Here is a 66,961-nt window from a genome sequence, read left to right on the forward strand (position 1 = left end):
GCCACCACCGCCCAGTCTGAGGGGGTTTTAGTTAACCATTTATTAAAGGAGCTATCTTCTTGCCCCCCCCCCATATATGTTTTTGAAAGTTTTACTAAAAGTTAAGTGTATGCCACTGTGTGTGTGCTGCTGGGTCCTCCTTCTACGCCTTTGGTCTATGGGACTTGTTACAGTGGCAGTACTAGAGTTGAGGATCCAGTACTGTCATTCATCCAGTACTGCTAAGAATTCCTGGAGCTAGGGCTGGAGAGAAGGCTCCAGGGTTAAGAACATTGACTGCTCTTCCAGGGGTCTTGGTTCAATTCCCAGCAACCCTGTGGTGGCTCACAACCATCTGTAATGGGATCCAATTCCTTCTGTTGTTGCTGAAGAGAGCTACCGTGTACTCATATACATAAAATAAGTAAATAAATCGTCAAAAGAATACCTCAAGCTATTTGGGAGTTTTTGTGCTTACATATGAATTTTTGAATTACTAGTTCTTTTTGTTTCATTTTGTTTTTTGAGACAGGGTTTCTCTGTGTAGCCCTGACTGTCCTGGAACTCACTCTGTAGACCAGGCTGGCCTTAAACTCAAGAGATCTGCTTGCCTCTGCCTCCCACGCCTCTTAAAGGCGTGCACCAAATTTTTTCCCTGATTTCTTTGGTGACACACTAGTCATCGAAAGGTGTATTTCCATGTATTTACGGAATTTCTGTACTTTTTCATATTACTGATTAACTACACTATAATCTGATATAAGAGATTATTTTGATTCTTTTGTATTTGGAAAGACTTGATTTGTGGTCTGAACAAAGTTTCCAGGGCACACTGAAAAGGTGTGAATTCTGTTTCTGTTGGATGGACCGCTCTGTCATTCTGTGAAACATTTAAGTCCATTTGTTCGATTGTACAGTTCATCACTGAGGTTTTTTGATTTATCAGTTTGGACTTGATATCTACAGATTAGTGTGGGGCATTGAGATCACCCACTATTAATATATCTGGCCCTAATCTGACCTTATATGTCCATTACTGTTTGCCTTGCAAAGCCCAACATTTGGTACATTCATATTTATGATTATAATGTCTTTTTTTTTTTGGTTTTTTTGGAGACAGGGTTTCTCTGTATAGCCCTGGCTGTCCTGGAACTCACTCTGTAGACCAGGCTGGCCTCGAACTCAGAAATCCACCTGCCTCTGCCTCCCAAGTGCTGGGATTAAAGGTGTGCACCACCACTGCCCGGCTACAACATCTTCTTGATGGGCGTTTCCATTTATTAACATCCAGTGACCTCCAATATAATTTCGTTTTGAAGCTTATGAGATTAGCCATGCCAGCCTGTGCTCTGTTTCCTTTCATTTGATGGGTTACTTCCACACCTTGACTGCCTTCCTCAGGCATCTTGGAATAGTTAACTGGATCTAGTTCTTTAGTCCTGGCTTCTATAAGAAAGCAGTCTGAGCAAGCCACTGTGAGAAAACCATTAAGCAGCAGCCCCTCCGTGGCCTCTGCACCAGCTCCTGCCTTCAGGTTCCTGTTCTGTTTGAATTCCAGCCCTGGCTTCCCTCAGTAACTAACTGTTACTTGGAAGTGTAATCTGAAATAAACCCATTCCTCCCCAAATTGTTTTGGTCACGGTGTTTTACCCAACAGCAGTAACCCTAGCTGAGACAACGGCAGAATGGTGACTGGCTCTGGGAGAGATGATAGAAAAAGGAATCAGAATGGGAGTGGGGGCACTGTAAGGAATAAGGGAAAAACATCGAAAATCTGTACCGGAAGTGAAAAGATGGCGGAGAGGCAGAGCAATCATGTCTCACAGAGAAGCACACCTAACACAGCTTCAGCTACACAGGTCCCTGGCTGAGGGAAGGGAATGAGAAACTTACTAAAAGGTAAGGCAGACCAAACCTTGCCCTGACTCCCACACCCCCATCCCAGACCCCTGGCTGTGGACAGGATGACCCAAGAGGAGATAAGGAGTCACAGAGGGAGGAGTGAGTCAGGCATAGTGGTTAGGGGAATCTTGCAGCTCTGACTGACTATCGAACAGGTTGCTTCTTTATTTATATAGATTTCATAGAATAAAGACAGACCAATGATGACCCAAGAAACACAGATTATATCATTTTTGTCTCTGGACATGTGTGGGGTTACAAGTTCAGTCACAATGAGAAAGTACAAAGAGCACAGATTTTATTTCTAGCACGAGCTCTATAACTTCTCCTCAAAAAAACCGAAAGAATGTCTCCACCAAAGCAAACACATTTATCCATGACAGCCTGCTTTAGGCTGTCAGGGTTTACAGTTTTAAAGCACTCCAGACCAACAGAAAATATCTGAAACCAGTCTTTTCTTTTTTAAATAAATAATTCTTTACATCATTTTTTAAAAAAGATTTATTTAATGTATAAATGAACGTATGAATACACTTTCACTGTCTTCAGATACACTGGAAGAGGGCAATCCCATTACAGACGGTTATGAACCACCATGTGGTTGCTGGAAATTGAACTCAGGACCTCTGAAAGAGCAGTCTGTGCTCTTCAGAGCCATCTTTTCAGCCCCACCTCAACCCCCAACCAGTCTTTTTATGAATGGACAATACTAATACCTAACTCCCTTTAGTGTATAACTTCATCATCAACACTATAGAGTAAGAAAAGTTTATTTTAGTCAGTCTATCTTATTGACTTTGTTCTATTCCTCCAGGGTGTACCCTGTCCAAGGTCAAAATTCCCCATAATATCACAGTTTCACCAATGTTTAAAAGTCCAATGTTCAGACTGGAGAGATTGTTCAGAGGTTAAGAGCGCTGGTTGCTCTTTTAGAAGTTCTGAGTTCAAGTCCCAGCAACCACATGGTGGCTCACAGCCATCTATAATGAGATCTGGTGTACTCTTCTGTCCTGAACATAATATATCTTAAAAAACAAAAAATTCAAAGTTCAAAGTCTCTTCCAAGAGTTATGCAATCTCTTAACTGTAATTCCTATAAAATTATAGCCAATAAGCAGATCACATATTTTCAACATATCATGGCACAGGATATACATTATTGTTCCAAAAGTCAGGGAACACAGTGAGGAGATACTGGACCTGAAAACTAGCTGAAACTAGCTGGGCAAAGACTGAAAACTATCTGGACAAACTCCTAACTTTGCATCTCCATGGCTGAAGTGAAACTTCTGTCATCGTTGTTGACTATAACACAATTCATTCTATTGGACTGGGTCTATTCCCTGTTAGCAACTTTCCTTGACAGGAATCCTAGGGCTCTGGCATTTCTAACATCTTGGGGTCTCCATGGCAACTTCAACATTACAACTTCTCATTCCAAGTCTGGGATCCACACATGATCTTCAGGGCTTCTCTAAAGGGCTTGGGTCACTTCTCCAGCTCTGCCCTCTGTAGCACTCTAGGCTCTGGTTGAGGACTCCATCCACAGCTGCTGCTGTTCCTGGAGGTCATCCGTGGTGCTGGCATCTGCAACACTGGGATTTCTCACTGTAGTTAGGCTTCGCCAAGAGCGTCTCACAGGCTCCCTTCAAAGTGCCACGCTTCAACTCCTTTGCATGACCCCTTCAGGCCGGGGCCATCAACTGCAACGGAGATTGCACTTTTACCAATGGCCTTCCCTGGCCTCTCACAGTGCAGAGCCTCAGCTGACTTCTATGACTGCTTTGTGCCTTCAAAACTAGTACTGAAAGACTTCCGAATCCTGGGAAATCCTCACTCAAGTCTAGGGATAGGACGACGCCCCAAAAAATTCACGAGAGACCGTTCTTGATGCAAACACATGAGGTTTAATTTTCCAGTGAACTGGGCCGCTCTCACGTCCGAGCAGGGATAGAGGAGTTGACAACCCTGTCGCTGCCGTTGGGGTTTTTTAAAAAAACAGACCATAAAGAAAAAGGGGAGGGGATGCTTAGGCTGTGATCTATGTCATAAGGAATGGGGAGATCAAGCGGCAATCCATGGCTCAGCGGAAATTTACAGGTTATCTTGGGTGGACACGGTTACTTTGAGCGGGGATGGGGCACTGGTCCTTGAAGCAAGGGGAGTGCTCATCCCTAGAAACCAGGAGGGAGTGCTCATCCCTTGAAGCCAGGAGGGAGTGCTCATCCCTGCAGCTGGAGGGAGTGCTATCTTAAGGTTGACAGTTTTCTAAGTTGCACTAAGTCTAGGCTAATTGCTGGTGGTCTCTCAGTACCACCTGGGTGATTCTTAGACACTAATACCAAGTCTGGCTACCAGCATGAGGTTCATTCAACCTTGGCCACCTCTGGAACACAGCTTCTTTCTGCTCTCAGAAAACTTCCCAGAAGATTTCACCTTGAAAAGGTCAGCTCAGAGCCAGGTGGTAGCTGCGCATGCCTGTAATCCCAGCACTCTGGGAGGCAGAGGCAGGTGGATTTCTGAGTTTGAGGCCAGCCTGGTCTACAGAGTGAGTTCCAGGACAGCCAGGGCTATACAGAGAAACCCTGTCTCGAAAAAACAAAATCCAAAAAACAAAAAACAAACAAACAAACAAAAAAAAAAAGTCAGCTCAGGAACTTTGGAAAGGTCATGGAACAGTTGCCCCTCTCAGAAGGGAGAGGCTAATTAACATTCCTCAGACCACAAAGGGGGTGGGGGGTGGGGAGACCAACCTCATTCCCTAGAGACCAATTAGTTTAAAAGTCACACTGTTCTGCCAATCACATTGTGCCTAATGGCAGCTGCCCTGAGGACTGTATAAAGGCCCCCTGTATAGGCTGCGTGGGGTCAATTTCTCCCCATGTGCAGGGTGACCCCAGCATGCTGGATTAAATAAAATTCCTCTTGATTAAATAAGATTTCCTCTAGGTGGGATCTTGCCCTGAGGTCACCACTCCCTTCTGCATCCTAGTTCGAGGCCCCCTCCACTCAGGGGTCTCTGATAAGTTAAGGCTCCTCAGAGTCTTACAGCCTCGGTGATGATGATCTCTTCTTAATCACTGCTAATGTCACAGCTTTTGGGAACTTGCCCCCAGTTAATTCTGGTTGGTGAATAAAGATGCCAGCAGCCAATAGCAGGGGAGAAACCCCAGCACCCAAGGTGGCTCACAACCATCCGTAATAAGATCTGATGCCCTCTCCTGGTGTGTCTGAAGACAGCAACAGTGCACTTATAATAATAAATAAATCTTTAAAAAAAAAAAAAAAAGAGCAAAGTCTGGTTAGATATCTTTAAAAAAAAAAAAAGATCTGGATCACAGTAGAGCCCTCCGTTTCTGGATTCTAGTTCATTCCAGATTAAAAGCCCAAATGAAAACAATCTAGGTAATGACACCTAACATGACATAACTATCCCTAGTTCAACTGCAGACACACACAGTAAGCTTGGCTGGGTGGGATCTTGCCCTGAGGCCACCACTTCCTTCATCTGTTTATCTCCTTGAACAGAGGATTCAGTTCTATTTCACTTCTTTATTATTACTTGAATTATCATTTTGTATTTTTCCTTCTCCACTTGCTCTCCATAAGAGTGAACTTTAGGAACCACGAAAGATAATTTATACCAGGCTGTTTGAGATTTTTTTTTTTGTCAAAGCAATTATTTTAAATCTCTTCACCTTAGCCTCAAGCAGACTCTTCAGGCAATGGCAAAAACTGCCACATTCTTTACCAAGATATCTCAAAAACAGTTTCTAGGACACATACTAACGTCCTTCTCTATTAAAGTCTATTAGGCCAGGTCTGCACAGTTAAAGTCATTCTCAGCACCAATGTCTTCCTTATTTCTACTAGGATGGCCCATTAAACCCCATTGTAAGCATTCTACTGCTGCCCAAGCCCAAAGTCCCAAAATCCACATACCTCCAAACAAAACTATGGTCAGGCCTATCGCAGCAATACCCCAGTCCCTGGTACCAACTTTTGTCTTAGGGTTTTACTGCTATGAAGAGAAACCATGACCAAGAACTCTTATAAAGGACAACATTTAATTGGGGCTGGCTTACAGGTTCTGAGGTTCAATTCATTATCACCAAGGTGGGAGCATAGTGGTGTCCAGGCAGGCATAACGCAGGAGGAGCTGAGAGTTCTATAACTTCATCCAAAGAAAGCCAGGAGCAGACTGTTTTCAGGCAGCTAGGAGGAGGGTCTCAAAGCCCACCTGCCTGTACAGTGACTCACTTCCACCAGAAGGCCACACCTACTATAGCAAGGCCACACCTCCTAATAGTGCCACTCCCTAGGCCAAGCATATTCCAATAATAAGACCACCCAAGGTCTCACTAAATTGCCCAGGCTGGCTTGAACTTATGATCCTGTCTCAGCTGCTCCACCACCTCTGGTGCTGTTAAGGTCATGACCCTAACCCTTTGGCAGTTTCTCTGCCATAAGATGAGCCCATTCAGGCCCTGACCAGCCTTTGCCCTAAGCTACTGGAATTGGAGTCCTGCCTTCAGACTGCCATTAGCCCTTAAAAGGGGCAGGGAGTATTTTATGTGCATGGGTATCTTGCCTGAATGTCTATGCACCACGTGCATGTACTGCTTGTGGAAGCCAAAGGAGGGCCTCGGGTTCCCTAGGACTGGAGTTACAGAGAGTTGTGAGCCGCCATGTGGATACAGGGAGTAGAATCCCCGTCCTCCTCGGTAAGAGCAGCAGTGCTCTTAACCACTGAGCCCTCTCCCTAGCCTGACTTTGGCCTTGCTGTGTAGTGCTTTGCTTGCCTCAAACCAAGCTAGACCTCATGCCAGGCCCAAGTCATCGTGACCAATTTCTCGGACATGTGTTCAAGCCCTGCCTTGTAGTCATGTTTAGCTTGAACACCTTCCATGTAGGTGCTAGGGAAGCAGATGTGAATAGGGTCCCATGCTTGTCTCCAAGAGACCCCAGTGTGGGGAAACAGCCCCCCACTCACCACCACACTGTGCATGGCCTGTGTTTGTAAGGAGGCCTCCCTGAAGCCTGAGGACATTCCACGGTAGTCATTCTACGTAGAGGAAGCCGCTTCCGCAAGAGCCTGGAGGGGTGGGGGCACCCCCGTGGCTGACTCTTCCTGTCTGTCCAGCTATGCCATCCCAGTAAAGCCCTGTACAAGGCGTTGGGGAATGACACATCCTTTCACAGGCCGGTGGGCGTGGAAGGCTTGCTTCCACATTTCAATCCCGGGCTGCAGCCCTGGCTTGGGCTCTCCAGCATGAAGGAATGTTAGGGACACCGTCTAGAAAACACCATTATATGGGTGGGTTCTGATATGAGTGGGGATAGGAAATGGCTTGGTTATCCAAAAAGGGACGACTGGCACGGACAGGAAAACAGGTCAATGCCTCTTGAACAAAGGGCACATAAGCCAGAACAGCTGTAGGGAATAGAGGAAGGAAAATCAGGAGTGCTGGGAAAGCCATGAGTGCTGGGAAAGCCATAAGGCTGTGGCTAGGCAGACTGAGTGCTAGGACGGGCACACTCCAGGGAGTGGACGGACTGGCTTGGCAAAGAATAAATAGATGGACCAAGACTACAAAGGGCACTTGAGGTAGAGTGTGCCATCCGCAACAGTTTTCACATCGTGGGCCCATGGAAAATAGTTACAGGGCAAGGGGCGCCAGTGGCCAGCACCAGGCCCACAGTGACCCTTCAGTAAGGCCTCTTCTGCAGTTCTGCTTTAGTGGGGACTGACGACAGCATGGATAATGCCCACAAATCTGGATACCGGGACTGGCTCAACGAGGTTCAAGGCAGCTCCATCGGCCTGCGAGGCTCCGGCGCAGGAATGGACTGTCGTCATAGAGTGGATGGGGCCTTGTTGGGTATGAATGGTGGCGGAGGAAGCGGAAGAGGCTGGGGCTGCGTGTTTGGACCTGCGCCCGGGCAAGCAGCGCCACCTGCTGGGAAGACACGTGCGCTGCCGAAGAAACTGCAGACTCCGGGTCGCCCTGCAGCTGTCCTAGGTCTACATAAAGGGGACAACTCAGGCCACGTGGGAGAGGAGCCTGGGGTCTGCCCTCACCCATTCTGTCCTTGTCGACTCCTTTCCAGAACCCTCCACCTCTCCAGCACTCTACCCCATGTTAGATGTGGTTCTCACCCTGGAACAGAGAGTCCAACAGGTCCTGACTGACTCCTTTGGGGCTAGTATGATAGACCAGGAAACCTGTATCAAAGTAAAACACTGAGATCTGGCCCAGCCCTAGAAAAGGCTGGCCCAGCGCTTAGAGCCGTAAGTGGGTAAATTAGCCTAACCTATTAGCACAGTGGCTGCCCGGCGCAAGGTGTCCTGTGGGCTCCGCAGGTAGCCCTGGGTCTGACTCAGGAAATGTTGAACATGGCTTGGATATCGCTGAACCTAGGAACACAAATGCTCGTAAGCAGTCGAAAGTATCAGTTTTTCATGGAGAAGAGGCTGGAGCAGGTGACACGAACAAAGGCTCTGGACTGGCCTCAAAGGAACATGGTGGTCGTGTTTAGCTCAGGTGGAGACCCTGTTTTGAGGGGGAGTGGCCTATAGAATCCTAGGATAAGAATAAGGGAATCCTCCCCATCCTGGTGCTTCCTCTACTAACCAGGCGGTGGCAGACGCGGCTCAGAGCCTCAGGGCTGTCGTAGTGAGCCACAGTCACCATCTCCTCCAGCAGGCCCCATCGAAGGGCCTGATCACAGCGGGCTAGTGTCCACTCTGAGCTCTGGAAGGAAGGAAGCAAGTAGGCTTAGGTGTCCAGGAGACGGCAAGGGATAGAAAGAAAGGGAAGGTGGCCAGGAAAGGTTAGCAAAACCCAAAACCCACGGTGAGGTCCTCAGCATGGCAGCCCAACAGAAGACCTGGACCGAAAGGTCCTCGAGGTTCTCGCCCTTAGCTTGAAACCTTCAGAGAAGTCACCACAAGGTAGGAGGGGAGTCCTGGAAGTACTGACCTCAGCGGCATCCTGACTGGAGTCATGTAGGCGCAGCAAGAGAGGCACCAGACTCTGCAGAACCAATTTCCTCAGGGGTCCCCGGAGCCCCAACCGGAGCCCCCGCTGGCCCCGCTGCACCAGTGTTCCAAGGAGTCCCACCGCTGAAGCGCGGACGGAGTCCCGGGCCTTCGTGTGAAAATACAGTCAGAGCTCAAGGAAACAAGAGTGGGAGAGGGCCATGCAGAGTAAGGAGGGCGGAGGCCTGGTCAGGGTTGCAGATTAGGCCTTAATCTGGTGGTAGGTCCACGGGCAACTGGGTGGGGAACGTAGGCAGAGCCAGTGGGTTGGACTGAGTGTCTGTGGACAATTCCAAGGGGGACACAGTGGGACCAGAGGGCAGGATTTTGCTTACATCATCCAGTAGCGGCGGGAGGCGTGGTCGCAGCTCAGAGCTGAGGAGTCTCACGGGTGCTCCGGGCTGCAGCAGTAGTCTCCGTAGAGCGCCAAGAGCAGCGCCCACGAGCCGCACATCACCTTCGCCCAGCGCTCTTAGGAGGACTGGCAGCAACGTATTCACGTGCCTTATCTGTAAAGACAGGACTTGTGGTCCAACCTTTCCAGACTCTACCTAGGATCCACCTCTCCGGGCACTACCAGGTCAGCACCTTCCCGCGATTCATGGCAAGGTGGCCGAGGCCAAGCAGGCCTAGCCAGCGCACGGTGGGCTCTGGGTCACCCTGCCAAGTTCGAAGGAGCTCCAGGATGACTTCCTCACGTAAGAGCTGTGCAGTGGGCCGGCTCTGCAACAGCTAAGCAAAGGGAGGCCCAGAGTCAGCCTAGCTCTGTGTCTGGGCGGGCAGCCACCCCTCACTACCTTTCTGGGAAGCAGGCTCACCCCAGTAAAGAAGGCCATAGCTGTGAGGCGTTGCGGGTTGTTGGCGCTTCGTAGCCGGGGGAGCGAGTCTGCAAAAAGGCCTCGCAGGTGGTGATCGGCATGCGCCACCATGGCACTGGAAGAGGGGAACAGGGAGTTCTTCTTCTGCTTGGAAAGGCTCATCCCCGGCCCCTCCCCCATACCCCCATCGCACCTGGCCAGCAGGGAGCCTCCTCCTGTTGTGCTGTCCTAGGGTGCCTCCTCACCTGGCCAGCAGCAGGACACCCTCCAGGTGCGTGTGAGCTCCTACCAGCCTCCTCCAGCCTCCTGTTTGCTCCATACACGTGACCACCATTCGGCCACCATCCCCTGTGAGCAGGGCCTTTAAGGCCTCCACTGTGCAGCTGGAGGCACGAACAGTTGAGCAGTGGACAGTGAGGGCGAGGAAGGCCTGTCCCCACCCCTCACATATCCCGGGGTACCTTCTCACCTGGCGTGGCTGTGAGGTGGCCCTCGGTGAAAAGGTTCCCAAACCCTAGGGCTCCCGGGGGAGTGAGCGCCTTGAGCCAGCTCGTGCAGCTGTGTGACCAACGCTAGCAGCAGGTGAGGGTAGAAGCCGCGAGTGGCTCCCACGCAGCCAGAGACGGCCAGCATCTCTCCGAGAGCGCGGGTGGCCTACAGATCAAGTGAGGCCACCCTTGGAATTCTGTCAGTTTTGGATGAGTACAGGACATCCCAGACAAGTGTGACTCGACTCTGGAGCTAATCTGTAGTCCTACACAAGGCTACTCTTTGGCAGCTTGTCACCAGGCCACGCCCCTGTGATCAGGACACGCCCCCGTGGTCAGGCCACACCCCCTGATGGCACACGCTGAAGCCACTTACTGCCAGTGCCTCAGACTCGGGACCCGCCGCGCCCTTCAGTGCCCACAGCAGTTGCACCAGCACCTGCCCGTTTACTCGCTGGTTCCGGCTTAGGCTTCGCCACAGCTCAGAGGCTGCCCTGGGGATGAAAGGCCGTTGTAGTGAAGAGGCGCTGCACAGAATCCTCGGGAAAGCCCACCACTACGACTCTGAGAAATGGCTCTAGAAGTAAACCATCCTGTACCCGTCTACCATCCCATATCCCAGGGAAAACAAAGACAGACGACACAGAGCCAGTTCCAGAGATCAGCAGCCTTCTGGACTACACTGAGCCCTGTTGTGTCAGCTACTGGGAAACAGACCTAACATTATTATTGTTTGTTTGTTTTTTAATTATTGTAAAGGATTAACCAAAAATAACTTTTGGAGTAAATTGACCCGAAGAGCCAGAGGCTTCTAGGTACTCAAGCCACCGTGCTGTATCCCGCCCACATCTTCAGGTAAAAAAAAAAAAAAAAAAAAAAAAAGCCGGGAGTGGGGTCAGGGGAGAGGAGAGAGAGAGAGAGAGAGAGAGAGAGAGAGAGAGAGAGAGAGAGAGAGAGAGAGAGAGAGAGAGAGAGGGAGAGAGGGAGAGGGAGAGCGCGCGAAGAGTGTAAGAGTTAAACTAAACCCAGGTGTGATTTGTGACAGCAGCAAAAGCCGAGGGGAGGAGATTTCTGAGGCCCTGTTCCCTTTCAGCCCGGTGCTGCAGGAGCCAGATCCTATCATCAAGCAATCAAGCGGGAAGGGGGAAGGAAGCCGCGTGGGGCAGCGTGGCTGGGCGGGGAGGGTTACCGGTCCGGGGGTAGTGAACTGGGTAGCAGCGCACACACCACGTCCTGCGCATGCTCCAGAGCCAGTGCGCTCAGCACCCGTAGGGCTGCCCTCCGGGGTCTCCCCTCTGCCAGGCTAGGCACCTGTGCGAGCAGCCCACGCACCAGACCGTGGACCTGGGTAAAAGGAACAAACCTCAGTGGTCAGAGCCCCAGGACCTCGAATGGAAACTCCTGCCAGCACCTCGCCCACCTACACTCAGTTAAGAGCGGCCTTTAGGGGGTGTGTGGTCGAGGTTGACGGGAGGCTTGTAGGATTCCCTGGATGGGGAAGCTAACCTGGTCCTCCAGCCGCTGCCCCCGGGCTTCCAGGGCTGAGGACAGAGTGAGCGCTGTTGCCTGGGTCCCGGCATAGCCAGCCTCCTCCAGACACGCAGCTGTATACAACGCAAGGTCTGCAAGGGTTCCTTCCTCCCAGGAATACTGGAAAGCCTAAGACGGGAGAATTAAACATGGAGTTTCTTAAGTCCCCAAGGCGATCTCGACTATCCCCCATAGTCTTCCCATCCCTCCTCCCCTATGATCTTTTCCATCTGTTTACCATCAGTAGTCCCCAATGCCCCCTCAACCCCCTACACACACACACCTGTACCTCTTGTCTTTCTAGCGCCCAAGCGAGCAGCCAAACTTTGCATCATTTAGCATCCGCCCTTATACTTACCTGGTGTGATCTCTCGGGGGCTGGCTCCTGGGCATTGTGTAAGGAACAGATCTCACTACCCGCGATGGGGGCAGCCACTTCATTCCCAGACTGGGCCCCAAAGGCAGGGGTGAGTGTTTGAATATAGGGTTCAGCATCGTGGCCAAGTTCCTGGGGCTCAGCCTGAGGGCCTGTAGAAGAGGGTCCCACAGGCTGCCCCTGGTTAGCCCGGATTCCTTCTGCTAGAGCCGTCAGAGTCAGGGAGCCCACAGGGCCATCCCGGCCCCGACCCCACACGCCCCCAGCCATAATGTTCCTACCAGCAGCACCTGCCACCACTCTTCCAGTGAAGCTGTGTCTAGACCTGACCTAGAATTGGACCCCGGGCGGGCCCACAGGCGGGCCTACAGACAGGCGTGGTGGCGTGGGCATATACGTGCATGCCTGTCTGAGCATGTGCCAGTGGTTGGCTGTCCAATCACAGAGATATCCTAGCATGGGCTTGTGAAGGGTTTCTGCCCAGGCTGCTGGAGCCAATGGAACTGCATAGTCTGGCTCTGCACACCAGTGTCCATGGAGATCGTGGACTATGGCGAAGGGGAAGGTCTTTAACCCAGCTGCCTGGGGGAGGGGTCCAGGGCAGTGTTTACATCATTCCGAGGACTCCCCAGCAAGGTAAGGGGTGGGGCTAGACCACACAGCCAGATATCCTAAGAATGGGTGTTGGCAGATCCTGTCGTCATCCCTGAACTTGAAATACTTGGGGTGTGGGGCAAATGGGGTGAGGCAGCTGAAGCCTCCTGAGTGCATCTGCGAGTGCCTGCTCTTGCTGATATGGGCTCCTCTGCATCCTCGCCAGTCCTGAGGAGGCCTGTCTCCCATCCAACCCCTCCTTCCCTGAGACTGTTTGCCCTGTGTCTGCGTAGGCAGTGTGTATGCATACTGCGCGCCCAGTTGTATACCTTTCCAGGTTCACGATCCCCAGGGCTGGCCCTACCTCTACCCTAAGTCCCCACTCTCCACCCAAACCACACTACAGGCACAGCCCGGCGCTAAGGCAGGGAAGCTGGATGGACGAGTCCGACAGACTACTTGGGCAAGCGGAAGGGCATGGGGAAGTATTCCAAGCAGTGGCATTTACCCTCTTCCGGCTCTTGTACCTCAGCCTACCTAAGCCCCAACTCTGCCTCCCGGCAAGCTGTGAACATCCGGTGGTGGTTTGAATAAGAACGCCCCCTGCTCCATAGGCTCATGCATGTGACTGCTTAGTCAGGGCAGAGGCACTGTTTGAAGATTAGAATCGGGAGTTGTGTGGCCTTCTTGACAGAAGTGTGTCACCAGAGGATGGGCTTTGAGGTTTAGAAAGCCCGTGCGAAGGATAGGGTCCCTTTCAGTATGTAGAACTCTCTCCCCTATGTCACCATCATCTTGCCTGCATGTACGTCACCATTGTGTCCCCCCCATCATGACCATAGACTAACCTCTGAAACTGTAAGAAAGCCCCCAATGAAATGCTTTCTTTGACAAGAGTTGCCAGGGTCATGGTGTTTCTTCACAATAGTAGAGTGTCTAAGCCACGCCAACTCTCTTCAGAGCAGTTCCTCTGGAGTATTGCCTAGCTTGCTGTGCCCAGGCTGCCCTGACGCCCACTGAGGCAGCTCCTTGGACCCTCGGCCTTTTAGATTTCCTCCTCCTCCTTCCTTGGTTATAGGGTCAGAAACTGAGACCCCCACCCCCCAAGGTCAGATTGGCCTATAGCAGATGATAGATCAGGCAGGGCTGGCTTGGGAAGCCTGAGACGGGCACATTGGCCTTAGCACCTACAAGAGCCTGTGATTAGACTCTGACACCCCCTTCTCAACCTTAGAACCTCCCTATCTGCTTCTAGTAGTAGGTGAGGGCGTCTGTAATAATGTCATCAAAACAGAGATAAACTCTCCCTCCATCTGGAAGCTCAGCCGCTCCATTCAGACCTGGTTCCCACAGTCCAGCCCTTTGTCTACCTTCCCACATGCTGGGTGTTAAGTTTCAAACCCGGAGCAGGCAGGAGAGGTGCCTATTTAACATATCAAAGCAGACCAGTTACAGGGTTCAGTTTGACACAACCTACCCTCTCCCCAGAACTCTCTAGCCCAGGGGCTGGGCTGGGCTGCCCTTCGCGCACAGGCTTTTCCTTATATAATCCAATTATTTTAGTTACCCGCTCTCCTTTGGTACCTTTGGCCTCCTGCCTACTGTATTTCCTGTGTTCTTCCTTCCCTTCCCCCCTCCCAGCGGTTCAGTCAGACCACTCTGGAGGCTCCCAGATGTGCCCGCCTCTGGCTATGCTCTCCTAAATATCTGTAATAAAGCCCTCCCTCCACCGTACCTAGGGGCGGCCATACCGTTCCCTTCCCTTATCTCTTTTTTCCTTTCACCGAGTCTGCGCCTCCTCCTACTCCTAAGTCCAGCCCAGCCCTGGAAGTCCCAAGTAAGTAGCAGAAATTTGTCAACTAAGGACACATGGCTGACAAGTGGTGGAAACAGAGTCGTGTTATTTGTGATTTTTTTCACAGGGGACCTCGAGCACTCAGACTGTCCACCAATGCCCAGAGCTTCTCGGACAATGCGACCTGCAGAGAGAAGAAGGGGTTATGGGCAGCTGGAGCTGGGAAGCGAGGGTCACACAGGACACACAGGGCAGGCCACCCATGGGCCTACCGGATATACTGCAGGGCTCTGCAGCTGCTTATGCGCAGGGCGGAGGCGGCTCAGGGACTGCTGGGCAAAGCTTCTAGACTCATCCAGAGATGGAAGTGTCTCATACAGCTGCAGGGGAGGGGGAAGAGAGGGTAGAGATGCCAGCTTCAGATCAGAGCTCAACCTTAGTGAAGGCGCAGGTGGGGGGGGGGGGCAGTCACCTGTCCCTGTTGCAGGTAGAGTCGCAGCAATGGCTCCACCTGGGCTGGCTTCACAGTGCGGGGCTCCTGGGCCCCCCGAGGCCAAACCCTCAGTTCCTGCCCAGCCTTGGGTGGGGGCTCTTCTGCCAACTGCAGTAGGTCCAGTAGCAAAAACCCTGTGTAAGAGGCAAGAAATATGTCAAAAGCAGGGCAGTGGTGGCACACGCCTTTAATCCCAGCACTTGGGAGGCAGAGGCAGGCGGATTTCTGAGTTTGAGGCCAGCCTGGTCTACAGAGTGAGTTCCAGGACAGCCAGGGCTATACAGAGAAACCCTGTCTCGAGAAAAAAAAAAAAGAAAGAAAGAAAGAAATATGTCAAAGAGGGATGGGAGCCTTGAAGAGAACAGAGGAGAGGGAGAAGAAAATCACCGTCAGGGTCTAGGAAGCGGAAGGCAGCCTTGCTCCCCGGCAGTGTTTGCTTCTCTGGGTCCTCTGTTAGCTTTATTCGAGGCTGGCCTCCCACAGACACCAGCTGCAAAGACAGGGTGTTTGAATGGCTGCACCCAGTCCCCTACCACGGTCTTCCAGACTCTCCCACCTGGAGCCAAATGTTGTCTTTACCTTATAGACACAACCCAAAGAGGGCTGTTTGGGGCAAGTGACCACATTGGTGCCAATGCCAATGACATTCACCTCGCTGCCCTGTGGGGACAAGTGACAGTGACATTGAGCCATGCTGCCACCTGTAGGGTGCCAGGGCCGTCTAGACTCTCCGCCACCTATCCCTCTTCCACTCTACCTTCTGGGCTAGTCTGGCCAGCTCCTTCTCGTCAATGTTGTTGCTGACTGCAATGGGAACAGACTCTAGCCAGGGCACCTGGAACCTGGATGTAATGGATTCACAGGTGGCACCCCTCAGATGCCCACGACTTACTGTGGCCTCCTTCCTTGCTCCCTCCCTTCCCAGTGGCCATGCCTTTACCCATCCTTGGCTTAGGAGCCCCTGGCTCTCCTACTCTACTCCTCCCTCCCTCCCTCCCTCCCTCCCTCCCTCCCTCCCTCCCAGGGCTTTCTCAGTTGCCCCTGATAGGCCCATGGTCTCGCTATAGAAGAGACCTTCCTTGTTGAGTCCCATCTCTCTGGGACTCACTCTTGCAGGAAGTTTCTAGCAGGCACACCATGCCCCTCGTGGGGAACTCACTGAGCACCAACAGTCCGAAAGATCCCACGGATCTCCTTAGCCTGCTGAAGCAGGTCACCGCTGTCCAGCCTCACACCCACTGCCCTGTAGCCCAGCTCTCCCAGTGCCAGGGCTACTGCCAGGAAGTTAGGAAGACCACTCCTGTGTGTAAAACAAGGGGGTCAGGGGCTCAGTGGCTCTACCACGGCCACCCTGATAGAATGCTCATCGCTCACCTTCGTACACTGTAGGAATCTAGCAGGCCCTGGAAAGCCCGGGGAAAGGCCAGAGCATAGGCCACAAACGCCGCACGCTCCCCTGGGTGTGGCTCCTGCTCCTCTAGCCCCAAGGACATACATACACGCTTTAGCCACAGATTTACACTGGCAGGCAGGTCCACGGTAGGGCCCTCGCTAGAAGCTGGAGCCAACATCTGTAGAAAGAGACCCGTCAAAGATGATTCTAGAGTTCATTGGATAGCCTGGGAGTGGCCCCTATGCTGTGGCCTCGGGGCAAAGGCAACTCCATGCCATGCCAGCTGTCTAGTGCAGACTTAGATCCAGTACCCGGGGCAGTATCTGCTAGTATATATAGCAGGGTCCAGCTCACTCCAGCCTGGGAATGAACTGGGTTTAGGATCTTGTCTTCTAGAGTAAAGCAGCCCCAGCATGGAAGCACACACTTTAGATAGAAGCAGAAGGATCGGGAATTCAAGCCCAACCTGGGCTACACTGGGACCCTGACATAAAACAAAACAGTACTAACCGGGTCAGGGGGTACCTCACTCCCCGAAAATGAAGTGACAAAGGAGTGGGCCAGGGTCCCTGCCACTGGTACACCTCTCAGTTGGCCAGCAAGTGTGTTGCTGCTGCTGTTGAATCCTGGGTGAAAAGGTAGGTAGGTAGGCTTAGGGTACTCCTGATATTACGGTACCTCCCCTTCCCCAACCTTCGCCTCCTCCAGGCCTCACCACCCAGGTAGCTGTAAATCGAGGCCGTGAAGCCCCCGTCGGGACCCTGAGCTCGCCGCAAGCCCATCTCTAGTAATTTCTTATCCGGTCCTGCAATCAAGCGAAGCCGAGCAGCATTGGTGGCCACGAGGCTGTGGAGAGTAACAAGCCAGGAGAACCCTGGTGAGGGTCACAAAGCCACCCCAGTGGGAGGACTTAGCCCCAGCACTTCTACTGCCTGTACCTCTCAGGAACTCCGCTCACCTAGCATAGCTGACCAGGCACAGCAGCGGAGTCTCTAGCAGCTGTACCAGAAGAAGAGGCCCGGACACCTGCAGAAGCGGCACCTGTGGGGCGAGGGATCAGCTCCACAGTGGGACCTCCTGGCCACCCCACTCTTCCTAACACACCCAGCTCGCAGGGCACTCACACCAGGGAAGGCGAGGGAACCCTCTGGCAGAGCCCGCACCGTCACCCCAGAGCAGTCAAGGGCCCGAAGGTGCTCGAAGAACGCAGGGTCAGTGTCTGGGGGTAGCACTGAAGCCAGGAACTGCAAGTCTGGAGCGATAGAGAACACACGTAGTTTGGGGGAGGACCCGGTCAGGCAAGTCCCCTCAGAGGTCAGCAGATCATCAAGTGGGCACAGGAGATTCATTCGCAGGGAGCAGGGATTCTCTTCCAGCCAGAGGAATAGGTGCGGGTCGCGGCACTACCTGCATCCCGCAGACGGAAGGCGCGAAGAAAGCGCACACAGTCCTGCAGGCCAGCAGTCAGGGCGAAGGAGCCTCCGAAAGGACAGTGGCGGAAGAAGAGCTCAAACTCTGCTGCCTCGCACGCCCGGCCCGCACGCCAGTAGCCCAGCGCCATGGTAGCCTGATAGAGGTCCGTGAGCAGCGGCCGCACCACCATGCGCCCCTCACCGTCCAGCTCCATCTCCATTCCGCGGGGTACACAGACTCCGGACTAATGGCGCCCTACTCCACCCCCTAAGGCACTGGTCCAGAGAACTGACTCACGCGAAGGCGGGCCTTTCCTGGCAGAAGTGGGCGGAGCGACCCGCCTACCGAGCTAGTAGTTGCAGGGACTCTCAACCCAGCAAGGTAAGCAATGGGCACACCCCCATATCCCAGTCTCCTGGACTCCAGCTAGCCGCTCGCCCCTCAGAATGGTTCGTATAGGTTTTAGAGCTCAACTAGAGGCACTAAGGGCAAAACAACTTCAAAGGGCTCGGGTGCTTATCAGGTTGTACTTTACCCTGGTCTCTTGCCCCTAGCCAGAGAGGAGCAAACAGGGCAGCTGTGAGCAGCTGCGTGGAAAGCCAAGAGCCCCCTAGAGGTCAGTGCTGCCTTTCAAGTGTGAGGACTCAAGCATGGACGTGGGCTATGTTTGTTCAACCCCCGCACCCCCAGCCAGGCTGGCAGTGAGTCAATGTCCTAGGACAGTTTATGCTGAGCATGGTAGTTAATGTCTTCACCCCAGCATTGGGAATGCAGAGGCACGTGGTTCTCTAAACAGCCAAGGATATACAGCAAAATTTATTTAAAAAAAAAAATTAGTCTTTTTTGTACTACAGGCAGATGCATGCCCAGAGGCCAGAAGCGGACACAGAGATCCTGGAACCCAGTTACAGCTGGTTGTGTTTCCATGTGGTTGCTGGGAATGAACCCCATCTTCCAGAAGAGCAGCCAGTGCTCTTAACTGCTAAGTCACCCTTCCCCAGATGATAGTTTTTGTTCAGGTCCCACAGGAAAGTCTAAAACTTTTGAGGGGGAGGGACTACATTGTTTCCTGACAACTAGGGACCATGATGAACAACACTGAGATGAGGCACACTTGTTGAGAGTACACCTTCTCAACTTAGACGTTCACACGATTTTACCAGCACTGTTGTCCCAGGACCACCAATACCTAAGGACCAACAAGGGATTTTAGGGGACCGGGCAGACAAAACTCCACAGTACAGCTGGCTGTCCACATTGTAACCATCCCAGGATATAGAGGATGTGCCCCTCCAGAGGCAAGGAGAATGAAGGGGAGTGTTAGAGTGGGCCCAAGTGTACTCCACATGGTCACAACAGCAGGGACAGGAGATGCAGCAGACAAATGTGGACCCAACAGATTCCATGTCTAGCCCAAACAGCTTGAACACAAGAGGTGGGCATGTATGGGACAAGTATGGACCAGAGCCCGGCAGAGCACTGTACACCAAGTAACCACAAGAGCCAGAGTGCGGGGGTCTCAGTCTTTAATCTCAGCAGGTCCTCACACACATGAACCACACACTCGGACTTTCAGATCTTGTTGAAAGCTGCGATGTCCACACTCTGCACCTGTGGACAGAGACAAAGGGTGTGGCTGCAGACTGGCCGCCTAATGCAGGCTCATGCTCACCGTCCACAGTGGGGTCTGAGGTACTGCTCCTACGGATGTGGGGCCGAAGGAGCCAGTGTCCCAGTCCATCGGGCCTTCTCTTCCCAGGTGCCCACGCCCACTTACATGCTCCTCAAATTTGGTGATCTCCTCTTCGAGCAAGTCGGTGCCCACTTTGTCGTCCTCCACCACACACTGGATCTGCAGCTTCCGGATGCCATAGCCAACGGGCACGAGCTTGGAGCCCCCCCAAACCAGCCCGTCCAACTGGATGGAACGCACACAAGTCTCTAGCTGGGCCATGTCGGTCTCATCATCCCACTGTGAGAGAATGTGGGGTGGGGGCAGGGGAAGAGAGCCATCTCAGGAACCTCTCGAACACCAGGGGAAACACCCACGACCCCCTCCCTTGAACTACAGGACACATTTTTGGTTTTGTTTTCTTTTTTGGGTCTTTCAAGACAGGCTTTCTCTGTAAAGCCCTGGCTGTCCTGGAACTCACTCTGTAGACCAGGCTGGCCTTGAACTCAGAAATCCATCTGCCTCTGCCTCCTAAGTGCTGGGATTAAAGGTGTAACATTTTGTTTCTATATAGAGCCCTTAGAAACATTCCCAGGTTTACATGCCCAACTCCACATTTCTGTTCTCATGTCAAGATCTTTAAACTTCCACCAAGACCCAAGAGGATGTGTCAGAGGCTGAGCCGACGGGCCGGCCACTCGACACCCCACCCTCCGTCTCCAGCTGCAAGGTTCAGAGGTGCACATGCCACCACTCACAGGTTTAACATCCAAAAGGATGGAGGACTTAGCCACCAGTGTGGGCTTCTTGGACTTCTTCTCTGCGTACTGGCGTAGCCTCTCCTCCCGTAGTCGGGCGGCCTCCTTATCTTCTTCTTCCTCGTCACTGCCAAACAGGTCAATGTCATCGTCCTCATCGTCCTCTGCTGGTGTGGCGCCTTTCTTGGCTGGGGGCTCCACTTGACGCATAGGAGAGACATGCTGCCACAGAGGAAGGGAGGAAGGCTGAGACTCATCCAGCCTCTAAATTCCCGCTAACTGCAGGAAAGCCAGCCCTCGGGAGACAGTCTCAGACCTCAGCCTGCCCTGAGGGTCAGACTTCCCCGGGACAGTCAGTAGGTAGGGACAGAAGCCAGGACATGTCCGGGGCTCCTTCCCAAGTGGGAAGACTCACTTGGGTCTGTGGGGCTGTGGCTCGGGGGGTTGGTGAACTCTTCTCCAGAGTGCTCAGCCGGGCCTCCAACTTGGAAATGGCCTGCTGCAAATCTTGCACCACTGTAGGCACAAGGGGGACACCAGTCAGATAGCAGGGGCTGGAGCTGGAGCCCCACCTGTCAGGCGCAAGCCCTCACCGCCTCGCAGGTTCTGGTTCTCCACTTCCAGACTGGCGATCCTCACAAGGAGCTCACTGTGGTCTCCACCAGGTCCACTGGAGGCTCCAGGGCCTGAGCTCTGCAAGGGAGGAAGAAGCTGCTCAGTCCATAGCCTGTTTCTAGGATGCCCTCACAGTCACTCAGAAGCAGAGCCCAGACTGAGGTGAAAGTCTGGCAAAGGCTCACTCAGTCTTAATGGGTACCGTGTGGTACCTGGTCAAGGATCTGCTGGAGAAGCAACAAAGGAAGGTAAGGGACAAGACACCCTTCCTGCTTAGGGTGAGCAGCGAAGACCTGTTGTCTTCAAGAATGGCTGTACACTGTGACCATCTCAGCCAAGCAGAGCACATAGGACAGGGGAGCTAAACAGAAAGCAACAGGGCAGGACTTACAGTCCCAGGGGTGGCCTGGCCCAGGGCCTCAGGGGAGTTGGGCAGCATCACCTTGAGCTAGAAACAGGAGGGAAAGCAATTGAGGGGCTAGAAGGAAGGGGTGTGCAGGTGGTGCCAGCACCTGTGATCTTGCTCCTGAGGTGGCCCCAGAAGGCTCAAGAGGGCACAGGGCAGGCTCCCCTTGCAGAAAACCCAGACTTCTGCTTCATGCTCTCAGCTGTTAGCTCCACTCATAGTTAGGAAGGTTACTGGCTCTGAAAAAACAGTTGCATGCAAGTCCTAGCCCAGCAGGCTCTGCTAGGACATCTTCTGGGGGGCAGTCAAGCACTCTCAGTATTTGCTACCAGAATCTGCTCCATAGAAGAGGTAACAGACAGACAGCAAACACAGGCCTTTGCCAAACACCAGCTACGTGGGCCTTCACCCAAGTGACCAGGTAAGGCAGGCAGCATTTGAGCTGAAAGTAAAGATAACCTTGTTTGTTTGTTTTGGTTTTTCAAGACAGGGTTTCTCTGTATAATAACAGCCCTGGCTGTCCTGGACTCCTTGTTGACCAGGGTGGCCTTGAACTCAGAGACCTGCCTGCCTCTGCCTCCTGAGTGCTGGGATTAAAGGAGTGTGCCACCATGGCTGGCTACTTTTTTGACTTGGTATGATAGCAGAGCCCTAGGCAGGAAAGCAAGAGCTGTTTCCAAAATACCTGGGGGCTTTCCCACTCTATACAGCAGGCCTTAGACAAAACAAAGGACCTGGCAAGGGACAGCACAGTTGAGCTGAGAGGAAATGGCTGCTGAGCCTGCCCCAGCTTGTTGGGGGCTGAAGTCAATGTGCCTGGCTAAGTGCACAAATCTTTTACCCCAAACCACAGGATCATGAGTTTGGAGTTGGGAACGATAGGATGAGAACAGAAGTCAGGTAGGACCAAAAAGGGGTGATGTGTGTGTAGCCTTTTGAAAAGGCTATGCACTCTTTGACCTCCTGTAGAATAGTGCCCTAGAAATGCCTGTACTTGAATTCCGCTAGTTCACACAGTACGGCAGATTTAATAGATGAACTAAGGCCCTAGACCAGCTGTTCTCAACCTGTAGGTAGGTCTCAACCCCTTTATTGGGTTGAACAACTAAGACCATTAGAAAGCAAAGATTTACATTAGATATTCTCTCTCTCTCTCTGGTTTTTTTTGAGACAGGGTTTCTCTGTGTAGCCCTGGCTGTCCTGAAACTCACTCTGTAGACCAGGCTGGCCTCAAACTCAGAAATCCGCCTGCCTCTGCCTCCCAGAGTGCTGGGATTACAGGTGTGTGCCACCACCACCACCCCATTAGATTCTTAACAGTAGTAAAATTACAGTTTTGAAGTAGTACTGAAACTAATTTTGTGGCTGGGGGTCACCACGCCATGAGGAACTGTATTAAAGGTCGCAGTGTTAGGAAGGTTGAGATCTAGATGTGCTATGCCCAGCAGCAGGAACCAGACACAGAGAGGCAGGGATGACCAGACAGGTGCAAAAGGAGGAGCAGCTTTTCCCCAGACTTCTGAAGGACCCTGTGGACGCCTTGGTTCTGTTCCACAAGATGCCTCTAAGGATCTGAACCCCAGAACTGGTTTTTTGTTTGTTTGTTTGTTTGTTTGTTTGGATTTTGGTTTTTTCAAGACAGGGTTTCTCTGTATAGCCCTGGCTGTCCTGGAACTCATTCTGTAGACCAGGCTGTCCTCGAACTCAGAAATCTGCCTGCCTCTGCCTCCTAGAGTGCTGGGATTACAGGCGTGCACCACTACCACCAGGCTCAGAACTGTTAAAGATGGCAGATCTGTGTCAGTGTAAGTCACTAGCTGTGTGGGATGCTACTGGGACAAATTCCTAAAGATGTGGAGAGGGCAGTGGGCACCGACCTTAAGAGGCTGGAAATACAGTAGGGAGTTTAGTCTCTCTGTCTCCAGGACTTCTATGTGGGATCTTCAACTGAAATTTTTTTTTTCCTCTCAAAACCCCGTCTACAGTGCAGACCTCACACTTGTGGCAATCGTCTAGCCTTAGCTTTCCCTAGGGCTGTGATTGTATACCTGGCCCGGAAGCTGATATTTCCAAGCCAAGTGTGGACGGTGGAGCATGCTTTCTTTTTGCTACTTATGGGAGGGAGAAGAGAAGCTGGGGGAAAACTGGAGCAGAAAGAAGACAGGGCCAGATGGCTGAGGAAACTGTTTAATACAGTCCATCATAGAGTGCAAGAAAAAAAAAAAAAAAGACATAGTCAGGAGAGCGGAATGGGGAGGGCAGCAGGGCTGCCTTGGGAAGATGGAAGGCCAGAGAGCAGCTGTATCATAGAATCATAGATGCATTTCCATAGCCATCTTGGCAGAAGCCAAGAAACACAATGGGACTGAAAATACCCAGAGTAATCTCCTGTGATGGCACAGATTTCTGTGACAAAGTACATTTGCAAAGTTCTTGAAATTTTACTAGCAAAAACACCACTAATTTAGACCAAAAAATGGGGGAGGGGGGTTGTCAGGATGAAATATTAAAACAAACAAATAAACAAACCCCCACATTTTCTAAAGATCTCTTTTACAATCAGGAAAGTTGTTAAATTTCCAACCTCAACTGTGCTATTTGGTGAAAACTGTCGCCCAGTGGCTAAATGAGCCACAAAGGGGCCATTCAGGAGGCCTGGCTGGGTTCTGGAACTGCCTGGAGCCCTCTCCATTTTCCTTCCTTGAATGGGAGTGCCTGCTGCCTATGATCCTGGTGCTTTACACAGCATGCTTCCAAAGCTGTTCAGTTAAAGACAAGAACCTGAGCTGTATGGGTAGACTTGGCTCAGCCCTACGAGTCCCTGTGATGGTGGGATGCGGGGACCACAGGGAGAACAGAGGCTGGGAGGGCAAGGTGGCAAAGGACAAGAAACGCCAACAGGCAGGTGCTCAGAGCCTCAGAAGGAACACTCTTCTGGTCTTTGGCCCTATTTCAACTTCTGACCTTCGGGGCCATTTTGATGATAAATTTGCAGTTTTAAGCAGCAAGGTTGTGGTAACCCATTAGAGAGTCATCAGAAAACCTGTTGCAGGACACATAACCCACTCCGGACAGAGTGAACTCCAGACTTCTTCTGAGTAAGGGAGTCAGAGCCGGTCTGCCTGCTATGTAAAGGGCACACCTTCATGAACAAGTCCAGAAGGCCAGGCCCAGATGGGAAACACCTGGCCTTGCAGGCCACAGGGTCCGTCACTAGGACTTAGTCTAAGATTATGCTGACTGGTATACTGAGCCAAATACTTATCCTCTTTCCACAAAGGGCCCCTCCTAATCAAGAGGAACAGAGTGGTTTAAGGGACAGGACACATGTGTTACTTCAGCAAGAGCAAGCAGGAAGGAGCAGACTTCCAAGGCACGTGCTAGCAATACACGCCCTGCTCAGCAACAATGGTTAGCCCAGGCAGCCCACGGCAGGCACTGAAGGAATAACTAGAGGGAGATCCAGTATGCATGAGACAGACACATGGAGAAGTCTAGAGAGCAAGACCATCTCCAGTCAGTGTGGGCGCGGAGGCTTCGGCACTCGCACCCTTGAGAGCACAGCACCACACCTTGTGCCCTAACTTGCTCCAAAGGCCAAAATCGTCAGCAGTGCTCAAGTTTTTTGTTTTTTGTTTTTTTTTAAAAGGAAAACAAAAACAATCAGACATGCTGTTTGGCCCAACACGAGCCGTGAGTAGAGCCCGTGAGTACATGGGCCGTGGGTACTCACTCCAGCCAAGGATTTCTGGATGTTCTCTCTGGCTCTTGCAATGTCTCGGAGGATCACGCTGGCGCCATTCTCCTGCAGACAGTGCAGAAAGAACCAGTCTTTTTTGTTTTGGTTTTTTTGAAAAAAAAAAATGTTTTTAAACACATACAGCAAAAAACATAAAAAAATAAAAAGCCCACATAGAAAAACGAAAGCCTCAAGAACCCTCACTCAAAAAGCAAGAACACACTACAAAGAGGAGGAAAGGTTACACAGAATGAAAGCTCCCAAGACAGGAAAAGCAGGTGATGGAGGCCAGGGCTCCAAAGTCTGCAGGTAGCCGTACATGGTGAGGCCTGGCCACACACCATCCTGAGACACCCGTCTGCTTGTTGCCCCCAGGTGGCACAGGTTAGATCAGGAGCCAGCAGCAGAAGCGCCCCAGGAGCCACTTGGTCCTAACATGTCTCTAGCCCACCTGGTTGGTTCCACCGGCCCCAAGCACAGTCCTCACCTGGCGGGAGCCAGAGGTCACAGGGCCATTCATCTGCTCGTAGAATCTCCTCTCTGCATCATCGTATTTAAACTTGTCAAACCAGACCTTCTCATGCGCTAGGAAGTTTGTAGCCATTTTCCTGCTGGGATGGGAAAGAGTGGCTAGGTCAGCAGGACTGGGGCCAACCTCTGGCTGTACTTTCCCCACAGGCCCTAGGGCCTCCCCAGCTTGGGCACTATCAACAGGTCAGAGGTAAAGGACCAGGCGCCTTGAAGCCTACCACATGCTGAGCCAGCTCACTGCCCTGCTCAGCTCATCACCTTGCTGCTGCCTATGACGACAGACAGTTCTCGATTCAACACCAAGCCCCTTCCACACACAAGAGTCAACAGCCCTTTGGTCACCAAAGTGGGCTCCCACCAGGGCCTGGGGCGAGGCGATCCCTAGGCAAGTCCTCCAGGCCCTGAGTTTTCTAACCATACAATATGACTGTACTCCATACCAGCAGCTAGAGCCCAAAAGCAGCTCAGCTGGAAGGCCAACAGCCAGCTGTATCCACCCTTTAGCCAAAAAGATTTGTAATGAGCAAGCCTGCTTTGTTCCCTAAAGTTATTTTCCATAAAATGTCATCCCAGTATGCAGCTGTTTCATTGTCTTCCATTAAGTACTTTTAGTACTTATATGTTTTGATAAAGATGGTTAAAAGAAAAAAAAAATCAAGGATACAATAAAAGGTCCCGTGAATACCAAGACCAGAGTCCAGCTCACTGCTTCTACAAGCAATGCCCCACCGTGCAGCTCCTACATGCACTAGAGCCCTCTAGTCACTATCCTGCTCTTCCTGCCAGGTGTGACAGACCCACCCAATCCCACTCTGCTAATGACATACTGGTGAACACTGGGCAGGGCAGACAGGATGTAGAGATCCCCAGGGACTACTGGGCTCTTCCCATTCCTCCCTCACTGCCCCAGATTGGTGTCTTCTCAGGAGACCTGAGACCCTCTACTTCCTTCCCTGACCACTTGGGTCCCTTCTGTGTTTATTCATTACCTAATCTGCCTAGGAAACCACCTCCCATGGTCATATAGTCAGTCATTCCTTGGCTTTCAGAGACCAGTCTTAGGACTACGCCAGTGTTGGAGCAGGACACCTTGGAGGCCGAGAACTAGGCAGCTGTGTTTCCCCACAGGGAGGCCAAAAAAAGGGACAAACACCCTTCAGAAGCTGCCAGATCAGACTTGCACTCTTGGATCTACAGCCCACCTCACTTCAATGGGCAATGGGCTATGGGTATCAAGACCTGTCAGGTACCAGAGACCCAGCTACAAGGTTCCCCTCACTGCAGATGTCTTCTGTGTTCTTTGACCCCTTTCCCCACTAACACAACTCAGAACTCCATAAGCTTCAAGGATAGAGCACTAATGGTGCCCATGCTAGTCCTACAAAAGGAAGGATGAGGGACCCCAGTCTAGAGACAGTGGTCTCTAGTTTTGTAGCCTAAGTCAATCCCAACACCTGCAGTCATATTTCTCCTACTTGGGTCTCAGGCTGGACATGGATGGGCCAGAACGGGGCGTGGGTCGGTGAGCCAGGGAGGCAGCTTCTAGGCGCCAGGCTATGCGCAGGGCCTCAGCGGCATGGTGGCGGCACTCAGCGCTGTCGTAGGTAGGCTTGCTGAGCCAGGGGGCCTCTGCATCCTTGTGGAGGAAGTACCAGTAGGGCAAGGCAGACGGAGCCTCCCCATCGGCCCGCTTTGACCCAGCTCTCTTGTTTCCTACATTATTGCGGCTCCGACGGTCTCTACGGCCCCTCCGAGTACTCTCTGCCTGACTGGCTCGCTCCTGCAGGCGCACTTTCCCTGGGGGGTGACCATCAAATAGGGCCTCATAGTAGCCCCTCTCAGCTGCATCATACCGGGGCTTTTCCAGCCACACCTCTCGTACCAGTGCCTGCAGGCTGCCCAGAGGAGGCTGGCCATTGGCTGGTGGGCAAGGCTGGCAGGGCAAGGCCAGGTCGGGAGTGACAGCCTGCTGGCCTGTGTCAGGAGTCTCCTGCCTACGGCTCCCCTCTGCAGCCAGCAGCAAGGCCTGAGACCACTCCACGAAAGCCCGCTCAGCTTGATCAAAGCAAGACTTGTTGACCCAGATCCCCCAGATCACATGGTGGCATGCCACATGGCTTCCATGTGTACAGGGACCCCGAGGGGCCAGAGTAGGTGGCTGAGGTGGCTGGGCTGCCTGGGCGGCTACGTCTGCCAGCCTCTGGCGGTAGGAGCTTTCTGCCTGGTCGAAGAGTGGCTTGTCCAACCATACATGGTCAGCCGAGAGGCCCACGAGGGCCAGGTCCGCCTGGCCAAGCCAACTTTTCGGGGAGCGCTTCCTCTTTTTCTGTAACGGCTTCTTGCACTCGTGGCTCTTCCTAGGCTCACTCCTGTTGCTGGTGTTGGGGGTCTCTGCCTCATCCGTGTCCTCTGTGTCCTCCTGGCTGGGCCCGTTCACAGCTGGCCCTTCGTCCGGGAGCGGCTGGACAGAGGCGGCAGAGGCGGTGGCGGCGGCGGCTTGTGTGGCCTCGTGCTCGTGGAAGCGCCGCTCGGCTTCCTCATACTTGTGCTTGTCCTCCCAGACGGTCTCCAGCGCACAAGAGGCCTTCCCACTCCTCATCTTCGGGCGCAGCATTAAAAAGCAAGCACAAGAAGGCAGTTGCAACACGGTAGGGGCACCTGCCTCCCTTGCCCTCCTCAGGAGCAGGCCAAGGTGGGCAGGGAGGCCTGGGGAAAGCAAAGGGCAGGCGGCCAAGGGGCTTCACCAGATGACATGCAAGGAAAGTCAAACCACACAGGCAACTTTGGTGAGTCAAAAACAGCATACAAATGTATGCACACATCCACATCCTATTACCATAAAATTTGCCTGTGTTATCCAATAGGCCCAATGGCTTCAGAAAGGGATCTAAACACCTCCAAACTCCAAACGCCTTTCTTACGGGGCCCCCAGCTAGGGTGCCAAATAAAACAGCTGTACTCATTAACAACGGACTTTAATATAAATAATCAGGAGGGGCGTGTTGCAGCTTTGTTTTTTGTTTTGTTTTAGTAAAACACATCCTAAGAGGTGTTCTACGCTCACAGCAAATTACTCGTGGCTTATATGAAATCAAACTTAGCCTGGCACCTCCTTGAGGTGGCTGATGTTTCTAGTTCACTGACAAGGACTTGTAACTGCTCAGACGGATGGAGTGCATCCTGCAAAGTCACCCACACCTACCTTGGCCATACTACTATCCCACACAGACCAGTGTGCCCTTCCAGGGGACAGAGAGGCTTAGAAAGGGGGCTGTCAGCAGCAGAGACTGCGTGCACATCCACACCGCCAACAGAGGTCCTTAATCTAAAGGCGATACTACCTCATCATGTGGCTGCCAGACTACAACTCTGGATCCTTCTGAACCAAAGGGTCATCACAGGGCCCTCGGTATCAGGACACTATATCTCACGTGCTACTGTAACCAGAGGATTAAGACCCTGCCTCAGCTTCCTTGCTAGACATGGTGTTACCTCAAGTGCTACAAGACTTTCTGCTCACTCAGCAGGGCGTGGGTTGAAGCACACAGCAACCACCACATAGGCAGGACTTGCCTTTACTACTCCTGAGGCCAGATATGGCTCCACAGAAAGGACAGGCTCCAGGCTCTACCAGCCGGCCCAAAAGGCCGCAGGTAAATGCCTTGCCCTAGAAGGGTAATCCTATGGAGATTCTTGTAGTCTGGACTCATCTAACATTTGAGGACTAAGGGTACAGGTGCCACTCTCATGCCTCTTTGGTGGGTCTGTAGCAACAACAGACCCAAGCCATCTGCTGGGCATTCATGCAGTGCAAGGACACCCTTTGGCTGAAGCAATCCTTCACTTCAGTGTCTAGGGCCTTTTCCTAATACACCCAACAAAGCACTTGACTGGAAGAATGTTAGCTATCTAAACCTCACCCATGTCAAGGACCTCAGAAAACTCTTCCTGTCTTAGACAGGAGCCTACCTCTAAGTGAGAGCTAAAGTTCTTTAGTGCAATCCACCAAAGCTCTCTCACTGTGAGGAGCAGGGACCAGGAGCCAGAGGCCCAGTGTGGAGAGGTCTCTAGGCCACCCCCTCACTTACCAAGGCCAAGTTGCAGGGGCAGGGGCAGGGACTGAGGGGGATCCCAGGAGGCAGAGCATTGTGACATCACCCACTGTCACCAAGGGGGCAGCATATGCCATCACAGCAGGACATGACTGGCTCTAATCTCCTGGCTTTTAGTCCCTGAGGCTGCTGTTCTTACTACAGGTCTAGGTTTATCCCCACTCCCTTCAGCAACGCACACTAACCTGCCCCCCTCACCATCTTAAGACTAGGAACCCTCCTGAAGGAAACAGGTGTAGCTCCTCCCAATCCCACTCTACCCTCCTACAGGGCAGGACAGGTTCTCAGAAACCAGGTACTTCCTCAGGCCACGCACTGACGTTTAACGACAGCTTCTCCATAGGGCACAGGGCTGCTATGTGCTGACCTGCTTGGTGACAGGGCCACATGGGCACCTACTTGCCACTAAAACAAGCTAACCACACCACTGCCCTGTTCCAGCAAGCTCAACACTGCATGGGTATGCCTGTCGGGCAAGGCGATGGCTGGGGGTGCTCCTTGCCTCAGGTGGAGGGAGATTCGGGGCACTGTGTAGGTGTACTTACTTTTGCTTTGGCCTCCTAGGACAGCATGAAGGAAAAGCAGCAAGGTTAGAGCGGTGGGAAAGGCCACCCATGCCAGACAGCAGCTCCGGGAGCCTTTTAGAAGCTGCTTGTCAAGGTGGCATGGCAACAGCAGATAAAATGGTATATATATCACCACCAAATCCCAGGTGGCTGCCTACGTCCTCCCAACTTGAGAGGCAGCACTGTTCCGATAGCCCTTGTATGTGATTCTTAGGGTCCCTCGTCTAAGAGACAAGCAGAAAGCACCACAGAAGCTGCCTGCTCCCACCCTCTTCAAAGATCCCACCTGCAGGAAGGTGAGCTAGCACCTACAGATGCTCCCTTAGCTGTGAAAGAAACCTGAGCTTTGGAAGGACATCCCCCTCGATCCTGTCTCCAAGGGACCAAGTGCTCCAGGTCCAGACAGCTCCAAGGTGTGGGTCTCTGCTGTACACACTGGGCCCTGAGCCTCTCACTGAAATGATGCCAGCTCTGGGTTGGGGACATAGAGACCAAGCAGATAGGGGTGCCATCCCAACACATTAGTAGTAGTAATAGTAGTAGCACTAGCAGTAGTAGAACCAGCAAAGGCTCCCAAGGGACATGGTCTTCCCCAGCCTGCTTGCTTTCCCCACAGGTGCACAACAGTCAGAGAACTGTCGCCAGTTTGCACCCAGACTTGGGCATACCTGACCTCCATGGCTTCCCTGGAGGACTCGCACATGCAGTTGTCCAGGAAAAAAATGAGCCTGGAAACAAGTAGCAGTGTCTCAAACCCGCCCAGGGCAAGCTAGTCAGTCCCCACATCCCTATAGCTGGTTGGCTTTCTTCCTCCTAAGGCATTAATCTAGACAATAGCAGGAACATGCTGAAGAGATTGAAGTACCAGAGAGAAAGCAAGCTTCCAGAGAAGCAGGCCCTGCCCTGCTCCCTGTCATAGGCTTGACTCCAGGATACAAGACATAAGGACCTGGTCACCTTAGGTCAGCTGTCAAGCTCATGACTGAGCTCTGGGGGTCCTGGGTGCAGGAAGCTCAAGTATCAGACAAGGCCTGATGGGCCTTAGGTCCTGAGATGCGCCACAGCCAGGCCTAGCCTCCACACACACTTGTACTAGCTAGCTGTAGCCTCTGAGGGAGGGCTGAGCTACCACTGCTCTGGAAAGACGCACACAGGTGTTCCGGGCTCTTATAACTTCTACCAATCTGGGTCAGGCAGCAGCCTCTGCCAAGGGCACTTCTGGCTTGGGAACTGGACCCTGAGGAGGGTAAGAAAGGGTATGACACAGCTGTCCCCCGTCACACTTATCAAACACCTGGAGGGTTCCATGGGCTGGGAACTTAAAAGCTGGCTTTCTGAGCCCTAAGCCGGAAAGGGCCCTCTCAGTCTTCACAGTGGTGGGCACCCAAGACTGTCTGTCCTCCACAGGAGTAGAAATGGGCAAGGTAGGGAGTGGGTCTGCCAGCAACTTCAGCTTGCACCCCTTCACCCCAACAGCAACATCCTCTGAGCTCACCTGGCGCAAGTCTGAGAAGCAATGCTGCCCATGGGGGCTTTCTATATGTCTGGTGTTCAAAGAGACAACTAACTGGTAGCACTGGGACTCAGGAGCAAAGACTAGCTTTTTAGTCACAACAGCCACACTGCAGCTTATACTGGCACACGAGTGGTGCCACGTTCTTTCTTTCATAGGTTAAATTCTAATCTCCAAGCTCCCTGCTTCTTCGCCTCTGGGCTGTCCCAGCCCGACTCAGAAACACTGGCCTGAGCTGTTTGCCCACCTTGAGACCCAGAGGCTAATGCTGTCACTCCAGTCTAAACCCAGGCAGCCCCATCTCCTTAGCCCAAATGTCACTGTTGGTTGGCTCTATTTCTTTCCCCGCAGACAACACCCTGACACAACACATAGGTCTGTGCTATATAGCTTGCTTTCTCAGCTCTTCCTTTACACCTGATAGCATCTGTACCATACCTCACACTTAAGGGGGTGGGAATGTTGGTTGTGTGTCATCTTAGACACAGGAGGGAAAATTAAGGCTCTGATGGGTAGAACCACACAAATCTGCTGAGTCAAGCGATTACGTGGAGCCAGAGACCAAAGCATGCCCCAGCACCTGGATTTCACACGAATGTCTCAATGACCCCAACCTTCAGTAGGCACACAGCATCTTAGATAACTGGCACAGAAATGCTCAATGCCATCATCTCCGACCTGCATGCCCCAAGTGTCACTCTTGCTGACTATCAAGCCCTCAAGAGCTTTCGCCCCCTCTGTACTAAATGCCACCGAACCTCACCTATCCAAAAGATAAGCCTGGAGGACAACCCTGCAGCAGCCTCCTCCTGAGAGGACAGAAAGCCACCCAAGCAGAGCAAATCCCAGGCAACAAAGTCTAAATAAATGGCTCCCTCTGTCAACTCTCCAACTGTTTGCTGAGTTCTCCCAGTCCGAGAGGAGGTTCATCATGATGAACTGGCCGTTCACAGAGCCTGGGAAGGGGACTCCTTGTCCCTTTGACTTCTTCCTCTTGACTCTGCTGCCCCATGGGAGTGGCTTAAGGGGACACTCGGTGGTCCTGTCATATCCGTCTTTTGCTTCGTCCATGACAATCCGCCTGAGGTAAGACCCTGAGTGACAGGGCCGATTCAGAAGCATCCCTGGGAGTAGCACCCCAAGTTTAGCTTCACCAAGTTCTTTTGCCGCGAGGTAGCCGTTCACTCTAGAAAACCATGATGCCCGGGAGAGAGCGCTCACGTATTAGAAAAGGGGCGACCGTACCCTTCAAGGCCCCTTTCCCAAGAAAGCTGCCCAGACCATCTTATTCGTTATCAATAGATAGAGCTAGCCCTGTTACTTTTGAGCCAGTCGGCACCACATGCCCTTTTTCTACCCTGTATTCGTGGACCGTATAAGTTCCACCAGTCTGCACCCGAAGCAACCTCCCTCTACGCCTAGAGCTCGGGATGCCCTCGGTGCTTAACCGCAAGGACCTAGGGCGTTGGCAAGAGCTGGGGCAGACGAACACCGGCCCCCAAAGTTCCGGAGCCCGACCGACCGCAGGCAACCGTGTCACTCAAGGCCGTGCCGAGGCGCCGCACGGTCAGCCCGAAGCAGCGCTCAGGAATCTGGCAACCATGTGGCCAGCGGCCCGCCTCCACACAGGCCCAGACGCCCGCCCGCAGCCCGCACTGACCCACCGGAGCCAAGCCTAACGGCGCGGGGCCCGGGCACTCCAGGCCTCTGCCGCACGTGCGCTCCTCGAGGCGGGGCCCGCGGTACTCACACGCCAGCCAAGGACTCAGCAACCAAAAGCTGGGACTGCGAGCGCAGGACTGCAAAGGAGAGGGAGGGCGACCGCGCAGCTCCCGGAAAACGCAGCGGCACAGACCACGGAAGGCGCGGCGGGGGACACGACCCTGGGCACGCGCTGCCTTGCCCTCAGAGCATGCATCCCTATGCGTGCAGGAGCCACCATGGTAGAAACTAGGAGACAGCTACCTCAAGGGCCGCGCTTCACCCGAGGAGTTGTCACTAGGAGCGGAGAACCGGTTCTCCCAACACGCCGCACCCCTCCACAGCACGAAGAGTGGAGCCGTCGGTCTAGGGCGGGACGAAATGAAGTTGGTGTGCGCACGCGCTGGTGACGCGCCCAAGGCCAGACTGTGCGCAGGCGCCACGAGGCGGAGAGGCGGGACTTGCGGGCCCGGGCAGGCAAGGCTGGCGAGACAAAAGGGAGGGACCCGGGCAGCCCCGCCCCCGAGCCCCGCCCCGAACGGCCCGCGCGGGGTGTCAGACTCGCTTTCCCGGGTGGTCCCTGGCGCCGACGCCATGTACCCCGCGAGCCCTCCGGCCGGCCCAGCCCTGCACCCGGTCCCTCATCGCTCTTGTCTTCCCCCGCCCCGGTGCCTCGCTGAGCCGCCGCGATCGCCGGCGCCTGGCCGGGGTTCCACGGCGCGCCCGTCGCCCCCTGCACCGGGGCCGCGGCCCCGGGTGGCCGTGAAGATGACTTTCCGCAAGGCCTACTCAATCAAAGACAAGCTGCAAGCCATCGAGCGCGTCAAGGGCGGTGAGCGGCAGGCCAGCGTGTGCCGCGACTTCGGCGTGCCAGGCGGCACTCTGCGCGGCTGGCTCAAGGACGAACCCAAGCTGCGCTGGTTTTTAGATCAGCTAGGTGGAGAAGTGGGCACGCAGCGCAAGAAGATGCGTCTGGCCAACGAGGAGGAGATCGACCGCGCAGTCTACTCATGGTTCCTCACCTTGCGCCAGCACGGTGTGCCGCTGTCCGGGCCAGTTATCCAAGCACAGGCTGAGGCCTTTGCTCGCCAGATCTACGGCCCCGAGTGTACCTTCAAGGCTAGCCACGGCTGGTTCTGGCGCTGGCAGAAGCGCCATGGCATCTCTAGCCAGCGCATCTATGGTGAGGCTGAGTCCCCGGTCGCAGGACCCGCGCCTGTCAAAGAGGAGCCGGCGCAGCCACCCAGCGCAGGTCTCCTACCTGACGGCGCGCCAGCCACTTTGCCCCACTCTGAGGGCGGCTATGGCGACGAGCAGATCTACAATGCTAACGTTACTGGTCTCTATTGGAGGTTACTTCCGGAGCAGGCCTCAACTCCGGGCACTGGGGACTCCAGGGAGCCCGGTGGGTGCAGCCGACGCTGGCGCAGCGACCGAGTGACAGTACTGCTGGCTGCCAACCTGACGGGCAGCCACAAGCTGAAACCACTAGTCATCGGGCAGCTACCGGACCCACCCAGCCTGCGTCACCACAACCAGGACAAGTTCCCGGCCTCCTACCGCTACAGTCCAGATGCCTGGCTCAGTCGCCCGCTTCTTCGGGGCTGGTTCTTCGAGGAATTCGTCCCTGGCGTCAAGCGCTACCTGCGCAGAAGCTGCCTGCAACAGAAGGCTGTGCTGCTGGTGGCCCATCCACCCTGTCCAAATTGGGCCACTAGCATGCCTGGCCTGGAGGAGAGTGAGGAGACTCCCAGGCAGTGCCAACCTGATCTCCTTGGGTCCCCGGAGGAACTTCAAACCCCTGATGGTGCAGTTCGAGTGCTCTTCTTATCTAAGGGCAACAGCCGAGCCCACATCCCTGCACCACTGGAGCATGGCGTGGTGGCAGCCTTCAAGCATTTATACAAACGGGAGCTCTTGAGGCTTGCTGTGTCCTGTGCCTGTGGCTCCCCTCTGGACTTCATGAGAAGCTTCATGCTCAAGGACATGCTCTACCTGGCTGGCCTCTCTTGGGACTTGGTCCAGGCAGGCAGCATAGAACGCTGCTGGCTGTTGGGTCTGCGAGCAGCCTTTGAGCCCGGGCAGCAGCCAGCCCACCAGGTAGAGGAGACTGCTGAACACAGCGGGGTGCTGAGTGATCTCACACATCTGGCAGCTCTGGCTTACAAGCGCCTGGCACCTGAAGAGGTGGCTGAGTGGCTACACCTGGATGATGATGGAGGTCTCCCTGAGGGCTGCAGAGAAGAGGTGGCCCCCGCAGCTCCTCCGTCCCCAGCTAGCCTGCCCTCTAGCATTGGGGCTGGAGAGGAGGAGGAAGAGACCACTGAACAAGGAGGAGTGTTGGTACCTACTGCCGGGGAAGCTATTTGGGGACTAGAGACAGCTCTGAGGTGGCTGGAGAGCCAGGATCCCAGAGAAGTCGGGCCGCTGAGGCTCCTGCAGCTACGTTCCCTCATTAGCATGGCGCGGAGGCTTGGGGGCATTGGCCCCTCAGCAGCAGCTTCTGATGATGGTGTCTGACTACCTTGGCCCAGTGGCCTTGTCCTGCCACACTAGGAGAGAGGGGCCATATACAGTCCGCTATCTTCCACCTTTTCTCCCTGGTAGTCCACTGTAGAGGTCCAGGGATGCAAGCCCACCCCAACTTGGAGGAGTTCTATTAGTAAAGGACAAGTTTGTCCCACGATCCACAGGGTCCTGGGGAAGTAGCCGGAAGAGGCAGATGTTCTTCCCTGGGTAGGCACATGTGGGCACATAAGCACAGCACCTACTGGAGAACAGTTGACTCTATGTGCTTCCATTCTGGCCCCTGTGGGGCTCACACACACACACATACTTGCCTCCTTGTGCACTGAAGGAGGCTGCTGCTGTTTCATCTGCTTCCCTGGTGCTACCTGGTCTCATCTCAGTGGGGGACGCATCCGGTTTTGTTTTAAAAACACATTAAACCTGTTTCGAAAGATGCTCTTCCTGGGGAGCCATGAGTGCTGGCAGGGTGAGGTGGTCTCTGGGCTCTCTTGCCCTTACTCTGATAACTGCAGGTCCTCATGGTGCTGGGTCAAAGCCCAGGCTAGGCTCCAGTCGCTGGCCTGAGGTGGTACACTCACAAGAGAGTGGGAAGGGGGAAATGGAAGGCCAGTGCTTGGTGAGGTTTTGGATGCAGCAGAGAGTATAGAAAATTCTGTTCTATTTGGAATTTTAGCCACCACCACCACCACCCCTTTAAAAACTCCATTCTGGATAGGTCTTCTATTCATGAGGTTGGCAAGTGTTTGGATTTGGACCCAGGTGGCTTGACCAATGGGCAGGACGAACCACAAAGCACTCTGTCTAGCTCCAAGGCACCTGATCTACCTGGAAACAAGTCGTCATAGCCTTTGCAGCCATCTGGGACCTCTGCAGTGCCTTAGAGTCAACCCCTGATCCTTTGGGTTTTTCTTACACCAGCCTTTCCCCTAAACTTGTCCACCTGGAATTGCCAAGGGTGTGGCTGAGTGCTGTTGCTGGACAGCCCAGGTTGAAGGAGGAAAGGCTCAAAGGAATGTCCACATTTTGTATCACTCTGCTGCTCTGTCCAACTGTGGGTTCAGATTACTGCTGGTGACTAGAGCTAAGGCACCTGTGTCTTAAGGAGGGCACTGTGTCTTTACAGGAATACCATTTAGAGCCCTTGTCCTGGTCCTATCTCCTTGTCTTCACATCTCCTAGTCTGAGCCTTGAAAACATGAAGTGGAGAAGGGCTGGGGATGTAACAGCTTAGCAGTGGGCAGAGCCTTGGGTCACGTATCCAAAAGTGATTTCCATGTAGGTCCAAAAATACAGCTCCTTGGAGCCACAACTAACTCCCAGTCCAAACTCTGTATAAATATCAAAAACTGAGAGAAAGCATGGAGCTGCAGAACTGTGGCTCAGGTAGCAGACTCCATCTGTGCACACCAGGGACCATCTGGCCACCTAAGTACCCAGCTTCCCCAATGAAGGCCTAGAGAGCCATGGGCAGTTATGGCTGGCAGGCAGTCTCCAGCACTAACTACTTGGGTTGGTTATCAAATGTCTAATGTGTTTATACCAGCAGCCTCCATGCCAGCCAGGTACCCAGGTTAGGAGCTACCATCCAGCTTTGACAGACCAGCTTTCAAATCTGCAGAGAGCCAGATCTGGGCCTTGGATGTACCCTTAGGCTGGGTAGCTTCTAGTAGCTGTTCTTCAGCCTAGGCTATATGTACTGTTCTTTTAAAGAAGTTGCAATCAGGTCCGGGCCCAGGTAGACTAGAGTTGGCAGAGACTAGGGCTCAGGAGTAAGACCCCTCTCCCCAGCCTCTCTGTCTAAGCCCCTTTCACTTGGGCACATAAGGCCCAGGAGGTCTTGACCCCATATTGCTGCTGTCCTATAAACAAGCAAGTGTGGCCTGGCTGAGTTCCAGAGAGTTCCTGTCAGGTTTGTGTCTGTGTACTATCATTAACTGGGCTAAGGAGATGCCCATGAGGAGGCTCAAAAGCATCATCTCAGGCTAGGGATATAGTACAGTGGTAGGGTGATTGTCTAAGATGCCTAAGGTCCTAGGTTCAAACAACTGCAGTACAAAAAAAGAAGAAAAAAGTACAATTAGAAATATTCTGGTGTTTTTTATATGCTGTAAGCAGGGGTCCTGGTGGCAGAGTCCTGGTTGTAGAGGAGGCTGCTTTGCCCAGCCTGACATATGCCCCAGCAGGGAGTCCTATAACACTGGGCCTTACAGTGCTCAATAACCCGGTGTACAGAGGCCTCAGCCCCGATGGCAGGCAGTTCAGCTTGAGATGTGCGATCAGCTCACCTTCCTGTATCCAGTGTCTGATGGGGCTCCATATATACCTATTGGTGGTGTGCCACGGTTCCTTGTGGGCACTGAGCAGTGTGAACTTGTAAAGAAGGTAAAACTAATTCCTTCAGCAGCCATTGGCACCTACTGTGTCCCAGGCATCACATGGGAATCCCAGTTCACTTACCCCCAGACTCTGGCTGTTCCCCAAAGTGTGGTGATCCTTTGGCTTGGGAAGTATAGGAAGCCTTTTTTTTTTTTTTTTTTTTTTTTTTTTTTGCTAGGTTCTACCTTGGATTCATAAAGAGATTGTCTGGAGAAAGCACACATCACAGAAAGATGGGGAACACGGGTTTTGTTGGAGCTGGTGCGGTGAGGGGCTGAGCCCTTTATACTACCTAGTCAGGATTGCCTGTGGGAAGCCCAGCTGGGACCTGGCACACAGTTTAGCCTCTTCTGAATGTATCCACAAGAGCATATTGATGCCCGCAGCTGTCCTCCAGAAGATCTTGGGCTTGTGGGCTTCCTGTCCTATTGTAGGGCCCTTTTCTCTGACACTCAACCTTGCTGACAACTGAGCTCACCTGGCCACGTGTAATAAAGGTGAACCAGGCTGACTTCATTAGCTACCCTGTTTTAGTCTTATTTTTGTGACTGGGTCTAACGCTTGCATCTGAAACACGCCATAGGATGGGGGAGGAGTGCATCAAAATGGGACAATATTGATTAAAGGGAATGCCAAGAGCACTTCCCAGTTTTTATCTCAGAAAGCAGCAAAGGGCAGGAAGAGGCTTGATAGCAGTGTCACAGTTGTCTGGCCCCAAAGCTGCTTCTCTGAGTAGCCAACAGCCTGTGTCCCAGCCTGCCACCAGTCGACCTAAGGCCATGTAACAATGTGCTCTAGACCATAACCAGGCAACAGAGGGGTGTGTTCCACTTCCCAGCCCTGGTCCCGGGAACAAACAGCCGTTGGCTCACTACCATCACTGACTGTCTTGGCAGGTGGGCTGCCCAAGGAGATCCCACAAAGGGGCGCCTTATACCAGACCCTGGGACTCTATCCTACCTAGACGTGGGATAGCTTGAAAGCCCTGTAGCAGGGAAGCTGATTGTCTTGTGTCTGAATGACACAGGCCATTGGCTCTGTAGCTGGGATGGTGGAGCCCTCTGCTGTCTGTGTGGCCTGTCTTCTCAGCCTCATATCACTTTGTATAAACACAACAGCTGAACTGGTTTTTTTCCCCCACAAATTCTTACAGGTGAGGAAATAGAGCCATGGACTAGACTCAGGATGGACCTTCTGACAAGTGACAACGCCAGAGTCCAATCAGGTAGCCCTTGGCTGCGAGGAGCTACCCACTGGGAATGGGCTGAGAGCTGGGCACCCAAGGCTGGAGGAGTGGGACTGGGGATGAGACAGCCTCTTCCTGTCTGTAACCACCATTCACTAGTCCTGCTTCATGGATAAGGGTTACCTGGCTTAGTGTCACTCAGCTAACAGATGCCACCATGGGAGCTGTCCCAAGCCACAGTAATGGGTGTGTCCACCTAATCTCCGGAGGCTGCTCGGCATAAACTAGGAGTCAGCACTTTGGCAGCTGGGTGGATGATTGTCTTGGGAGAGAGGGTACCTGAGACAGGGCCAGAACCACACCAGGTTCTCCCTATGCGTGGTCTCAGCCCTGGCCCTCAATCCCATGCCCTCACTTTTCTCTAGGTCATGGTTTTCCTGGCATGCTGGTACAGGAAACAAGATCAAATCCTTTTTTTGACATCCATTCAAATCCTACAGAGTCAAATCCTGCCAGGGCAGTACCAGGGCTATAGGGCACTCAAGGACTCCTGGCCCAAGCCAGAATTCTGGGTTTTTGTTTTGTTTTGTTTTTTTGAGACAGGGTTTCTCTGTATCGCCCTGGCTGTCCTGGAATCACTCTGTAGACCAGGCTGGCCTTGAACTCAGAAATCTGCCTTCCTCTGCCTCTCAAGTGCTAGGATTACAGGTGTGCACCACCACGCCCTGCTACCCAAGCCAGAATTCTGGAGATGCAAGCTCTACCTGCTGTAGAGCCAGCTTAGGTCCAGGAGGGAAGCAGCCTGTGTCCAGCTGGAGGGCTCTAGTCTTCCAAAGCTAGCTGGGACACACCTTTGAAACCTCAAACAGCTCCTCCCCTTGACTGGAGCACAGGGGAGCTGGACCATTTACCTCTACTACAGGAGCTACATGGTTGTAGCTCCTGAGCCCTGTGGTTATAGCTCCTCAACTGTGGAAGAGCACGCTTGCTCGGGGGGTGGGGTAGGGGGGTGGGGAGGGTGGTTTCCCAGCTTCCACTGGGGCCTCTTTCCTCCTGTGGGCCAAGGTTCTGGGTTCATGGAGAGAGAGGGAGCTTTTTGGGCAAGTGACATCTATCTATTCCTCTGTCATGCCCATCCTTATCCATGAGCGTGACCACTGGCTTCTAAGACATCCCATGGAAATTCGAGAAGAGGGCCAGGGCTCCAGACCAGGATCAGTAGCTAGCAGAAGAATACTTTGTTGCTTCAGGCACTGCAGATCCAACATTGCCAATTATGTCAGTAGGGTTACTGCCACTCTGTAGGGTAAGGAGGTCTGCAGGAGGGAATACTTTTTCCAAGTACAGAGGAAGTGATGACACTTATGTGATGGGACAGAGAACCGTGGTCCCTAGAGGTGGGACCATGGGAAGATAGGGGTGACCTAGCAAGGAGGCTAGTGCCCAGTGTTGTAGGAATTCTCCCTGAGGAAATAGAAATATGTATCCTCTCTTTATAAGGCACCAGGAACAAACCAAAGTACAATTCCACTAAAGTCCAGCTTAAAGAACCAATGAGTTTATTGGACTTAGAGAATACGGTCGGGGTGCTGCTTACAGGAGTGTGGTGATCCCAAAGCAGCCACAACCATCCAAATGTCTCACATCAGCATGGAGGAGGATGTCTACCACCTCCACAGGCTATATATTCTACCAGCTCCTGCAACCACGGGGCCACATGCAATGAGAACACAATTGCGATTGGTTGGGAGGTGCAGAAGGGAGGATCTGGAATTTCGGGTAAGGGTCAAGTGACCTCCACACCTTTTCCTTCCTTGCTGGAATATCTCAGTCAACGCACTCCGTCTTGTTGGTGTCTTTGTGTCTTACAAGGAGTCACCGCTTCTTGGATGAAGATGATGATAGCCATTATGTTCAAGAGGACAGCCCACTACAACTCCCACGCTCACCACAGAGCCTGTAGCTGGGCCAGGAGCCTGTAGTCTCATCTGAGGCCTGTCTTACTTCTTGCTCAGCTCCTTAGCCCGGAGGGTAGCTGCTTCCACAGCACTCATGGCAGCGGCTCGAAAACCGCCCTGCTCTAGGGCGTGAAGCCCGTGGATGGTGGTTCCAGCTGGCGTGAGCACATCTGTCCGCAGCTGGGCTGGGTGCTTCCCTTTCTGCTGCAGCATTTTGGCTGTCCCCTAGGGGAGGAGAGGTGAAGGCAGTGAGAGAAAAGAGACAAGGCGGCTACACATTTCCCCAGCCTGTCTGGACTCTGCAGGCTTGTCTTCCTGTTTGCTGGAGACAGCTCACACTCAAACCTTCCCGACACTTCTCCCGAGGAAGCCTGCACTCACCAGCAGGGTCTGAGCAGCGATGCGGTGGGCCAGATCACTGGGCATGCCCATCTTGATGGCGCCTTCAGCCAGGGCCTCCGAAAATGTACACACCTGTGGCAACAGCATTGGGGAGCAGGGAGGAGGCATGTCAACGCTGACCTCTTGCTTAACTCAGTTCACAGTCAGAGAATGCTCAGAATAGTGTTTCTCAACCTGTGGGTCGTGACCCCTGTTAGGCTGGAACCCCTTGGGAAATCCCGTCTGCTCTCCTTCCCCCCAATCCCATCCACACAAAGAAAACTCTGCCATCTGTAAACATGTCCTCACTCCTTGTCTCTCCATTTCTGGCAACCCACCCACGAGTGCCCACCCAGGGGCTCAGTTTTGACCACGTATGCTACCGACAGAAGCCCGGCTCCTGCCTGGCGCATGATCATGCTTCACCTCAGCTCTATAAAACCCCCCTTGCTTTAGCCTGGATGTGTGACCTCACTGACCTCCACCTGTGACATGGGTGGACGCACCTGAGAGCTGCCTCCCAGTAAACCTGCCTTTATCTACTTTTAATCAGGTCTAATCTGGCCTATTTGTGTCACCAAGGGAGAGAAAAATACCTATCAACCCCTTTGGGAGTTGAACGACCCTTTTACAGGGGTGGCCTCAGACCATCAGAAAACACAGATATGTATATTATAATTTATAATGGTAGCAAAATTACAGTTATGAAGCAAGCAATGAAAATACATTTTTTGGTTGGGGTCACCACAACATGAGGAACTATATATTAAAGGGTCACGGCATTAGGAAGGTTGAGAACCACTGGCTCAGAATCACAAGAAACAAGGCCCTAACCATGGTCACAGATACCTAGGCTATACGGCCTATACCCAGAGTTTGGTAAAGGAGCCAGCCTCAAGGGTCCAATAAAGTATGATCTGAGGGACAGCAGTGCTCACAGGTGGCCTGTGGACCATTTGAAGGTCCCAAGGCTTAATTCCAACACCTTGAGAATGAAGCTTTTGCTAAGGGCTTGCCCTTGAGGGTATGGGTTAAGACAATACTCACAAAGGCCACACCACTACCACTGAGGCCGGTGTGGATATCTACGTAGGACTCAGGAACCTCTATGCACTGTCCACAGGCTTCCAGCAAGTTCTGTACGAGCTCAGCGTCACCGTCCCCAGCATGGTGGCCCCGTGTCATCACCATGGCCCCTTCCTGGACTACGCAGGGTAGATTGGGAGAGACCCGAAATACTCGTGTGTTCGGGGGTAACAGCTGGATAGAAGACAGTGCAGTGTCAGGCAGCCTAAGAGTCTGGGCCGGCTGGGCAAACAGCTCAGCCAAATGCAGCCTCTATCCCCACTTCCCAGGTACACGGGCAGAACACTACCCCCACGACCTAACCCTGGTGAGAGCCAACTGGGCTAACTTTTGGAGCTTAGCTGGGATGCTATCTGTTTCCCAAGTATGGGCAACGGAACCTATTTTCAGAGTCAGGCTTTATTCACGCCAAGGGGCCACTCACCTCCTCCATAGAGCTCAGAGAGATCCCAGCAGCCACAGATACGATGATGTGCTCAGTGGTGACTACGGGGGCCACTTCTTCCAGAACAGCTGGCAGGACTTGGGGTTTGGTGGCAAAGATGACAAGTGGGCAGTTTTGCAGCACCTCCTGGTTGGAGTGAGTAGTTTGACAACCCAGAGCCTAAACAGACACAAGGGCCAGAAATGAGGCTGACTGAGGTAGCTTCCTACACAGGCTGTGCCACTGATCATTCTGTATCCCGTAGGTTACAAATGTCTGTACTTGCTGTACTCTCTAAGGCCTAAGACAAACCCAACAGGCCCTTCTCCTCAAACTCTCCATTTTACCTTCTGGAACTTTCCCTGCTAATTAGTGTCCACACCCACCCTACATCTGCACCTACCCACACATGCACTGCATCTACTCTAGTCCTTTCAGATGCTTGGCTTTCTTCCTGGCCCCTGACTCCCACTTCCCCTGGACAGACCAAACCATTTCAAACCTTCAGCCATACCTGCCCCTGATAAATGCTTCAGAAAGCCAAGACCCTAAGTCCCACTCACCCTGAGGTGGCAGAGGTTCCTGTCTGTTGGTGCGCTGGCCAGCACTTGCTTAGCTTCTACTTTGCCTGGATAGAAGGGCAAAAGCTGGTGAGGACTGGGAACACGGGAAACAGCCTGCCTAGCCCAGGGTGAGCCTAAGGCTTCTTAGGGACACAGCAGGGATGCTTGTCCTTGGGACTGATCAAGTCAATTCAACTGTACTTGAATGGCGCTGCCCTTTCTGTTGGACACTGGGGTCAGGAACATGCCTGATCATAACAAGAAACATAGCCCAAGGGTCTCTGCTTTCAGGGAAGGGGCAGTTGACTGGAACATTTAGGTCTGTTGGCCAAAATGGAGAAATCTCTGAAGGAACACCAGAGCCAGGGCTGTATGGTGCATAGCGAGAGAGTTGGTAAAGGTCTGGAGAGAGAGCTTAGCAGTTGAGTGTTGCTGCTCTTGAAGATGACCTGGAACAGGTTCCTACAACCCAAGTGGGCAGCTGACAACCACTCATAAGTCCACCTCCAGTCGAACCAGTGCCCTCTTCGGGCCTCTGAAGACACCAAGTGTGTAAACATGAACGCGCGCGCGCACATACACACACACACACACACACACACAGTGCACAGATAAAACACACATGTAATCTTTAAAAAGAAAAGCCAATCTCAGCCGTTGGGTAAGCCTCTATACATATCTCCTTTGCTAGGAATCTTAGACTGATGATGGTGATGTATGCCTTTAATCCTAGCATTTAGGAAGAGGCAGGTGAATCTCTGAATTCCAGGCTAGCCTGGTCTATAAAGTGAGTTGCATAGAGAAACTTTGTCTTGAAAAACAAAACAAGCCGGGCGGTGGTGGTGCACGCCTGTAATCCCAGCAGTCTGGGAGGCAGAGGCAGGCAGATTTCTGAGTTAAGGCCAGCCTGATTTACAGAGTGAGTTCCAGGACAGCCAGGGCTATACAGAGAAACCCTGTCTCAAAAAATACCCAAATCCAAAAAAACAAAAACAAAAAACAAAAACAAACAAGGCCAGTCTGATAAAGACCTAACAGGGGATGTATGTGTTCCCTTTCAACAGGCAAGTGAGGTAGAATGTCTTGGGAAGACGAAGTGGCCCCTCGGGTGGAAACTATCTAGTTTTGGAAGACATAGGGGTAGAAAGAAGCCATCTGGGCCAGATGGAAGTGCATGCTGAACACAGAGGGAGCTAATTACGTCAGTGGTCCTGTGTGTGTAGCATCTGGAGGCAGGTTTTACACGTAAACCTGAGGCTTGTAGGAAGCCATTCCCGGATAAGCATGGGCCTCTGGACTTTGAAGTATAATTGATAGCAGATAGCCAAAGGTCACCAACTTTCTCTACCTGCGATCTGTTCATAAAGTTTTCTAAATTCTGTCCAGCAGTGCCAGGCCAATATTAACATCAGCCATACACACCATCCGCCCTCAGCCTAGAAGAGTTTGTCTCTCTCTCCCCACAGTACCCACTGCCCCCAGGTAGCAGACATCTGGCATTGGTGGAGAGACTTCGGCCTTCAGATTCAAGGTATTGTTGCTATGAAGAGACGACAAGCCAGACACCCTTCAGAACACAGGGCCAAGCCTCTTCCTCCCAAATGTCCTCATAGCTGCCCACCTCTGAGAGCAGAGCTGAGACTTGAATAGAAAACCAAAGCAGAGGCCGAGGAGGACGAAGAAGCCAGGACGTTGGACATTTAAGCTGGCATTAAGTCAGTTCAATCTAAGGCATGACTTGAGCCACATATGGAACTATAAACTCACAGCCACATTAAAGAGATAAAAAGCTAAAAGCAAACCAGCTAGTGGCTCACACTTTTAATCACAGCACTCTGGGATGCAGAAAAAGGTGGATCTTTGAGTTCAGGGTCAGCCTGGTCTACGGGTGAATTCCAGGCCAAATGAACCCTGTCTCGAAAAGAAAAAACAAAAAAACATAAGCACCCCCCCCCCAAAGAAGTCACGCGTGAAGTCGATCGTAATTTTCTTTAATGCAAATACATTTAAAGGAATATCATTCACCAATACAATCAGTGTTAAATAAAATAACTATATTATTTTTTTCCATAACTCGCCTGACCTGCCCACTCACCCGCCTGGGAAGGGGCTGCGGGCTCATCCAGGGATCCTGGAGGCCTTGATTAGAAGCCAGTCGTAGGATTCTCACCCAGGAATCCTAGCAAATTCACCCTACTGGCCCTTCGGGTGCCACGTGCACCCCTTCCGCCAAGGCTTACGGGCTCCTCCCATTAGAAAGCTCCCCCAACCTGGCCGCGCCTCCCCACCTGCTCGTATGAGACCTTGGGCAATGGCCTCCGCCATGCGACCTGCACCCACGAAGCCCACACGCAGAGGTTCAGACTTTGTCGCCGCCATCGTGCTCTGAGCAGGCCTTCTCTCGTCCTTTCGGCAGCGAGCCCCGCCCACTAGAGCTGCATTGACGGACAGAAGAGACTGGGCGGGTTCCGGGAGGACTGAGGGGCGGGGCGGGGGCGGGGCGCAGACACTTACATTTTGTTGCTTGAGGCGGGATTTTCCCCTAGCCTTGGTGATTTTGTTGAGGGGAGAGAAAGGATGCGGAGCTAGTCCTAAGCAGACTGTCTAATTCCTCCTGAGAAACCCGAAGCTAGAGTCTCTCCAAAAGCCTTACAGAGAGATTTAGAGGGGGAAAAAAACTCCTTAACCACACCAGGATGAGCCTGGGGTGTAAGGTAGGTACTACAAATCACAGTTCTTGCCTAGCTCGTGTGCCTTGGGTTCAATCCTCGGGAGCGGTTCTGGTTCTCCACATTAAAAGACACACTAGCCATCAGTCACCAGTACACAGCACTTATTTTTTTAACTTTTTTTTTTTTTTTTTTGGTTTTTGGATTTTTTGAGACAGGGTTTCTCTGTATAGCCCTGGCTGTCCTGGAACTCACTCTGTAGACCAGGCTGGCTTTGAACTCAGAAATCCACCTGCCTCTGCCTCCCAAGTGCTGGGATTAAAGGCGTGCACCACCACCACCTGGCATTAACTTAAAAAAAAAACAAAAAAACAAAAAACCAAAACTTTTGTGTGCTTTAGTGTCTCACCAGCATTGTTATCTGTACTGAATTCCACACTTAGCCACCTATGCGTAGTCATTTAGCTGAAGCAAGAGAGCAAAGGAAAGAAAAAGCAAGCAAAACAAGAACAGAAAAGGGGCAGAGTTTCATGACTAATCAGAAGCCAGGCTGTGGTGACACACCCCTTTGGTCATAGCACTCTAGAAAGTCGGAGGCAGGTCGATCTCGAATTTGAGGCCCACCTGGTCTACAAAACAGATTCAAGGACAGCCAGGGCTACAGAGAGAATCCGTGTCTCAAAACAAACAAAAACCAAACTGATCAGGGTCTCATCCAAATGACCAGTTCAAACAGCTAAACTTAATTTTTATTCCCTAAAGTAACTTAGAGTCAAAAGTATACATGGACATTCTTACAAACTGGATGAAGGTGGTTTGTTGTTTTGTTTTGAATATGTGTAATTAGGCAAAATAGAACACAGCACTTAGAAGGGCATTGAATGCTGTCTGTGGATAGTGAGGTCCCACAGTAAAGATGGTGGTCCCCAGCTTGCCACAATTGGGATGTGGTCGACAGTCCTTTCCCTTTCGCTGTGTGAGGTGAAGTGTTGTATTCCCTCATCTTTCCCCAGACCCCACCTGAAGCCTAAGAGCTCTGTCTGCCTGACATTAGATGGAGACCTGTAAAATCAGGAGCTAAAAACTACAGCTACATAAGTTTCCCTTCTTAGACGTTAACTGTCTCGGGTAGTAACAGAAAGCAGATTGACAGAGGGAACTTGCCGAGAATCCTCACTATATACAGAGACAAAAAAAAAAAAAAATCCACTCAGGAGTGTCTAAGGAGAGGTGGAGGACAAGGGATGTTGGCATGAACATGAGTATAAGGAATTGCTGTAGATTCTTAGGACAGAGTGCATTTCTTAATGTAATGACACATTTAACACACTGACTGGTGGTTACTGGACAGCTGAGTGTCTGGTAAGTTGTGATAAACGCAGATCGGCGCTTCCTGGGGGCTGGGCGCTCCGTCCTCAATTACACCCTTAACCAGTGGTCTGCTTGGTGGATGCTCATCAGAGGTCAAGGTTTAAAGGAAGTCTGGAGGTGGGTGCTGGGAAGGCATGGGCCAAAGGCAGACTGGGCAGGAGGGGCCAGCTGACACTGCTTTGGAGGAGAGACCTGGCAGGTTGTGACTGTCCTGCTGGAAGACAAAAGGCCTCAGATGCAGGCTGGGAACCAAGGAGTCACGGAATGAGGAAACACAATTGGATATCTTTAGTACTTCAGGGAGGTGAGAGGCAGAATGTGGAGGAGGGCTGGGCTGAGTGGAGAAAGCTGAGCAAGTTGTGAGCCCTCGGCCAGGATCACCTGGGAAGAAGGTACAGGGCGGAATGGGTGTGGCTTCTGAGGGGAGGGGCCGAGTGGAGGTGTGAGTTGTCAATTCTGTCTGCATCTGAAATGAACTAAAACACAAGCAGCTGGGCAGGCCTTCAAAGGATTCTTTTGGATTATTAGAAGCCGGACGACCCATCGTAAAGCAAGGTAGCGCCTCCTAGTGGCAACTCCGTAACAGGACATGTCTTAATGCCATTACACAGGTGCCAACATTACACTTCTGCCTGCCTGGAGTGCAGCTCTTGAATCTTAGGAGTAAATGCTCTCCTCTGCTCTCCCCAGTCTTCAGGGACCGTAGCAGTTCCATTTCAAGACTGAGAGGTGTCAAGGGGCCTGTGACTTCCAACCCCATGTCATCGTGGACGAGAAACAATCCTAACAGTCTTAGGTGAATAAATTCTAAGATGGGAGCCTGAAAATGACCCAGAGCTGCAGTGGTCGAAGACAAGCAGTAAAAGAACCCAAGCGACCTGCCCCTAGCTGCAGCAAACCTCGGGTGGCTTCTCCTGGGCTGCCCTAACCAGCCTGCATTTGACCATCTAAGAATAAGCAGAATGGAAAGGTCCATGATGTCACCACACAGGTGGCGAATGCAGACCAACAAGGCCAGGCCTAGGGGGCCTAGAGAAATCTGGGTCACCCATCACCAGTCTTCCTTGCAGGTCCATCCTTGTGTCCCCAGATGGCCCACTAAATCTGTCAAAATCGAGAGCCATCTTCTTTCACCACAGTCCTCAAGTCTGAGGAAGAGTGAAGAGTGGCCTGTGTGTGACCAGTGAAGGGCTAAGCATGGCTGAGATACAGGCTGGGCTGTGGGGAGGTCCCTTCCCCAGACCTGATACCAGTGACGATTCACATCCGACCCATGCTACCTGCTTCCTGACCTCCTAACTCCACCCTCTGGTCCTCCGCACAGGGACTCTTGCCTTGGGCCTAGCAGCTCTTAGGAGTACACAAGGGACAGGGGGTTCCAGGCCAGGCCAGGCCAGGCCATGCTGCAGGGAAGAGAAGGCTGGCATAGCTTCTGAGTCCAGGCTCATGAAAATCCATTTTATTGGTTTCTAGTCCAGCAGGGACACACTAAGGTCGGGCAGAAGAAGACAAGCAAGATGTTGGTCTGGCCTTTCCCCAAGGATGGACATGGCCCTACTGGACAGCAGCATGGAGGGTCCTGGCAAAGAGGTCAGCATGTGGCTCAGTTCTTGGCAAGCACTGAGGGTGGTGACCACTGACTGGGCGTGGCCAGGTGAGCACCTGCTTGTCCCGAGCTTTACTTCCGGGCCTGCTCGTAGTTGTCGGTGAACCAAGTACAGGTTTCCTTCACCGCTGCAGAGACAGACAAGTGAGAGCCAGTAACTACCCTGCCCCCTGGGGGTAGGGAGGGTGCCCCCTCCTGATACCCTAAACTACAGTGTCCTGCTTCTCGGTGGCTCTGATTAGGGTCTGGTGACCAAGCCGACAGAGAACCACACCCCATGGTACCAGTATGGAGGCTAAGACCTCAGTGGGGAACAGGGAGAAACAGCTGGTGCCGAAACCAAGGACTAACTGACAAAGAGCCCATAAGCAGACTGGGGTGATTAAGGGTTTTGGAAGGGACAGGAACTTACCCTGCTTGAAGGGTGTGAAACGGAAGTCGGGCAGGTAGGACCGCAACTTGCTGTTGCTGGCTGTCTTCTTATACTGCCCATCTGATTTTGTTGAATCAAACTGGATACCTTGGTCAAGACCACAGCAGAAAGAGCACTACTCCCCTCCCCCCACCCCAACCCCCCACCCTGCTGCGTTGCCAGGGCAAGCACCACCAGAAACAAAATGGTGTTATGATAGCCATCCTACAAGGGAAACCCGAATCACCCCGTCCACATTGCCTCGCCAGCATCCCATCACCAGAGCCGAAGGATACAGTGACTTCCCCACAGAAGTCCATGGCTTCCACTACAGCCTCAGCTGCCTCCTTGATGGACACTTCATCTTCCTCACCCACTGTGGGGAACCATGGGCCAGTAGTCAGTCAGGCTTCCCTGTCCAGACCCCTAGGGGCATGTCTGCTCCCTCTCCTCAGGGTAGATACAGGTCCTGCCCTGCTGTAGGAAAGGCAGCTGCAGAATGCCCACCTGAGAGGATGATGGGCTCCACCTCATTGTACTCCCGCAGGACCCAGATGAAGAGCCGGGCGAGGTCCTGGAGATCAAAAGGTCAGGTCAAATCCACAGGGGAGCACCAAATGCCCCTATCGGGGAGGCTGGACTGCTGTTTCTGCTCCCATGGGAGCACAGCCAGGGCTCACCCTGATGGAGGTCCCTCATTCAGGGCACACTTTCTCCTACCGAGCCAAAGTTGCACCCTTGGGACCTTGGTAAGGTTCAGGGACTGTTTCCTAGGCCTCCGCCTCCCACGCTGCTTTATTGGGAAGGCCATGCTCGCCCGCCCCCCACCCCCAAACATACCAGTGAGTAGATGAACTGCCTCCGAGGCTTCCCTGTACCCCACACCGTCAGGGCTGAACCACTACCTACAGACGGGGCAGGTGTCAGAGCTCTGCGGCCAGGCCCAGTGCCCCGTCCAGCCCACAGCTGAGCATAAAGCCCCCTCAGGCAGGTAACCTGGGCCAGGCGTGTGCCGGACAGCTGCACTCACTCTTGGCCAGGTGCACCTTATGGATGAGGCCCGGCAGCACGTGGCCATCTTCGATGCTGAAGTTGTCATAAGGTCCAAAGACATTGGTAGGGATGACAGCAGTGAAGGTACAGCCGTGTTGCTGGAAGTAGGCCCTGTGGAAGCATGGCGTCTCCTGATACCATCCCCAGAATGTGCCCCTAGTGTCCCCAATTCCTTCTGAAACCGGCTTCTTAAGAATGACATAAATGAGGCAGCAGGAAGGCCTCACTAACCCAGGGTCCACCCTCCCTTCTCCAGAGAGGCCTGAGCAAGACCAAGAGAGAGCACCTGTTCTGCACGTCAATCATCCTCTTGGCATATGAGTACCCGAAATTGCTGCTGTGAGGTGGCCCGTTGTGGATCTGGAGGAGGAGGAGGACATGCTCTGAGAACCCCCACTTCTTGGTTCTGCCCACACCTTCAGGGGCCACCCCAGGAGGCCCCACGCCTCACCATCGTCTCATCGATAGGATAGGTGGTCTTGTCGGGGAAGATGCAGGTGGACAGGCAGGACACCACCTTGCGAGTGCCCACCTCGAAGGCTGAATGCAGGACGTTGTCATTGATGTGCACGTTCTTCCTCTGCAGTGGGTGGCACAGGTGGGTCAGGCCGCCTATGGCAAGCCCAAGCTCTCTCCTGATCCTCCACAGGCAGACATGGGGACATGCCCTGGTTCAGATATGAGCACCATCTGTGCCTATGGATTTGAAGTGCTTCTAGAACAAGGCTAAACCTCCCAGCACTGACCTCACAGAAGCTTCCATCCTCTAGGACCACAGAGAGGTCCTGCCCTGCCTGCCTGGGTGTGGAGGCCAGAGGAACATCCTCTGTGCGAGGGGAAAGTAGTAGAGATGAGGAAAACTTTGGGTGGGGTTCCCACTGCAAGGGAGAAGCCTTCCTTCCACTTCCAACTCCGGAGGAGTCATGGACTGCTGTATTTCTCAGTGCCGTGCCCTGCGTTTCTCCAGTTCTCTTCCCTAAACATATATGAAGCATGCTGGTCTAAGAACGGGCAGAGGTAGAGACCAGGCAGTTTGCTGAAAAGACTGGGATGGGCAAGGAAAGCTTTGGGTGAGTCCTGGGGTGAAACCTGGGGGGAACCTTTGCCTACTGTAGTGTTTATTCAGGCCAGCTAGGTCAAGGCCGCTGACTGCCCAGAGGCGGGTGGGTCAACGCTCAGGAGCACGGTCAGCTGAAGCAGGGTTCTGATGCTTTGCCCCTCCTCCTAAGGCACATGCTACAGCCTCCAACCACTCCAACATAAGGGAGTGGTTGGTAGATTCAGAAAGTTGAGGTTTCGAAACCAAGCCTGGGAATACAAGAATCTGGCAGCATGGGCAATGATGGGGCATGCCTTTTATCCCGGCACTCCAGAGGCCAAGGCAGGCGGCCAATCTCTGTGAGTATGAGGCCAGTCTTGTCTACAGAGAAAGTTCCAGGACAGCCAGGGTGACACAGAGAAACCCTGTCTCCAAAAAACAAAACAAAACAAACAAACCCCCAAAACACAAAACAAAAAGGAAAGGAAGAAGGAAAAATTTAGGGGCTGGAAAGATGGCTCAGCAGTTAAGATGGCTCAGCAGTTAAGATCACTGGCTGCTCTTCCAGAGAACCAAATCCCAACACCTTCATGGTGGCTCACAACTGTCTGTACCTCAAGTTCTAAGAGATTGGACATCACACAGGTATACATCCAAGCAAAACATCAATGCACGTTACAGAGAGAGGGGACACGGAGAATCTGTCAGCCAAGTAAGCTCAGTCCCAGCTACATAGTGTGGTGTGCAGGCAGCTTTCAGCTTCCCAATCCTGTAGGTCAACACTTGGCCAAATGTCCCCAGAGCTGTGCAAAACCAGCCCTCAGGGACTTCTTGGGGTAAATCTGTGGAGGTTTCAAGAACCTAAGCTCCTGGCTCCCAATGCTTGTTGCACTCCAACTTACCCAGAAGTCCAAGTTGTATTTGATATTCCGGAAAAGGCCGCCTACCATTGCAGCAAGATGGATGACATGGGTGGGCTGCACCTTCTGGAACAGAGCTTGGGTTTGTGCTGCATCCCTGAGGGAAGCCAGGATGTCAGGGCGGCCTAAGGAGGCCTGAGGAAGTCAGGAGTTAAGAGCTTGGGTAGAGGGTGAAGAAACTGAGTGGCTGGAATGGCAACCACTCAGACAAGCAGCTAAGTTCAGGGCTTTAGCAGCTGTCGGTTGTGGGAATCCCGGAACTAGAGGAGGATGTTTACTCAGTGCACAGCCAGCAACCACAGCCGGTCACCTGGCAGGGAGGACCCAAACTCGGGGCAGATTACTACTAGGCTCAGGAACAAACCCCCGCAGGGAACTATTCTGTCTGGAAGGGGAACCAAGAGGAGGGATTGGGTCTGAATATGGCCCCCAACTTACGTCAGATCTGCATCTTTGGAGGAGACAAACACCCATTCCTCTCCAGGCAAGCCGGCCCCATCTGCGACCACCTTCTGGATGGCTCTGCCCACCAGTCCAGAGCCCCCTGTCACTAGGATCCTCGTGGATCCGTGGGGTTCACCCATTGTGGTCTGCACCTGGAGGGCTAAATGGTGTAAGATAAGGAAGATATAGGATGTGCCATTTCCCCTACCACATTCTCCTTGGTCAAAGGCAGCAGGCACAGAATCGGAACTCCTAAGGAGGAGGACAACAGGCTGACGGACACACCTAGCTTTGTTCCCCCCCAGGAAGTCCTTTGCCCTGGGCATTATAGGTTCCTGTTGGCTGCCATCCAAAACAAAGCAGCTTGGTCCTAACCCGTAACCCTACTAGGCAGAGGAAAGGTACATTTCATCCCTACGACTGCAAAATTAGGGCTGGCAGTTCCCTGCACAGATCATAGCGGCTGCTTCTCCCCAACGTTCACCCTACCTACAGACAGGGGGCGGTGCCCGTACTTGGGAGCCCCGTACCCACAAGTGCTGAGCTGATAGCTTATGACCTAGGAAAGTCTAGTTCTGCTGGGGCAGGGTGCATTGCTGGACGGCCTCAGGACGCTGGAAATTTGTTACGGTCCCTGTAGGGGGATTCTGGATCAGCCGCATGGCTCCACCGTTACCAGGATAAGCAAGAGCCCGGCCCCCAAACCCCTTGGTTCCCGACGCAGCCCAAGCCCACACAGACCCACAATGAGAGACGCTCTCTTACTGCCCTGACCAGCCTGCGGGTTCCCTGGTTTGCTGCGCCGTATCCAACTGTAAGTCTCACCTGCGATGGGTTCCACCAGTCCAAGAGCTACTTCCGGTGCACAATTATCCGGCTATTCCCGGTTCAAGTGGAGGGGGCGGGCCCTCCCGGGGACCTCTGGGAAATGGAGTCTTAGTCATGCGCCAGTGAGGCGCGGACCCTTCTGGGAAATGTCTGCTGGGCCTCAGGGCCATCTGGGAAACCGAGTCCTGTGGGCGGGGCGGGGGTGGTCCTGTTTCACCAAGCGAACTGCTGTGCAGAAGATGAGCTGCCCACCTAGACACACTCTAGTGGTCAAACGGACACAGGTCCCGCAAAGGACTAGTGGGCTGGCCAGGAGTCTCCAGTTCTTATCCTGCAACAAAAACCCACTTCCTATTAGCCCTTTTGCATGTCTAAGTGGCCACGCGCCTGGCTAAGTCAGCATCCCTCACCAGTGTGTGTTACAGCCATGAATTCACAGAAGACTCGGTCGGTTTCTTTACCTAACTAGAGTATTTTAAAGCAGTGAATAAAATCTCTTCTACCTCGACAACATTTTAAGGTGTGTTTCATGATGAAAAAATAAAATATCAGCCAAAGGGGCACATGCTGGGATGGTGTTTTTAAAGGCACTTGACTCCAAGTCTGTTCATCTGCGTTTGATCCACTCGGACCCATTTAATGGAAAGCCAGAACTGACTTCCACAAGTCGCTTTCTGATCTTCACGCTCAGACATTCCCACACATGCACGCACACATACAAACAATAAATAAATATAAAAAACTAAAAAATAATTGGCTATGAGGAGTTAAGTAGAACAGCTGATGATTCAATTTAGCTAATTTTATTTGTATATCAACTGTGATGATAGTGTTCATTTAAAAATAGAGACACAGATTTAAGAATACACTCAGAGTGTGGTGGATCATGCCTTTAATCCCAGCACTCAGGAGGCAGAGTCAAGCAGATCTCTGAATTTGAGGCCAGCCTGGTCTACAAAGTGAGTTCCAGGGCAGCCAGAGTTACACAGTCTCTGAAAAAGCAAGAATCAAACCAAACAAAGAAACAAACAAACAAAAATAGACACAGGCTGAGGAGATGGCGCAGGACATTTCCTGATGACCGGAGTTCAATCCCCACCCTACCTACGGAACCCAAATAAATGGTGAGGGAGGGAACTGGCACACTGGGGATTTTCCCTAATGTCAGAATTTATTGGATAATCATAAATTCAGAAGGCACAGCGGTTTCTGTTGGAACAGTATGCCAAGGAGTCCAGATTTTTTTGATATTGAGTTGAAGCAAACACAAATTATTTTATTATAATCCTAACTAAGATTAGCAACTTTGAGATTACAGATGACAGATCACACCATGAATCTGTCTGCAGTGCCTAGATGTAGGCTGGAGAATGTCTATAGTGGGTTAAAGAGGATGGAGCAGGGTCCAAGGAGTTCCAAAGTGGCCGGAGAGGCAGAAGCAGAGAACAGATAGAGATGACAAGAGTTCCTGTGGTGGGTAAGAGTTCGATAACTGTTCAACCCCGGGAACCAGTGGGTCTATTGGGGTTACTTAACCAGTAGGTCTATTGGGGTTACTTAACCAGTGGGTCTATTGGGGTTACTTAACCAGTAGGTCTATTGGGGTTACTTAACCAGTGGGTCTATTGGGGTTACTTAACCACTGGGTCTATTGGGGTTACTTAACCAGTGGGTCTATTGGGGTTACTTAAGGAGCTCTATCACTAAAAGCCCACCCCAGCACGGGTGATGACTGGGGAATGCTGGAGCCCTGGAGCTCCTGCATGGTTTGCAGTTAGCTGCACAGGTCCTCAGCGGTCCTTACTGCTTATATAATCTAGGGTACAAGGAGGGGCCTTGTGAGTCTGGTTTCAGGGACATCTTCAAGGAGCCTCTCCCTCTGGAGTGGACTGTTTCAGGATCTTTTATTTACTCCTTAACAATCTTACACATGGGTATGATGTATTTTTATTTATTCAAATTTATTAGTTCGATCATCCCTCTGAGCCTCTCCTAATTTTTATGTCTTTTAAACAGCTCATTGAGTATAGTTAGGGTTGCTTGCATGAGCACACACGTAGTAGAGACAGTGATTGGAGCCTAGGCCACTCCCCCACACTGACAAGCACAAAGGCCTTCTTTGCTGTTTACATTTCAAAGAATGGTGTAGCCAGATTTTTGGCTACTTTGTGGGTTCTTTTTTTTTCTCCCACCCTTTCACCCCCTAACACTAGGTAGGAGATAAAAAAGAATACAGGGGGATGGGGATATCACTATCATTAGACTATGTCCTGTTGATTAGGGGCATGGAGTTCCTTGGGGCAAGCTTGATCTTTTCATCAGGATATCTAATTTCTTCTTCTTGTTTCTTCTTTGTATACAACTACTTAACAAATGGCAACCAACAGCAACCAAACAATGATCAACCCACAACCTCTTGGGGCCTTAATACTTATATATCTCTGAAGAGTCCCCAAAATTCCAAATGACACACAATCACAGAAACTATCCACCACTGCCACTGGAAGACTCACACCCCTGCTAGAGCACGAGGCAAATCATAGCCAGCTGTTGTGGACAATCTGAAGCAGCCCCATATCCCCACGACTGGGATTAAAACGAAATCATATTCTCATAATATTTCTGTGTTTTTAAAGAAATAAAAAAAATCTTGCTAATTCTCCCTTACTGTTTTAAGCCATTAATTATGCTGTGTTTAGCAGGAAATTGTAATCAGAGACATTTTCAATGAACTAAGCAGGTTTTGGATCAGTGGCCATGGTTTTCAGGCTGCCTCTCCTGTTCAATTCTTTATAAGTTTTAATAGTATCCACAGCCTCTCATTTCCTGTAGAGATGTAAATAAACCTGTGTCCCCGACATAAAACTTTTGTAGGCTTCCATTCTGATGTTAACACATTCTTTTTTTTTTATTTCTGTTTTTTCAAAACAGAGTTTCTCTGTATAGTCCTGGCTGTCCTGGAACTCACTCTGTAGACCAGGATGGCCTCAGAACTCAGAAATCTGTCTGCCTCTGCCTCCCTAGTGCTGGGATTAAAGGTGTGCGCCACCACCACCCGACTAGGCCTGTTTTTTTTCAGTCTTTTTGGACATCTCTGAACTGACTATCCTCTGGCAAAGTTTGCTCTTTCCTTCTGCAGAAAACTTCCGCTCTCTTGCTCAGTCGTGAGGACTGAGCCCCTTTGTTCTCCACTTTCTGCCACTACTTGCCTTCCAAACGCTTCCATTTCCACCTCCAATTTTTCCAACTGCTCAGCCATTCTCCCAACTTTTTGGAGACAGACTATAGGGGGGGAAAAACAAGAAAATCCCATCAGAAGTAACCACATCTTGAAAAAGAATATCCATTTGAAGTGGAAGTGTATTCTGTAGCTGCCTACAGCTACTACGAACTGGTTTCCTGGAACAGAAGCTGAGGGATAGATGGGAAGGGGCAAAAAGAATGAGGCCAGGATGATAGTTTACAGATCTAGGCCCCAACTTTAATGGAGGTCAGACCATTTAACAGTTTGGGCAAGTCCCTCCCCCCAGACTCAGGGTTGAGTGGGTTGAGTTCCGGGGAAGTCTTCTGGTGGCCCTTGGCTCTACTGCTTAGGTAGCTGGGTGGGTCACCTGCTTAATTCAGTAATTCCTAGACCTGGAGGAACAATGAACTTCACCTTCACTCTTGAGTACTCCACCCTAGATGGAGCAGGATCCTGACTAGCACGGGAATCCAGGAATCAAAGAATCCATGCTCAACAAAGGCTAGGAGAAGTTCACCTTGACCAATGTCAAGTACACTCTCTGAGCACTCCACCCTAGGATAAAAATTCATGCTGTAACCTACTTCCCTATTAAGCCCTAAAGTCAGATTCCTGCCCTTGTCCTTGCCCTTGGCCAATGTCAAGTTCCTACCATGTGGCATCCCAATATGGCTCTGAACATGGAAGTTTCTGGATATGTCAGGTGATATGGACAGGTGATACAGATAGATGGTTTGCTGAGGTAACACCCGTGGAAGGACATGTTGTGTTTGGATATCCCGTCCCGTGGGACCTAGTTATTGGGGGTGGGGGTGGGGACAGGCGAGGCGGACCGAGCCTATTAAGAGAAACAGGCGGGAAAGAAGAGCCATGCCAAGCAAAAAGGGGTGTCTTGTCAAAGCCTCTTTAATGAAAAGCAAAACGTCTGGTTATGAACACATCATAAGAGGAAGTAGGGAGGGGCTGAGGGGGAATGCTAAAAGTACAGAAAGAGGAAAGGTCATCCAACAGCCTTTCTAGAATGCTGGTTCCGCCTAGACAACCCCAGGTGTTCGGTCAGGATAAGAACCAGTTGATCAGCCTTGGGTGAAGAAGGGGGTGGTTCAGCTATAAACAGCAAGGTCAGTGGAATCTCAAGGTGAGAGCTGTTGAAAGTCTGGTTTTCCACAGTTTGGTCTCCCACATCTCTCCCTCTTTTCTTTAATAAAGTTGGGAGGTGGCTATGGAAAGAGGGTCGGTGGAGAGCCTGTTTTAGGCTATGTGGCTTGCACCCATGTCCAGCACTGCAGTAACTAGGCCTTTTTAGATCCTAGTAGGGCAGGGCCTCTGTCTTAGGCTATGTGAGTGGCACCCACTCCCAGTATCACGTCCCACTCCAATGACTTAATCAGGCCCTTGGTGGTCATGATGAGCACCCAGGTAGTGGACTCACAATAATCCCGTCATGGAGTCACCCTGCAGCCAATAGGCAGTGTGCATCTGGCTCATGGCACCACAATATTCCCGTCTTTGGCAATTCCACAGCTTATGGCCCTCAGCCACTATGAGGAGCAGGAGATCACCCTCCGTCACTGATGTCTCCACAGCTTACGGAACCATGAAGGCCCCGTGCCTGCAGTAAGGGTGGGGAACTGAAGGCCAAAGGTTTCTGTCTCTGCATCGGCAGAAGAGAAGTTTTCAGCTGAACCTCAGATGTCTAGCCGATGGTAGTGAACTGCAACTGGTCTGTTTAAGGCAGAATCAATCTGTGATTTAATGAAACTGGTCAATCTGTTAAAAGCCCGGGGACCAAATGACAAAAGCAACAAAAGACCCATGAGGGGCCCCAAAAGGCTGGGGAGCAAGGTGGAGAGCCAGAGAGAAGTCTCAGCATCAGCATACTCTGGCAGCTAGCATGTTCCTTCAGCATCCAGCAGAAAAAACACAAACATGCCCTCTTCTCTACACTCAGAGAGCTCCCTGGCATTAAAATTTTAAATTTTGTGTGGTATATAGAGATGTGATTCTCCCTCTTTTATTATAAAAATATTGTAAAGTTCATGGGCCTGTTCCATAATATCTTGTCTTTGTAAATTATGAGGAATCTCAGTAAATGACTAATATCAAATTGTAAATAAAACATCTCAAATGACTGACTATAATCAGTTATAATATTTATCTTAATCTGATTTGGAACATTCAGTATAAAAAGTAACAAATGTAAAAAAAATAGAAAGCTTGAAAAGCTGTCAATGGTCATATGTATTTTTTTATTACTTTTTGAATTGTATTTGTATAAATAATTGCAAAAGTTAAGAATTAGTAGCATTAAAAAAGAAACAATTTCAAGCAATTGTAAGCCATGATATATATATATATATATATATATATATATATATATATATATATATATATATTATTAATATATAAATCAAAAGTTTGATTTTTAACATTTTAAAAGGAACAGCTACAGCACCCAATTCAATTATCTGTGCTGAATCAAGGGGACACTCAAAAGAATAAACATGTGATCTAATTATATGAGCTTTACTCCCATGTTAGATGCATTTTTATAGGATGCATGTATAAATATATAACAATAAAAACGTGTATAGAGGCAAATTTTTAACAATTTATCTTTTAAATAACAATTATTAATTTTGCCTAAAAAGGCTTGCCATGTAATAAATCAACCATCAATGTTTTGTAATAACCAATTTGATTGCTGTTTGAAACAAGGAACAACTGTTTTCTACCTTGAAAACAGAGGTTTAGGTCCTCCCAGGGCAAGCTTAAGATGAGGTTAATATAAGATAAAGCCAATTAATATATCCTAACAACCTTTAAAAATCATTTACGTAAAAATTCTAAAGTCCATAGTTAGGAGCAAAGCCTGTAATGAACATTCCATGAACATTATACACTGAAAAATTTAAGATCCTAGCTTCTTGTATTGAAACAGAGACAAAACATTTTTTTCTCACATATGGTAAGGCTATTAGCCATTCCTTGAGGAAAAAACCCTTCTAATGAAATTGTTTTATTACTTCTTTAAAGTTAGAAGCAAATGCTTTTATAATTATCAGAATGTAAAGCAAAAAAAAAAAAAAAAAAAAACAACCCTTTAAATCTATAATAATTTTGTATGGAGTAGATAGGCCAAATTTCAGTGCCTTTATAAGTTCTACATAGCCTTATTGACCTTTCATAGATTTGAACTGCATTTTAAACCACACTTAGATAAGTCTGTAAAGAATGTTCTTTTAGCCAAACACTCCCTAGGTGGGGCCTGTAAGGCAGAAACAGTTCCTCACAAGCTTCCTTACTAGCTTCTCCTGAGACAGCTCTAAACTTTGCATTAACTCAAATGTAATTTTTTTTTAATCTGCCCAAGGACCTACCTACCTTGAGTCCTTGGCAAGGACATTGTATGAGGTTCCTCAAATGTGATATCTTCTAATCTGAGCCTTTTATCTAAGACCAGACCCAAACTCACCTGTCCTGCAAGGACATTTTGAGGATTGAATAACAAAAGGAACCTGTAATTTCAGGATTCCCAGAAAAATTCTACTGTAGTTTCATAGTAGTCAATTAGCCTGTTTTATATCAAATAAATTTCCACTGAGATCTCCTTTTTAATCTTGGAGGGTTAAATTTTGCTCCTACCATTGTAGCCAATAAACTTGTGGAAAAGTGGCAATAGGCCTATAATGGCCATAGCTGTATTACTCTTAAAATTACCTTAATTACAAAATATGTTAAGAATCCTGAGCCTTTAACCAGACTGCAAACTGAAAACTGCAGACAATGACACACTAGCAATTTTTATTGTAACTTAATTTTTCTTGCAATATTAGAGCACAACTACAACTTTGGAAGCAAACCCCAATTTTTTTTAAATTTATTTATTTATTATATGTAAGTACACTGTAGCTGTTTTCAGACACCCAAGAAAGAGTCAGATCTTGTTACGGATGGTTGTGAGCCACCATGTGGTTGCTGGGATTTGAACTCAGGACCTTCAGAAGAGTAGACAGTGCTCTTAACCACTGAGCCATCTCTCCAGCCCTGCAAATCCCAATTTTAAACAATCTATTTTCTTTAAAATCAATGGCAAACACATTATTTTTATAGCACAAGGTTTGTCTGCCAGTTCTTTTGTTCAAGTATATGGCAGTGTAACTTATTAAAGAGACATTATTTTAAGTCGTATTTCTTATGAATCCAATCTCCAGGCCAAGATTCACACAAAACACCATGCCAATTTAGAAGCATCTTAGAGGCCTGTATTTCCTGGTTTGCGTCATATGTGTTGTTTAAAATGGCTACCACTCTAAACTACCAGTTTTGACCTAACTTTTTGTTAATAACATTATACCTTTTAAATCATGTCCAATGACTTATAAGCCAATACTCTATATAGTCAAGACATGCAAAATATACTCATACCTTTAAGACCAATTATAAACAAGAACAAAGCGTGAGTTGCGTTAGGCCATGTGTAGCTAGTTAAGACAGCTACGACATTGAATCACCAGTTTTAAACTAACCTTTTCTTAATAACACTATATCTTTTAAATCATAATCAATTAATTTGTAACTCTATACTCAAGATATGTAAAACCTTATACCATTAAGACCAATTAAAAACAAGAATAAAGCAATTACACGAATTTCATAAGTTAAACCAAAGTTTTCCCCAACCTTGAGCCTGGTGGCCTTTTAAAGGCAGCTTTTTCTCCAGCTGTGTTTGACTCCTACTTAAGAATGTGAGGCACCTCAGCTTCCTCTGCATAAATTGCAGACTGGCAGGACTGCCAGCAGATAACGCTTTTTTTTTTTTTTTTTTTTTACCATTTTTTTCTTTTTAACATAAAACATAAAAACAATGATCATTCAGCCAATCAAAACAATAGACAACATAAATTGACACACATATGGACAGGTTTTGGTGCACCAAAGACAGACAACAGACAGAGAGGGAACTTGATGTCCCAAAGAGATCCAAATATCTTAACCAGAACTGAAGAGATCTCCAGTAGGTTTTAGAGAGGAAACAGGACATCTCCCATTTTCCTCTCCTCCCCAGGAGAGTTTTGAAATAGCTTTTAACTTCTTTCTTTCTTTCTTTCTTTCTTTCTTTCTTTCTTTCTTTCTTTCTTTCTTTCTTTCTTTCTTTCTTCCTTCCTTCCTTCCTTCCTTCCTTCCTTCCTTCCTTCCTTCCTTTCTTTTGTTTTTTTATACCACATCCTACACATGGAAAAATTGTTTTTCTGAAACCTGCCCATGAGCGGTTTTTACTTTTGATCTCTCCGGCTGACTCAGCAGCCTCTGACTTCCAAAAGAGCATTTTCTCCCTCAGAGAGCTCAGCTTGGGCCAGCTGGATAAATTCCTCAGGTGTCAGCCAGTCCTCAGCAGAAGATTCTAATTGCCGAAGTGAAGGGAGCAGTCCGCCCATAGGCTGTGACTGCGGACTTTAATTTTTCTAAAATTTTAAAGTCAAGGGGCTTGTTTTAGCTCTGGCTTTTTCTAGGCATTTGTCTTTGAAATAGATCTTGAAGTTAGAGTGACCATTTGTCCCTCTTAAGTCTCGTAGCTCCTTTAAGAGGGCTACTTGCTCTCTGCAGCTATCATTCCTTCTTTTTAACTCGAACTCCTCTTTCCCTGAAAGAAGCTTTCAGGTCTCTGACGAAGACCACTTCTTTAGACAATTAATGGCCCATTTCTTCTGGGACGGAAATGTCAACTTACCGAGAAATGCTTTTCTCTCATGAGTGGTGAGAGTGCTTCCTCCAAATGGCTTCTTTGCTGAGGCGGCCTTCTCTTGGGTGGTTTCCGTCCAGCGAAGATCCGTACCTTGAGCACCATGTTGGGGCGCCACTTATCCCGTCCCACGGGACCTAGTTATTTGGGGGGCCGAGGAGGACCGAGCCTATTAAGAGAAACGGGCGGGAAAGAAGAGCCACACCAAGCAAAAAGGGGTGTCTTGTTCAAGCCTCTTTAATGAAAAGCAAAACGTCTGGCTATGAACACACCATAAGAGGAAGTAGGGAGGGGCTGAGGGGGAATGCTAAAAGCACAGAAAGAGGAAAGGTCATCCCGGGCAGATGCTGGCTATAGCATCCAGCAGCCTTTCTGGCATTCTGGTTCCGCCTAGACAACCCCAGGTATTCGGCCAGGATAAGAACCAGTTGATCAGCCTTGTGTGAAGAAGGGGGTGGCTCAGCTGTAAACCACAAGGTCAGTGGAATCTCAAAGTGAGAGCTGTTGAAAGTCTGGTTTTCTACAGTTTGATCTCCCACATTTAGAGAGAGTACAAATAGGACTCAGACAGTGACAGCACGCTTGCATAGCTAGCTTTGCAACACTTCGTTGGTCTCTTATCTTCAGCTTTGCTGAGCTTTGTTGAGAGAGGCATGGCAAAGAATTTTTTTGGATTCCCCACCTGGTCCTGGTCATTCCTGCTGTCTTGTGATGATTGGTGGAGGCCTGGAGGTTTCTGCTGGTCACTCCTGCTGTCTTTTTTTGGTTTTTTGTTTGTTTGTTTGTTTTTGTTTTTGTTTGGATTTGGCTTTTTCGAGACAGGGTTTCTCTGTGTAGCTCCAGCTGTCCTGGAACTCACTCTGTAGACCAGGCTGGCCTCGAACTCAGAAATCCACCTGCCTCTGCCTCCCAGAGTACTGGGATTACAGATGTGCGCCACCACTGCCCGGTTCACTCCTGCTGCCTTGTGGTGATTGGTGGCCTAGAGGTTTCTGCTGGTCACTCCTGCTGTCTTGTGATGAGTGGCAGAGGCCTGGAGGTTTCTGCTGGATTGCGCCACTGATGCTGATCTGTGTTTGGTATCCTGACACTACTGAACTGGACTGCTGGGATCCTGACAAACTGAGATTGGAATTGCCTCAAGGAATTTCTCCTAAACAGGTCCACATCCCCTTGTCCTATTCACCATCTTTTGTACCCTACCTTTGGACTCTGGGCTAGAAGGCAGGTTGAAACTTTTGTGAATCCTTATTAAAAAATAGGCTTTTAAAAATCTAAGCCTGCATCCATTCCTTGGTCCCCTGCTGTTTCATCTACAGCATTTGAAATCAAATTCCCCCTTCTACCTATCTCCAAGGTGAGCACCAAATATTGCAGGACATTCGTGGACCTGTGTAGCTATGTGGAGCCTTTTAATTTAGTTCAAAGCTTAAGCCTTTTATGGGGGCAGTCCCCCAGCTACCATTTTTTTTTTAAGATTTATTTATTTATTATATGTAAGTACACTGTAGCTGTCTTCAGACACACCAGAAGAGGGCATCAGATCTGATTACAGATGGTTGTGAGCCACCATGTGGTTGTTGGGATTTGAACTCAGGACCTTTGGAAGAGCAGTCAGTGCTCTTAACCGCTGAGCCATCTCTCCAGCCCCCCCACCCCCAAGCTACCGTTTAAGCTTAACCCGACTATTCTAACCTATGACCTCTATGGGGCTAGCTCTATGCCTCTCTGCTCCACTCCTAGCCACATCTGTTTCCTTCTGTGTCTGCTTCTGATTCTCCTGCTTTCCTCCCCCGCCTCACTCTCACTGCCCAGAAATTCCACCCTTGTAATTCCTGACCCTGCTATTGGCTGTCAGATCTTTATTATAACCACTCAGCAGCAGGCCAACACACCTGATATATCGCTTAGATTGCCTTTAGCAGGTGAGGAAGGACAAACACATATAGAAAATCCAGTGATGGGCCATAGACGACAATACAAAAATCCTGCCAGAACTTAGCTCTCTGCTGGTATAGTATTAATAATTGAAACCATAGAGGCACACCTTAATACAACGTAATGAAAGTCACCCCATAGCTGGGCGGTGGTGGTGCATGCCTGTAATCCCAGCACTTGGGAGGCAGAGGCAGGCGGATTTCTGAGTTCGAGGCCAGCCTGGTCTACAGAGTGAGTTCCAGGACAGCTAGGGCTACACATAGAAACCCTGTCTCAATAAACCAAACCAAACAAACAAAAAGAAAGTCACCCCAATAGAATGGCACTTAAGTCTTTAAAGACATTCCTGCTGTGGGAAAGATTGCTTCACAGTGGGAAGTCCTTTCCTAAATTCTCTAAGAAATTAGAGCAGCTCTATCTGAGGTCATGCTGAGCCTGCTGGGAGCCTCAGGCTCACTCATCTCCAGAGCAGAGTTTGTCTTTGGGCTGGCAAGATAAGCTGGCAGTCTCAAGATATGCTGGTCATCTTTAGAGCAGAGATCTAGTCCCAGAATATATCTAGGAATCCTGGAGCACAAGCTTAGTTCTGTTACAATATTGTTTAATACTGATAAAGTTTTACTGTAATCTTATACACTGATCCTGCTGGTGAAATTGAACAGTCCTCTGAGGGAGGAGGATTATAGGAAAGACAGAAGACTCAGAGACAAAAGTTAGAAATCGGGAGGGCTGCGGGTGTATACCACACCAGCCTTGAATGTATGGCCTTTATATACTTTATATACTTTATATACTTTACAGTATCATGGGAAACAAAGTCACAAGCTAGCAAAGATGATGGATGGCATACATAGGATATCTCTGTTCCCATCCAGAGGCTTCCCTCCTTCCACCAGGATTAATAGAACTTCAGGCCCTCGCCTTGAGCTTCAAGTGTAGCCCCTCTTATCATTCCATGCATCGGCAGACCAGGAAATCTGCCAGCAGGCCCTCAACTCTGCCTAACAGGCAGGCTTTCACAGAAGCAGGAAAAATGGCTCCTGACAATCTTACCTCCCACTGCCTTTTTGAGCCAAGATGTCATTATGTAGCTTTGGCTGGTCTAGAACTAGCTATGTAGAGCAGGCTGGCCTTGAACTCACAGAGATCCACATAAAACATGTGCCCAGCTACTACTTTCTGATGCTTATTTTTCCTCTAAATAAGGTTAAGATACCGAGGGCAGGATGCAGGGGTCCTTATTGACTCCTTAATTGACAAGTACTAGATTATAGTGCCTAGCTTCCTAGAGCAGAGAACTGCCAGCTAAGCAGCTCTTCTTGGGCAATCACATACCCTCCTGCTAACTGTGAGACTTTTTTTTCTCCATAAGACAAGGCTTCTCTGTGTAGCCCTGGCTGTCCTGGAACTTGCTCAGGCTGGCCTCAAACTCAGATATCCACTTGCCTCTGCCTCCTGAGTGCTGGAATGAAAGGGATACACTGCAGTCATCAACAATTACTGTTGGGCTGCATGTCTGCCTTACCACTGGAATGCCAGAGCTCAAGGAAGGCAGAACACAGTTCAAGATGGGGGGAGTCAGCCTGTGCTCTCCTGGGTGAGAAACAGCAGGGGCTTGAATGGATATTGTGGTTCTCAATCTCCTTTGTACCTAGATGCCACTGGGGACTATGAGATCAGAACAGTGATCCACAGATCTGCCCTTCCCCTACTTGCCAGGCAAAAAGGGGATGGCTGACCCCAGGATGGGGCGGA

The 66,961-nt window shown here is 50.9% G+C and overlaps 6 protein-coding genes across 14 annotated transcripts; 1 reads left to right on the plus strand and 5 right to left on the minus strand.

Moving 5' to 3' along the window:
• Positions 1 to 5,944: 5,944 nt before the first annotated feature.
• Positions 5,945 to 14,510, minus strand: Mroh6 (maestro heat like repeat family member 6). Its single transcript, XM_052161231.1, has 14 exons — positions 12,118 to 14,510; positions 11,736 to 11,888; positions 11,419 to 11,573; positions 10,606 to 10,723; positions 10,211 to 10,395; positions 9,987 to 10,124; positions 9,742 to 9,856; positions 9,512 to 9,655; positions 9,259 to 9,432; positions 8,865 to 9,032; positions 8,517 to 8,636; positions 8,197 to 8,299; positions 8,042 to 8,107; positions 5,945 to 7,906 (listed from the first exon to the last, which is right to left on the minus strand). The coding sequence occupies exons 1-14, from the start codon at positions 12,403 to 12,405 to the stop codon at positions 7,677 to 7,679; spliced, it is 2,157 nt and encodes a 718-aa protein (XP_052017191.1). The 5' UTR covers positions 12,406 to 14,510; the 3' UTR covers positions 5,945 to 7,676.
• A 93-nt stretch (positions 14,511 to 14,603) lies between these two features.
• Positions 14,604 to 18,115, minus strand: Naprt (nicotinate phosphoribosyltransferase). Its single transcript, XM_052161232.1, has 13 exons — positions 17,818 to 18,115; positions 17,535 to 17,662; positions 17,369 to 17,451; positions 17,126 to 17,256; positions 16,921 to 17,036; positions 16,392 to 16,588; positions 16,177 to 16,317; positions 15,775 to 15,859; positions 15,597 to 15,677; positions 15,405 to 15,507; positions 14,997 to 15,151; positions 14,797 to 14,904; positions 14,604 to 14,708 (listed from the first exon to the last, which is right to left on the minus strand). The coding sequence occupies exons 1-13, from the start codon at positions 18,041 to 18,043 to the stop codon at positions 14,646 to 14,648; spliced, it is 1,617 nt and encodes a 538-aa protein (XP_052017192.1). The 5' UTR covers positions 18,044 to 18,115; the 3' UTR covers positions 14,604 to 14,645.
• A 1,217-nt stretch (positions 18,116 to 19,332) lies between these two features.
• Eef1d (eukaryotic translation elongation factor 1 delta) lies at positions 19,333 to 33,799 on the minus strand. Of its 8 annotated transcripts, none has more exons than XM_052160481.1 (9): positions 33,701 to 33,799; positions 25,501 to 25,624; positions 25,008 to 25,079; positions 21,260 to 21,316; positions 20,847 to 20,946; positions 20,669 to 20,769; positions 20,254 to 20,475; positions 19,601 to 19,795; positions 19,333 to 19,434 (listed from the first exon to the last, which is right to left on the minus strand). In XM_052160481.1, the coding sequence occupies exons 2-9, from the start codon at positions 25,615 to 25,617 to the stop codon at positions 19,396 to 19,398; spliced, it is 903 nt and encodes a 300-aa protein (XP_052016441.1). In that variant the 5' UTR covers positions 25,618 to 25,624; positions 33,701 to 33,799; the 3' UTR covers positions 19,333 to 19,395. The 8 variants fall into 8 exon arrangements, with proteins under 8 accessions (XP_052016441.1, XP_052016440.1, XP_052016439.1 ...); XM_052160480.1 differs by lacking the exon at positions 33,701 to 33,799 and adding an exon at positions 33,486 to 33,574 and having other exon boundaries at positions 25,501 to 25,621; XM_052160479.1 differs by lacking the exon at positions 33,701 to 33,799 and adding an exon at positions 33,486 to 33,574.
• A 173-nt stretch (positions 33,800 to 33,972) lies between these two features.
• On the plus strand, positions 33,973 to 36,396 carry Tigd5 (tigger transposable element derived 5). The gene has a single exon (XM_052160478.1). It carries the CDS (start codon positions 34,031 to 34,033, stop codon positions 35,954 to 35,956), a length of 1,926 nt encoding a protein of 641 aa, XP_052016438.1. The 5' UTR covers positions 33,973 to 34,030; the 3' UTR covers positions 35,957 to 36,396.
• Positions 36,397 to 41,063: 4,667 nt separating this feature from the next.
• On the minus strand, positions 41,064 to 46,413 carry Pycr3 (pyrroline-5-carboxylate reductase 3). The gene is made up of 6 exons (XM_052161412.1): positions 46,228 to 46,413; positions 43,940 to 44,004; positions 43,377 to 43,556; positions 42,914 to 43,126; positions 41,867 to 41,959; positions 41,064 to 41,710 (listed from the first exon to the last, which is right to left on the minus strand). The coding sequence occupies exons 1-6, from the start codon at positions 46,316 to 46,318 to the stop codon at positions 41,528 to 41,530; spliced, it is 825 nt and encodes a 274-aa protein (XP_052017372.1). The 5' UTR covers positions 46,319 to 46,413; the 3' UTR covers positions 41,064 to 41,527.
• Positions 46,414 to 49,423: 3,010 nt separating this feature from the next.
• Gfus (GDP-L-fucose synthase) lies at positions 49,424 to 54,361 on the minus strand. Of its 2 annotated transcripts, none has more exons than XM_052161325.1 (11): positions 54,279 to 54,361; positions 53,448 to 53,613; positions 52,992 to 53,106; positions 51,502 to 51,630; positions 51,337 to 51,410; positions 51,028 to 51,161; positions 50,838 to 50,902; positions 50,505 to 50,571; positions 50,294 to 50,373; positions 49,998 to 50,097; positions 49,424 to 49,713 (listed from the first exon to the last, which is right to left on the minus strand). In XM_052161325.1, the coding sequence occupies exons 2-11, from the start codon at positions 53,591 to 53,593 to the stop codon at positions 49,658 to 49,660; spliced, it is 966 nt and encodes a 321-aa protein (XP_052017285.1). In that variant the 5' UTR covers positions 53,594 to 53,613; positions 54,279 to 54,361; the 3' UTR covers positions 49,424 to 49,657. The 2 variants fall into 2 exon arrangements, with proteins under 2 accessions (XP_052017285.1, XP_052017287.1); XM_052161327.1 differs by having other exon boundaries at positions 53,448 to 53,605; positions 54,279 to 54,347.
• Positions 54,362 to 66,961: the final 12,600 nt, after the last annotated feature.

Source organism: Apodemus sylvaticus, chromosome 17 (genome assembly GCF_947179515.1).
Source record: "Apodemus sylvaticus chromosome 17, mApoSyl1.1, whole genome shotgun sequence".
In the NCBI taxonomy this organism is placed as follows: Eukaryota; Metazoa; Chordata; class Mammalia; order Rodentia; family Muridae; genus Apodemus; species Apodemus sylvaticus.

What these genes read in the sequence shown, in the direction of transcription:
- Pycr3 (XM_052161412.1), bottom strand. Translation starts at nt 46,318, where the DNA reads ATGGCGGCGACAAAGTCTGAACCTCTGCGTGTGGGCTTCGTGGGTGCA. An exon ending in GGAACCTCTGCCACCTCAGG is followed by an intron (nt 43,557 to 43,939) that starts GTGAGTGGGACT and finishes GTGTCTGTTTAG; the next exon opens with GCTCTGGGTTGTCAAACTAC. An exon ending in TCGCTGCTCAGACCCTGCTG is followed by an intron (nt 41,711 to 41,866) that starts GTGAGTGCAGGC and finishes CTCCTCCCCTAG; the next exon opens with GGGACAGCCAAAATGCTGCA.
- Naprt (XM_052161232.1), bottom strand. Translation starts at nt 18,043, where the DNA reads ATGGAGATGGAGCTGGACGGTGAGGGGCGCATGGTGGTGCGGCCGCTG. An exon ending in TTTCGGACTGTTGGTGCTCA is followed by an intron (nt 15,860 to 16,176) that starts GTGAGTTCCCCA and finishes CATTACATCCAG; the next exon opens with GTTCCAGGTGCCCTGGCTAG. An exon ending in CTTTGGGTTGTGTCTATAAG is followed by an intron (nt 15,508 to 15,596) that starts GTAAAGACAACA and finishes CTGTCTTTGCAG; the next exon opens with CTGGTGTCTGTGGGAGGCCA.
- Tigd5 (XM_052160478.1), top strand. Translation starts at nt 34,031, where the DNA reads ATGTACCCCGCGAGCCCTCCGGCCGGCCCAGCCCTGCACCCGGTCCCT.
- Gfus (XM_052161325.1), bottom strand. Translation starts at nt 53,593, where the DNA reads ATGGGTGAACCCCACGGATCCACGAGGATCCTAGTGACAGGGGGCTCT. An exon ending in TAAGGTGCACCTGGCCAAGA is followed by an intron (nt 50,903 to 51,027) that starts GTGAGTGCAGCT and finishes CCCCGTCTGTAG; the next exon opens with GTAGTGGTTCAGCCCTGACG. An exon ending in GGAGCCCATCATCCTCTCAG is followed by an intron (nt 50,374 to 50,504) that starts GTGGGCATTCTG and finishes GGTTCCCCACAG; the next exon opens with TGGGTGAGGAAGATGAAGTG.
- Eef1d (XM_052160487.1), bottom strand. Translation starts at nt 28,158, where the DNA reads ATGCTGCGCCCGAAGATGAGGAGTGGGAAGGCCTCTTGTGCGCTGGAG. An exon ending in ATGTCCAGCCTGAGACCCAA is followed by an intron (nt 25,625 to 27,019) that starts GTAGGAGAAATA and finishes TTCCCATCCCAG; the next exon opens with CAGGAAAATGGCTACAAACT. An exon ending in CCACAGCCCCACAGACCCAA is followed by an intron (nt 20,476 to 20,668) that starts GTGAGTCTTCCC and finishes CCTCTGTGGCAG; the next exon opens with CATGTCTCTCCTATGCGTCA.
- Mroh6 (XM_052161231.1), bottom strand. Translation starts at nt 12,405, where the DNA reads ATGGCTGGGGGCGTGTGGGGTCGGGGCCGGGATGGCCCTGTGGGCTCC. An exon ending in AGTTCACTACCCCCGGACCG is followed by an intron (nt 10,724 to 11,418) that starts GTAACCCTCCCC and finishes TTTCATCCCCAG; the next exon opens with GGCAGCCTCTGAGCTGTGGC. An exon ending in CCGAGTCTGAGGCACTGGCA is followed by an intron (nt 10,396 to 10,605) that starts GTAAGTGGCTTC and finishes CTTGATCTGTAG; the next exon opens with GCCACCCGCGCTCTCGGAGA.